The sequence below is a fragment of the Eucalyptus grandis genome, chromosome 5, assembly GCF_016545825.1.
Source record: "Eucalyptus grandis isolate ANBG69807.140 chromosome 5, ASM1654582v1, whole genome shotgun sequence".
Taxonomy (NCBI): Eukaryota; Viridiplantae; Streptophyta; class Magnoliopsida; order Myrtales; family Myrtaceae; genus Eucalyptus; species Eucalyptus grandis.
In genome coordinates this window covers 5133557-5205645 of record NC_052616.1, presented here as the reverse complement: position 1 = coordinate 5205645, position 72089 = coordinate 5133557, and the positions used below count along the sequence as shown (strand labels likewise).

The window sequence follows — 72089 nt, the reverse complement described above, 5'->3', positions numbered from 1 at the left end:
AGAAGCTCCGATTTCTAGGACACAATTTAGCTGATTTCATAATTTTTCTCCAAGCTAGGAAGTTGCGAGAAATAATTGGGGATAAAATGTGGGAAAGTAACTGATCTAACTATAACTAATTGCCGCGAGGCACGAGTTGGCCTGAGCGAGAGAAAGTAGAGACAAGGTAGAGACGCTTTGACATTATCCACCCTTTAAATGAGCATTGCGAGAGAATCACTAGTAGTTGCATCGGATAGCTTTAGTCAACCCATGGCATCAGAAACTCTACTTTCTCTCGCAATGCTCAGGCCAATTTCAAAACACTCGAGCAACTCGTGCCTCACGACAATTAGATAGAGTGCATCAGTTACTTTCCCACACTTATCCCCAATTATTTCTCGTAACTTCCTAGTTTAGAGAAAATTTATGAAATTAGCTAAATCGTGTCCTAGAAATCGGAGCTTCTACATATAACTACATCTAAAAGCAAGTGAACTCGCCATTGCTGAATTGCAGTTACGAGCTCTAAGATCCAATGATTTCCAGACAATAGGAGAATTATTTATGGCTCTCTACCCATTACAAGTAAAGGCCAAGTTGGCCCTATCATGGTAATTGAGATGCGAAAACAGCTCAGTCAATATGTTGTCAGGCAGTTTCGTCCAATCCACATACTCATTTTGCTCTGAAGACAAAACTTCCTCCTTAAGTTCAATATTACTATGTGCACCCACCTTTCTTCTTCACCTTTACAACTCATATTTTCTTTAATTCCCATTTGTCGAGTTTCCGATAGGAGAAAGGCTTCTCTGCAATATGGAACCACCATGAAAATCTGATTAACACACAAATCTCTGACCACGCAATGAAAAAGATAACAAAACAAACCAGCCCAAAACCCACCTAAACCTACGCTGCCAAGCTCTTAGTCTCTGACCTCTCAAACGTCGTCGGCCTCCTTCAGCCAGTGGAGTTGTCGGCCTCCTTCAGCCAGTGGCGAGAACCCTCCTTCAGGCAGTGGCAAGTGGTGTTCTCGCCTTTGGTCCGACCAGACTCTAACTCCGGTGGCCTTGGTCTTTCACCAGCAGCCAATTTCGCTTATCCATAAAAGCAAGCCGTTCCACTTTAGTGACCAAATAATCATGTGAAATACCAAACTCAGCCACCATTACAGCACGCACATTGGCGACCGAGAATGAAATAAGGAACAGAACTCAAACCCGAATTTCTTAACCAAAAATCATTAGTCAATGGGAGTGATCCTTCATGAAAACAAACGTACTCATAAGTGCTCAAAGTAATCTAACATTAAATGTACCACGCTGACTCGACTTAAACATTTTAAGAAACAAAGAATGGGCATGGCCTGAGGGGGAGAAAATAGATTCGGGGCACGAACTTAGACTAAGACCCACAAAGAACGAACAAATCAGCACATGACAACTAGTTTGCACTCAGCACAAGTATGAGTGAATGAAAGTCAGCAACTCTCGGCCTCGGTCGAGCCGAGACAGGGCAAAACAGAGCATGGTGAGTGCTCGAAAGTCCGAAGAAGAGAATCCGAGCTCTGGCCACCGCCTTCATGTCTCCGAGCCAATCCGCGGGGCGAGCTCGAAACAGGGAAAAAAAGAAGAAAAACTCACCGGCTATATGGACGCCGGGAAGCGAGGACGCCGGCCGGGCTTTGTCGGACAGCGATGATGGAGTCCGGGCGTGGCCAGCCGAGAGAGTGAGGCTCGGGCGACCGACAGACTGCCGTTTTGCTTCTTCCCCTCGCGCTCTCTCCCTCTCCCTCTCCCTCTCCCTCTCTCTCTCTCGCACCAGCTTTTCTGCAAAAGTACGCCCGGTCGGACTTCATCAAATGCTGTGCTCCCCGCGGTTGCTTTCATGGGACCATGCATCTGCATCGTCCATTTCCAACATCCGGGCCGGTGAAGGGAAAACTAATCGTGGAGGTTTTATGGGCTCGTGAGCCCATTTAATTTACAGAAAATAAATAATTTTGAATATATATATATATATATATATATATATATCTCTTTTAAAATAATCGTTTGTGTCACTTATAGAATACATAAGCAAAAAAAAATTTCATTGTTCATCAAAATATTTAGAATTAAATTATTGTCAATATTAAAATTATTATTCATTGACTATAGTAATTTCAAGCAATATAAGTGATTATTTTTAAGAAAATATTTTTTAAATCCTTCATTTTATACGAAAACAAATGGAGCCCTAGGATTAAGATGCTCTCCTTTTATACGGTACAGTGACATTATCCACCTTTCAATGAACGGCGCTTCACTAAATAAAATAATTGAGAGTCTCGATTTACATATATCATGAGGATATTTTTTTTTCTTTGAAGAACCTTCAAATTTGAAAAATTGTTCATCTATCAATATTAAAACTTTGAGAAGTATCAACTCGGGCAATGATTGTTTTGGGAATGAGGTTTTTTCTTTTTACGTGGTTTGCCCAATTCAATTCAATTTGTCCATTCTAGATCTCAAAAGAGATTGATGTATCGTTTTATTTAAAGAGTGTGTATAATTGATGCTAATGTGTACCTAAATGATAAACAAGATGTCAATCCATTTTGGATCTCAAAATACGAGTCTTATTAACGATTGTTCAGATGCATTAGTTAAGACCACTAAAAAAAGAAATAACATATATCGACCAACTTTCAAAATCAAGCCCTAACACATTTATAAAAGTTACGTACTTCAAATACAAAAGTCGATGGTTCTCATTCACAATAAATGGGAATCAGGAAAAACTTGTAACATAGAACTTCAAGTAGCAAGTCTTTGTAACTATGTCCCTAAAATTGTCAAAAAGATAAGCGCAATTTCCATATGTGAACATGCCAAAGTTAGGTTCTTGATTGATCGCACATGCAACTTGTTGCCATGAAGCCTACAATTATTATTTAATGGAAATTTGACAAATGATCACTTGATTGGGTTTGCCGTCCTCTTCAAAATCGTATCGTTGCAAACTTTCCACTTTTTTTTTCGGAGGGAAAAAGAAATAAGTTTAGGAATATTGCTTAAAAAGTGAGCCTATGACCCTCGATTAAGTGTGAGCTTTCCTAAATCCATACCCCATGCGACGCTGGGTATACAATTTTTGCTTTAATTGACAATATATGGATTCTAATTGAGGAGTCACCATTAACCTATTGAGGTTGGCTAGAAATCAAGTGAGGCGCGCAATTAGATAATCTAGTTTTAGAAACTTGATTACACTAATCGATCAACAAGTGTCGGTACCTAATCTTGTTTATTACAAAAAGATGTTTGTCAAGTAGTTTAGATTGATTTTAAATCTATCCACTAATGCATGAAGTGAGGGTGCGCAATCATTAAAGTAATAATCATCAACAAGAGAAGCATAAAATGAATTGCAAGGAAAAGTAAGAATTTAACGTCAAGAAATGAGAAAAGTACCATTCCTAACTAGGCTAAGGGCAAACCACAGTGAACATATTGAAAGTGTAGAATCAATTAATAATTGAAATAGAAACACGTGAACGACAACTTAGTACTCATCTTTAAGAACATTCAAATCCTGCTGTCAAGCCCTAAACGCTTGTTCAATTTTGAGTTTAATATTTTTATGAAGGATTTTCACATATTTTAAGAGAAATCTACCTAAAAAAATAATTTTAAAGCTTTTTATGATTTTAGAAAAAAATCGGAATTTTTTATTTTTTAAAAGATAAATTTTAAAATATTAAAATATAATATAAACGGACCGACCGGGACCACGACTGGACTGGGCTCATCAACTGAACCCAGTCCCGGGACTCCCCAAAAACAAAACGATAAAAAAAAAAGAAAAAGAAGAAGCCCAGCTCAAAGCCCATTATTAAGCCTAAGTAATATGCTAAGCTTAAACCCAGATTTCGGCCAGCCCATCTTAACAAGAAACCCAAAAGGGCACCAACGCATGTCCACATTTGCCTTAGCCAGATCGGCCTAAAACCCAAATTTCGGCCGCCCAGAGATCCGACCACCGATCTCCATCAGACTGATCGCTGGAGGTGGCGCAGCACCTGGGGGAGAACATGGTCAGGACTATCGCTATGGATGGGACTGAGGGTCTCTTGGGGGGTCAATGTCTGCTCAACACCAGGTCCCCCATCACTGAGATATCATTGTTTTTGGATGCATTTCTGATTGTCGACGGATGTTTGTGTGGCTCCTTAGTGATTCGGTTGCAGTAATGGAAATGTGTGATTTTTGACGGTGTTGACGCGAGTCAGAGTGTGACCCTAGAGCGTGTAATGCTGAAGCACTATTTTAGATCTGATGCCAGAAGCTAAAATCTTTTGTTACAATTGCCTTTTGAAGATTTTAGGGGAAGAGACTATTTCCTTCTCTTGGATTTCGAATGACTTTTTCACTCTCTTCCTCCTCTCCAAACCGAGCCCCCGAGAAAGCCGAAGAACACCAAGACCGACATGAGCAATGGCTGCCGATACTCACGAGCAGAGCAACAATGTCAACTGATGAGTAAAAAATGCCACGAAAAGAAAAATGGCTTTAATGGCCAAGAAACTTTCATTGATAACCAAACTACACTGGTGTCTTCAGGTCTGGCTAAATCAGACGACCGTTGTCTTAGAGTCATTTTATCAAACACGTGATAGGCATAACTCGTATTTTAGTTAAGAGAAAAATATGAATCTGTTCGATACCGGGTTTGAACCCTAACTCGAATGCAAACAATAAAACCACTTACGACCAGCCACTGACCATTCATTCACAATCAGCAAAAGCGTAGATGAAAAATATCAAGTCTTGGTTCCGGTTGGGCCGAGACAGGACATAACTGAACATAGCGAACGCTTGGACATGGGTCCCTACCAGGCTCGGAGACGGCTCTCATAGGGCGAGCTCGAGACGAGTCGAGCTATGGCCGACTGTTCCTCGATGTCTCCGAGCCAAGATCCTCGGGAAATTGATGCCAAACTAGAGAAATCGAGGGGAAAAAGAAAAAAGACGAGTTAGGACCTACTGGGGCTTCGGCGTGGACAGGGCACGGCGGCGAGTTGTTGGCCGCGATTAGGGCACGGTGGATGGCGGTCTCTCGCTCTCACTCTCACTCCTTGCTCTCGCTTGAACTTTCGACTCACAGCTCCATCTCTCCCGATTTCTCTCCTCTCACTCCTTGCTCTCGAGCTCCCTCCCTCGCTTTTAAGGGCAACCGGCAAGCGCTCATGGCTTCTGCCATTGCCAGCTCGGCGGCCGGCATGACCCCGACACGCGGATCACGCCGCAACCTCTGCTCCCTCGCGATGCTCTGCCGTGCGATCCTCTGTTCTCTGGCATGTACCCTCCTTCTGGCAGAAGCGTGAACGGCGTGAGGGCGATGGAGACCAGCACGAGGGCTGGGCTAGGGAGAATGGATGATGGGCTGGCCCGCGTGGATGAAAAGTTGGGCTAGGCCCAGCCTGAAAAGAGATAAGGGTCCGGGTTGACCTGGCCCGGTCTGGCTCAACTTTTTTTTTTTTTTTTTTTTATACCTGGAACCTCCGTACATGCCCGGTGGCCGTGAAGAAGCCTAGAAATACGCTGGGGGGACCCACCACCCCGACGTCGCAAACTCAACTTCTTTTTTGCTTTTCTTTTTGTTTTAAAAAAAATAATGATGATTTTTTTTTTAATTTAACAAATTTGAATAAATTCTATCACTACTCAATGCAGATACTCCTAAAGTTAATATGCTATGCAACTTAAATGATTTTCTTAGGGGCTAAAAATTTGATCACAAATCTTCTATGCAATTAAACCCTAAATAGATAGCTAAAATTTAGGTGTCAACATGGTACCGACATTATGTATTTGCTACTAATTTCTTGTTGGACATAGTAATGGAGGAAAGATCATGAATTGTAGGCCTATGGAAGCTTATGTGGTCTTTGGTTCTACTAGGCGACATATTGTAACCTAATGCGATCGTTTTTTAAGATTCATTGTCAACATCTATATTGCACCTTCACCAGATTACTGGAACGCCAAGAAAATCTTGGTACTCAGGATTAAGGTTTTCAGCCATGGACGAAAGATGAAGCTTGAAGCATGTTCTGCGTATCCTGTGCTAAGTGGTACTTGTTTTTATCGACTTGTCTGAAAGTTTCCTTGACGATTTGCCATGCAAAAAGAAAGGAATGAATAACTATTTACTTGAGGTAAACGACAAAATATCTCATTTCATGCCTTGAGATATTATTTTTACAAGTAGTAATTGATCTGTTTTCTGTGATTTTAAAAGGGTTTGAAATAGTACCTGCTGAGTAATTTATGCTCATTGAAATGTGGCCATTGCAGAAATAGCAGGATCCAGATAAAATGTCTGCAATTTGATAAATAGAGAATTAGTATTATTGCATATATCTAGAGTTTATTGACCAGAGATTATGGTATTGTTGCTAGGAGGCACGTTTTGATGGAAAAGATGGTAAGCACCTTAGTGTGGGCCTTAATATTGCATATTCTCAGACAAGCACATTCATTAAGATTAGATGCTGGTTTTTGCCTATAATACATGTTTTTATATATACCCACACACATATCTTTATCTTCTTTTATCGAGATGTTGGATCTCGATTGATGCCATGAAGAATAATGATATTTCTTCAGCCCTCGCATGCAATTTAGGCAGCGCATGATAACGTTTTTATTTCTCTAAATTTCTGTTCTTTTGTTCCTCGAAACAAAAAAAGAACATAAATTCATTTGGTAATGCTACGTTGTTTTTATTCCTTGGAATAGAAAGTTAGCCCGAGAATAAATTTGGAGCAGAAATGAGAAGTAAAAAAAATTGCTTATTGTTTTTAGGAATAACTTCTAAAAATAAGCCATTTTTTTCTTTTTTCCTCTCTCTTGCTGTAGCCACCTCCAATAGCTGCCCCGTTGCCGCCGCCGCCGCCGCCGGCGTCGCTGGTCGCCGGTTGCCGGTTGTCGCCGCCGGTCGGCAACCAATGGTCGGCCGCTGCTAACCGTTGCATTTGCCGTTCACCGGCCACCGCCGGTCACTAGTCACAGTCGCTGCTGCCAATCGACGGTCGTTGGCCACCGCCGCGCCGGTTGCCGGTCGCCGCCGGTCGATGATCCATGAGCAAAAATAAAAAACGAATAAATACAAAAAAGAATCGTTGCGTTACCAAACACATTTTTATTCTTTTTCTATTCCAAGAGTAGAAATTTCGTGTAATTACCAAACGGGTTCTTTTACTCAGAAATTGTTCCCTAATAGAAATAGAAAAGAATTATTTCTGAAAAAAAAAAAAAAAAAAAAACTCATCTCTAGCCAAAAAGCATTGTCATGCGTAGCCTTAACGTGAACGGAAGTGATAAATTGTCACTGTTACCATTGTAGTCAGAGTCTTGTTCATAATAACTTTTCTTTTCATGTAAGATTTCACGTGTTGAGGACATCATGTCCTTCTTTCAATAATGGATAATTTAAACATAGGAAAAGAAAATCAATTTGCGCATCCTTCAAAAAAATCATTTACAATGTCAAGTTTGCTGATCCCACCTAGTGGGTAAAAGCTTTATTGTTGCCTTGTTGGTTATGGGCTGTCTATCGAATATCTGTTTAGTCAACATATAACGGCTACCTACTAATATGATATGATATATTATGCTAAAAGTGACTTACGTACATTTAACTTTAATAAAATAAGTCTTTTCTTTTCCAAATGAAAGCTGTACGAGTCCAGCAGCTCTGTAAGTTTTTTTCATATGTTAAAAAGTCCAGTCTTGCCTCTGTTAGGGGTGACCGTTGCGTTCTTCTTTTCGCGAGAGGAAATGTCTGCCTTTTGGTTTGTCATATATGCGTAGTTTTTACCATTTTTAGCTAGCTGGATATGATGTAAGAGCTTGTACAAGCCGGTTTAAGGCTTTCAAACGATGAAATTTGGTTGGTTGCGGAATACCGACACAGAAACATTTGATTTGTTGCGAAAGGCGTTACTTGATCCTTTTACCAACATGGCCCAGTACGCAAACAAGATAAATAAGGGCCGGCTCATGGCACCGACGTAAAACGAAAACTCCACGGTCCACACGGCATTCTAAACCAGAAGGAAAAGGGCATATCTTGCGGAGTCTACATTTCCTCGTATTCCTCTTGGAAGTAACAAACAATCTTATCCCACGCCTGAATTTTCTGCTTCCGAAACATGACTTTCGCTTGAAAAATTCCAACCCAAATATCATTTATCAAAGCCAAAAACTAATTGAGAACCCCCCCCAGTTGAACACCCACGTTTTATTTAGGATCCTAAATTATCAATGAAATAAAAAATAATCAATAAAGCATGAAACATGGGATTGTAACTTGTCATAAATATAGTTCTTTAATTTTTTTTACAGAAGCCATGCTAAAAGATATATACAAAGTTTTTACCAAAAAAAGAAAGATATATACATAGTTATAGCTTCCGAAGGCTACGGCAACCCAAAAAATAAATAAAAAAATAAAAGAATATATGGTCACTTCTGAGTTACCACAAAAATTATAGATCGCTGGACTCACTCTTGATATAAGTATGCGTACAGATCAAACCCCCCTAGCCGAACCCCAAAAAGGGAAGCAAAACACAACCGAACAATAATCCTCATGCAACCTCGTCCAAAATATGCAAACACAAGGAAACAAAGATTAACATCAAACCCCTACAGCAAAAGGGAAAAAGGGAAATGGCAAAGCAAAACAAAATCGAACACTAATCCCAAGCAACCCCATCCGAAATTGATCTCGGAAAATTTAAAGAGAACCTACTATCGTCTTCATAAAAAAGTTGTTTGGAAGTTATTTTGAAATCGACTTATGTGTTCTGTGTCATCCAATATCAATTCACAACTTTCTTGGCCCGGCACACATCAAGAGCTTTTTGGTGTCTATGTACCATATCTCTGGAACGAAGGTATTCTCTATTTGGGTCAAGAAGCTTAGGCATTTCTTGGGCGGCACAGTCAATCACCCATTTTGTGAACATCTTAAACATTTCTCACTAGAAGAAGGTCCTCACAAAGGGTCTTAACTTTTGGTTATTCATTAACACCTAAATTTTGGCAACTCAGTTATCTATTTTTGCATAAAAATTAGGGATCGACTCGATCCCTAAACAAAAATACATGGCCACCATTGGGAGATGGCATGTTCTAGAGATTATGTGGGGGAGGCCACACAACTAATACACACGGCCATATTGAGAAAACTCGGTCACATAAAAAGAGAGAAAAGTGTGAGATGACAACAAAGGACTAAGACGACGGTGAGGTGGTGATGGTGGAAGGTGAATTGCGGGATTAAGTAGACAGTGAGTCTAAGTTGAGGTGTTGTCATCGTCGGTGGAGTGAAAGGAGAGGGTCCCGAGGAAAAGGAGGAAGAAGAAGAAGAAGAAAAAAATGAAAAAAAGAGAAAAAAAAAGAAAGAAAAGTACAAACATTAAATGAAGAGAGAGAGGATGAGGGGTTTCTAATGGGTGTGTCAAAGTGACATGTGTCAGACTCTGAATGGACTAGTGTAATGCTAAGGTGTCTATCACTTGGGTACCACCTAACCACTTTGCTATGTTTTGGGCTTTTATTTATTTTTATTTTTTGCGCTATGTTTTTTCCAGCAGGTTTTCTGGTAAAATTCTAGCGTCTCACGGCCGTACCTTCGTCGTCGCATTAGACCAATCGTTCTCTCATCCAGCGACCTCACCGCCACCAGCAATCTCCTATACGACGCCAACAACCACCGCTCCTCCTTCCTCACAACATAGCCATGGACCCACGCCTCACCAGTTCAGTAATTTTACGGCCACCAAAGATCCTACAATCTTGGTGTTCCAGCGAGTTCCATCCTCATCCTCGGTAGACCCGGCAGTCCAGCACTCACCGCGTTGGCAATCTTCCCGGAAAACCCCCCACAGAAACTTCAGGCTAAGTGCAGCAAACCAGCTAGCTTCCTTTGTAAGAGTTTTCCTGATGTGGACTAAATTAATTGATATTGTAATTTTACTATTTTTACAATTAACGCGTTTTAAGACCGTGGCTGGGATGGTGGTTCGTCCGCGCCAGGGTGGGTGACCCAAAGTGGACAATATTACACAGTAGGGCCCGTGATGTTACAAGTGGTATCAGAGCAACCATAACCCTAGAACTTGAACGCATAAATTTTTTGCCCTAATTTGTACGGATTAGCCCTAATTAGTACAGATCTTGCCCTAATTTGTGATTTTCGAGACTTTTTGTTCAATAAAAATTAAATTAAATCACAAATTTGGATTGGGGAGACGAGATGAGCAAGAGGGTCGGCGGTGCGTCGCCGGGGGATGCCGCACGCGCCCCCACGCGCGGCCACGCGCCGCCTGGGCGTCAAACGCGCGCCGCGCACTCAGGCGGCGCGTGTAGGCGCATGGAGCCTCCATTCGGCGCGTGGTTGGCGGCGTTGGACTCGTATGGTGATTTCCTATCTTGTGGTATATTTATTTTATATGTTTGATGGTTTTATTGATGTGAAATTGCATATGAAACCCTAAATACGTGTATTTTAAATGAATTTTTGCGTATTTTTCCTTGTATTTTTCTGTGATTTTAGAAATACAAGTGTTGGGTTATAGGTATATCATCAATAAAAATCAAACTTTATTGTGAATTGAAGCTGGCTTAATGAGATACAACTATTATGGAATAGTAATTGAGCTATGTATTGAGCTGATGAGAAACAGTAAAGGTTATGAAACTTTTGTTGCTCAAGCATACTCCTTGACACGCTGGTAATCTTTGAATAATTGACGTCTTAAGAACTTGTGACCAAACTGATTGTACTGATTAATATATCTGTTGTATGTGGGTAATGCATGTCGATTAAATTACTGCATATTGTACATGAACTCATCTGGTCACTTGTTAATGTCTATCAAGTTGAATAAATTTATGGTTAAGGAGTATGACAATATTTATGCAGAGCAATAGTATCTACTGTTATAGTTTAGATATTTAGTTATGTGGTTTGACTCAATTTATAGGCCACTGGTTGAAGTAATGATATTTGTTACCTAAAATTGATTAATAAATCAATTGTTGGCCTTGGAGTCATTTTTGCCTTATGAACTCATGAGTGATAATGGATCAACTGTTAAACTTGTCGATTTGGTGTACCCTATATTACTATTTATGTTAATTTGTGAGAGATATTTTAGATCAGCATTCTTTTTATATTGTTCTAGTAATATGTAATTAGAGTGTATAAGAGATATTTTATTCTCTGTTATGAGAAGTTTCTTATGTTACTGTGATCAATGATCTCAATGGAATCTGTCTTTCAGGTTCGTTGTATATATATATGATTAATTTTTATTAATGAATAAAGCAATGTAATTAGCATGATATGTGATTTTGGTGATATGCTGCCCCGTTAAAATCACATGTATATAGTGTATGTGAGGAGTAAAATTTATATCCATGTTATGAGATAATTTCAATGATTCAATTGAGTAGTGACCGTCAAAGTGGCACGCTTGATTGGGTTTGAGAAATTTCGGTCTCGTATGATAATTGGGATGTCTCCTGGTCTAATGCGTAGTCATACTCCCAAATGAGGTGATTGTGTATTAGTTCATGGAGGGATACATGATAGTGTGGTGTAGGAGTGACTGATATTAGTGATTCATATGCCCAAACATGTGGGGAGTGTACAACTGCATATCATGTATTATGTCCAAAGGTGATTATATGATTATGCATGTAACTCTCTAGATATGTACTTGTACGTCAAGTTATGCAGTACTCACATGATGCTAATTATATATATTACTTGGTTTTCAGTCACATTTTCTGTAATTAATAATTTCATTATTATTGAGGTTTTTACTGCTTCAAATTTTAAGTTGTGGACATATGATTTGTTGCTAAAAAAAAAAGCAATTGAATTTGCTTACTGTCCATGAAGCGTTCCATTCTAGAACACTTGAAAAGAGGTTTGCCTGCGGACTGCACTGTTATAAGATGATGAAAGCCTTAGTTGCTTGAAATTATGTCTTGTCTAATATTGAAATTAGGACACATCTGCAAAAATTGTGTTTAAGTCCTAATGACATATAATCTCGTATATGATTAAAAGGTTGTTTCCGAGAGTTTTCTATTTAAGGAAAATGACCGAGATAAAGAATAAAACAATTAAAATTAATCTTAAAATGTTGTCAAGTTTAACAGTGGCCATGAGTATTTTGGCAAGTATGACAATGCGAAATAGCTTAAAGGGTCATTTGTCGAATACTTGGTAGATTCTGGGGTGGTAATTTAATTACTATACCTGAAAATTCTGACAAAAAGATTTGGTCGAAATGCATAAATGCACCATATTAAACATGGTAATGAGTATGATTAGTAAGACTAATTTATCTGGTCTTTTATGGGTTGATATTATGAAAGCAACCTTTTCATATACAAAATGTGTCTCTTATCAAAGTTATTTCATAAACTTCTTTTGAGTTATAGACTGGACATAAATTACTTGAATCATATGAAATTTAAAGGTGTTATGCAAAAGTGAGGTTATCTAATCCAATATTAAGTGCGTTGGAATTCAGATCCACTCGGAATTATTTTGTATCTTATCTAGGTTGTTAAAGGGGTATTGATTACAAATATTATGGAATCACATACTCTAAAGTTTCTAAAGATTGACGTAATTGTAGAGGATAACTGCTCTCAGACTATTAAAGATAATAGTATGGTAGAGATTACTATATTTTTGTCTTTACCTATACAGATAATTATGGAATCTCTTGTATCATAGACTAAACTTGTTGAGGTTTAAGGTACTATTCTTGATATAGTTTATAATAAAATTTCTTAAACCTCTCAAGTGCAGAATGAGGTGGTCATAGTTTTATTAAGGAGATTTGTTAGGGAAAGACGATCAGTTATATCATCATACTATATAGTCTATTTGTGAGAGCACGATTACTATATCTACTACATGGTTGTTTTAGCAACTTATATAAATGTCGTTTCTTGTTCTCAATTAAGTATGTGATTAAATGCCATAAAAAAAAAAGATAATAATGTTTTCACTCTGAAAGAGGGGTGGATTGTTTATAGTGAAGAAATAATTATTTCTTTAAATATTCTTTCAGAGTGAACATTGCATTAATAATTTATTTTGATATAAAGTTACGTCAAATAGATACAAAATCTATATTGTACAACTGGATGATTTTGCAGCAGATTCAAGTAAACTTGTGTATAGACTGAAAAGTTCTAATTCATGGCATTAAGCAAGTTTCCAGACAATATTATTAAAGTTTCATAGTATTGTTATTTTGTTCAATTTGGGAACAAAGTAATTCAATATACTGCAAGGTCAGTGGGAGGAAATTTATTTTTTCTCATACTTTATGTACATAATATTTTGCTTACAAGTTGTGACATTGAGACATCTTATATCCTTTGTACTGAGGTCTGTAATGATTGTTTTTGCGATATTATATTAGATTTTCTCATATGACATTTGCTGATTGTATATTGGAAATATTCAATATACATTATTGCAAGCCAGGAATTGCTCCTGTTGTTAAAGGTGATGGACTAAATCTATCACATTGTCCTTACTTAGATATTGAGAAAATATAATTAAATGGAGTACATTGTGTTAGTGCACTTAAAAGTATAATATATGCTTGAATTTGCACTAGACTAAATATTGTCTTTGTGACGAGACTTTTAGGCAGATATCAATCAAATTTAGGACGTAATCACTGGGTTGCTGCTAAGAAGGTTTTGAGGTACTTAAAAGGACAAGAAATTATATGTTAATTTATAGATATGTTTAATTCTTGCAGTTAGTAGGGTATTTAGATGTAAATTTTGTTGTCTGTTATAATGATAAGAGATCAATAACATAATACATATTTATGTTCGCAGGAAATGCAGTAAATAAAAGAAAATGCTCTCACAGTATTATCTAGGAATTGTAAATGTTGCTCGTTAAAATCCCCATTTCCGCTTCGGAATGTATAATTCCGGTGCACATGTTGCGTTAATTGACGTATTTGAAAAACTCTTATGTGGGGAGTTTGCACTTTTTGTAGTATCTCATCGCAGCTCTTCCCTAATTTACGGCATTGACTTCCCTATGCTGCTTGTCCTGTGTACTTGATTGTGGGACTGTCTTCATAATATAGGCGTTCTTGACTTGCCAAGTAGATGTTAGCATCTTCTCATCGTCTTTTAGCAAATAAATATGGTATGACATGGTATTGTTATGTTTAATTCATGTAGAAGCTAACACAGGAAGCTGATATATTGTTGGTGCATTTCTGGTTTTATGCTTAAGGAATAGGATACCGTGTTGAATGATTTTTAAGAACCTCCGTTTCTGGTGTCCCTGCTGCAACTTCTGCAGCAACGACAGCTTCTAGTGCCTGTACAACTGCAGCTCCGACATCATCTCTTATTGTCGCTTCTAGTAGGGGTTCTGCATTTGCTGTCTCGATAGCTAACTAATATACTTTTTACTTCAAAACATGGCACCACACTTTCTTGTTCTATGTCTATGGATATCCTGAAATTGTTTCTCATATTAATGCCAAATTAGTGCTCTGTTTTTGCACTATTTGTTCAAGGATTAACTCTTTTCTTTGTTTCTAAAATTTTTTTGGTCATGCAAGTTTGCTTTATCTATCTATCTGTTTCAACTGAGTATTTTTTAACCTCTTTTTTTTTCTTCTTTCCTAATGCGGGAAGGATTTCAAAGATACTTTCCTTATCTGCTATCCATCATTCAATATTTTTATATAGGTACAAGAAAAACTACCAATAGGGATTTCAGAAACACTTCTCTCTTATCTTCTCTCTCTCTAATACGAGATTAACATATTCCGTTTGAGATCAGCAGCATCATCTTGATGTTACTAGATTTCGTTTCCTTTTGAGATCAGCAGCATCATTAATATATTCCGTTACCTCGACGAAATCACACACCAGAACAATAACGGCAAAGTCACAACACAAAACTGTCGCCGGCGGGTGACGGGCACAACCGAGACGCCACCACAGAAAGACAAAAAAGAAGATCCACATTGCAGATGGAGGGTTTGACCCTAACAAGTCCACGATGTCTTGGAAGTGGTCGTCTACATTCCGACCGGAGGGACCCATACCCGAACCCGAAATTCGAACCCAGGTTCATGAACACATCCCGGAAGTCATTCTTGAAGATCGTCTCTCCGAAGCTCTTACTCGTTGAACAAACTCGGAGCCGAGCTCCAAAAGTCAAAGAAATCGTCCGGGAACAAGCTCTCGAAGCTTGCTGAGTGGTCCGACTTGTCACCGCGCGCCCCTCTTTCGCCTTGTTGCCGGTGCGCCCCTGCGAAAGGCACTGGAGGACCGACGTCGGAGAGCGGCCCTCGCCAGGGCCCCTTCCTGGCGCCATTGGGGGCAACTTCGCGGCCATCAGCGAGGGCGGAAAACGGGGAGGAGAAAGAAGAGTGGCTTTTGCCGGAAAAAGGGAGGCGGGAATAAGTATCCAGCGAATTGAGCCACACCCAATGAAGCCCGGCAAAGGCTCGTCTCAATCTGCTAATTCAACGAAGGCTTTGCCACTTCGGATGATTCCTATCTCGCCGTAGAAACGGGGGTTCTTTTCCGGGATTTTTGTTGATCATCGACTGAAGATTTTCTCAGAAGTGGAAGAAGCAAAAATGAAACCGTGGGGGGAGAGAGAGAGAGATTGTTCGATGAGGTGATGTGCGGAGGGAGGCTCCGCCTCTTTTGTAGGTTCTTAAAAGGCTAAACCCCGAATTTAAGAGGCATTTCCTAATTCGGTTTTTTAAAATTTTAATTTTCTTCTTTGACCCTTGCCCTTTGACACACCCAAAATTTATGGAGTGAGTAAAGTGAGTTGAGATTTTTCATTGTGAAAAGAATTACAGCTGTATTAAAACGACAAAGCTTGAAAATTACATGTTCCTCTCTTAAGTGTAACATAATCCAATTCGATCCCCTGAAAAAAAAAAAAAAAAAACGGATTAAATCTCTTGGTGGCTGGTCTATCATCTCATACAAGATTATCACAGCATTATTAGACTTGATGAACCAATTAGCTAGCCAATCTGTACATGCATTTTCCTTTCTATAATTATGGAGAATACTAACCCGTTGAAAATATACGGTCATATTTTTCAATTTGAGAAATGAGTGTGTCGCCAAAATGAAGAGATTGAGTTGAATATTGAAGTCACTTGCTATTCAACCTCCACAACAAATTTTGGTATCACACACTGCCACCGTCTGCACGAATGGAGCAATCCAATTGCCTTAATCATCACAAATGAGTCCACTTATGGAAGCTCAACTCGAGTTGCCTTTAAAAGTCCCATTGGAATTGAATTTGAACCAACCAGAATGAAGGGGTCCAACCCACAAACTTACTTAAATTTCTTTTCGAGGCACATTATCTTGTTTCTACCATCCTAATGGCAAGAATATCCTTAACATATCCTAAGATCAAATTCACAGGCACACTGGAAGAAGAGAAATCCTTCGGGGATAGCCTTTGGTTCCTCTAGGTTCACAAATGCTAGCGAGTTACACCAAATACTAGCGAGTATATATGGTGAATTATATATATATATATAACTAATCAAATCATAAGAATATGGGAAAATTTTAAAGAAAGACCCGAAGTGCTCTTAATTTCTCAAATAGGGGCTTGAAATGAATCTTGTCTCAAATAAAGGTCTCAAGTGCCATTATTTTCTCAAATAAGTATTTAAAGTGAACCTTATTTCAAATAAAAATATGAAGTAGGCATGCCAGTCTAAAAAAGAACCTATCCTCTCAAGCTAGTCAATGGCATTTCCTTCATTTACATTTTCTTATTTCCTTCCTTTTGGTTTTTATTTTTATTTTTTTTGGTAACTCAAGGAATCCCGTAAGCCGATAGCCGGCGAGTAAACTCTGGGAGAGCGATTGCAAGACCCACCACCACAGTATTCCAGGTAAGAATTCCTAATAATGCCTTTGGGATTCAAACTCATTTCCTTCATGAAGGGAAGAGAGCCCAAGCCAGTTGCGCCGTTGCGGGCGGTGGTTATTAAGTTATAATAAACTTCCTTTTTCTTTTTTCTTTTTGTATTTTAAATTTTTTTCTTTAAAATCATGAGTTCAAACGAAAAGGCTAAAACTTAAAAAAAAAAAAAAAAAAAAAATTCCAAGCATCAGGTGATGGCTACAAGCGATAGAGGCTTGCCGGCCTCCCACTTTTTCTTTCTTTTTAAGATTTTTAAAGAGAAAAACAGATAAAGGAAAAATGACAGAAAATAAGAAAATGTAAATATGAAAATACCCATGATAAGCCAGTGAGGTCAAGTCATTTTTTGAAATTAATATGGTCACTTCAGATCTTTATTTAAGAAAATGAGAATATTTCAGGTCCTAATTTGAGACAAGATTCACTTTGGGTCATTTTTAAAGAAATTAAGGGTACTTCGAGTCTTTATTTGTAATTTTTTTCTAAGAATATTTGTTTCTTGGGTTGAGAAGATGAATTTGAATTGCCATGTATTATGCGTTCATTGGACCATGTATAAGAGTGTGCAACACCTTATTCAAATCAATCGAGTATTAAGAGATTTTCACCCATTTCACTTGAGAGAAAAGCTTAATGATATCTAGGATATATCTTCCCGATATACAAATTTTAAAATCTTCAATCCCAATGTGACTCTCCACCTTAGAGTGGAAGATGAACTTAGTTCAGTACATGCCTAAATGAAAATAAAAAGGACAACAAGAGGAGCTTGTTTAAGGGTATAACTGGAGACATAATTGAAAAATACACCAAAATATCCTATTTTTAAATGGGCAACACAACATAAAACAACATAGGAAAAGCCTGTTTTTCCCAAGTTTTTAGTATCACCAATCTGAAAATAATATTACTTCAATTTCCTTAGACATTTTTGGGAAAAGTACCAAAAAAGTCATAAACCTTTTGTATTAGTATCAATTCAGTCATAAACTTTTTAATTTGATCAATTTAGTCCTAAACATTTTCACATTGAAACTAATTCAGTCTATCTAGTTAATTTAAGCCAAAAATTGCTGACATGGCTGTTGGCAGTTTATGTGGCGCCACGTGGATAAATTTTAAATTATTTTTTCTTTTTTTCCTTTTCTTCTCTTTTTTCCTTTTTCCTCTCTCTCTCTCTCTCTCTCTCCCCCCTCCTTCTCCTTTTTCCTATCTCCTTACCCCTAATTGGCTGTTGGCAGTCTATGTGGCGCCACGTGGATAAATTTTAAATTATTTTTTCTTTTTTTCCTTTTCTTCTCTCTCCCCCTCCTTCTCCTTTTTCCTATCTCCTTACCCCCTAATTGGCCATTGGGGAGGGCCGCCGTGCCCTCGCCAACCAACGAGCGAGGGTTGGCGAGGGCCAAACCCCGCTCGTTGGTTGGCGAGGACCTCTGCGCCCTCGTCGATCACAGGTGAGGGCCACGGTGGCCTCCCTTGTGGCATTGCAGCTCTCGCCCACCACAAACGTAAGCGTGGGCCTTCGCACCCTCGCCTGTGGCTGATGAGGACGCGATGGCCCTCTTCGAGGACGCGGAGGCCCTTGCCCTTGGCTGGCGAGGGTCGCTGCACCCTCTCTTGCGGTCGACAAGGGTGTAGAGGCCCTCACCAACCAACGGGCGAGGATTTCCGCCCTCACCTAGATCTGGGCGAGGGCCGACGCCTTGTGGCTGACGAGGGCGCAGCGTCCCTCGCCTCAACTAGCCTATGGCCAACGATGGTTAGTCAACAACCTTGCCAGTGAAGGGGTGAGGAGAAAGGAAAAAGAAAAAGAAAATTTAAAAAATCTAAAAATCTAAAAATCTAAAAAAATATTTAAAAATTATAAAATTTGTCCACGTGGCACCACATAAGACCGCTGGTTGCTATATCAGCAATTTCCGGTTTAAATTAGTCGGATGGATTGAATTGGTCCTAACGTGAAAATGTTTACGATTAAATTGGTCCAATAAAAAAATTCAGGACCGAATTGATACTAATGCAAAAGGTTTATGACTATTTTGGTACTTTTCCCGATATTTTTCTTAAAAATGTAATCTGTGGAAATACATATAGGATGGAGCGTAAGGTCTGTTGTGTCGAGGATAGCCTTCGATTGTGAGAAAAGAGAACCACTGGCTCGTTCAAGGGGTTGTAGCTCGAGAGCGACGATGCAATCGAAGCCTAGGGCGACTAAGATCTAGCCGAGAAAGTCGGGGATGTGACCATTGCTCCGCAAGCCTCCCGAAGCCGAGTTTGTCATTCTTGTGGCTTATTTTCTTGTTTATGTAAGAAGTCCATTTCTAAGTCTTGTTTGCTGCATCTATCAGACTTAATCATCATGGAACGAGCGGACGTCTTTAAAGATAGCCTCTTTATGTTGGAGCATATGCAGACAGTGACCAAAAGTTGAGACCCTTTGTGAGGTCCTTCTTCTAGTGAGATGTTTGGGATGTATATCGCACAATGGGTGATCGATCATGCGCCCAGGAAATGGCTAAGCTTCTTGACCCGAGAATAACTCGGTTCCAGAGATATGGAACACAAAGACACCAAAAACCTCTTGATGTGGTGCCAGGCCAAGAAAGTTGTGTGCTGATATTGGATGACACAGAACAGGTAAGTTGATTTCAAAATAACTTCCAAACAAATTACTGTATGGTTTACGTTTCCAAATAATTTTTTACAAAGACGATAGTAGGTCCTCTTTAAATTTTCCGAGATCAATTTTGGATGGGGTTGATCGGGATTAGTGTTCGATTGCTTTGCTATTTCCTTTTCCCTTTTGCTGGGGGGTTCGACGTCAATCTTTGTTTCCTCGTGTTTGCACATTTTAAATGTGGTTGCATGAGGACTGTTATTCTGTTTTGTCTTGTTGCCCTTTTTTGGGGTTTGGCTAGGAGGGTTTGAATCTGTATACATACTAATATAAAGAGTGAGTCCACCGATCTATGATATTTGTGTTAACTGAGAAGTGACCATGCATTCTCTTCCTTTGGTCGCCGTAGCCTTTTGAAGCTATAACTTTGTATACATCTTATAGCATGGCAACTGTCAAGAAATTAAAGAACATATTTATGACAAGTCACAATCCAAGGTTTCATGCTTGATTGATTATTTTTCATTTCATTGATAATTTAGGATCCCAAATAAAACGTGGGCGTTTGACTTGGGGGGTTCTCAATTAGTTTTTGGCTTTGATAAATGATATTTGCGTCGGCATTCTTGAGGCCGAAGTCAATGTTTCGGAACCAAAAAATTCGGCCACGGCACAAGATGGTATGTTACTTCCAAGAGGAACACGAGGAAAAATGGACTCCGGTTTAGAATGCTGCGTGGAGCGGGGAGTTTTCGTTATACGTTGGTGCCATCAGCCGACGCTTACTTATCTTGTTAGCGTACTGGGCCCCTGTAGGTAAAAGGATCAAGTCAAGCCTTTTGTAACACAGCAATTTTTTTTTTTTGTCTGTATTCCGCCCGCGCAAATTTCATTGTTTGAAAGCCTTAAACCCGGTATGTTCAAGCTCTTAATACATTATATCCAGCTAGGTAAAAAAAGCTACTCATATATGACAAACCAAAAGGCAGGCATTTCCTCTTGCGAAATGAAGAAGGCAACGGTCACCCCGAGCTCTTTCAGAGAAAGCCTAGAACATCAGGATCCATACGGTTCAAGATCATTTCACAAGTTTTCATCGATTTTGACATAACTATTCCACGTTGGGCTATATTCTCTAACAAAGGCAAGACGGGACTTTTAAACATATGAAAAACTTCAGAGCTGCCGGTGGACTCAATACAGATTTCCCCGGTCCAGGCCAAAACCAAAAAACATCTTTGGTTGAAGCTCTTCCCTGAAAAGGAAACTTCAATCGGACAGAGGCGGGTCCAAGAACTTCGGCAAAGTCAATACTTTTTGTTAGACAAGCACTCCAGGAAAAGTAAAGTATAAGAATCGACAGATGAGGGCAGGACACAAAAATACAGGCGTTAAATGCCTAAAAGGGAGGCACAAGCTGTCAACGAAGTTAATGCGCAGCAATATCAACGATCGATGTCATTTTAAAGCTACGCACGCATTTAACTTTGTACAAACAAAAAGTTGGGGGAAGGCCAGTATAAGGATGAGAAGTAAATCGAGGATATGACAAATACATAAGATGACAAGCACAAACATGAAATGTCCGGATCCGCTTCGAAGCCATCTTCTCAATATCGACCAACAGATAAACCCGAAGGCAAATCCCACAGATAGAGAGGGAGAGAGAACGCGAGAGACACAAAGGAAAGGAACGGAGCCGAACATAACTAATTTGGCTTTACTTATAACTTCCACTTATATGAAAATAGTTTCTTTTTCTTTTTTAGGGTTACAGTTGTAGTAGTGATGATGATGATGATGAAATTGAAAAAAAAAATATTTATCACTTAAAAGATAATAAAATATTATAATTCCATCTGCAATTAATGGCTTTACACTTACCGAACATAACCAATTTCATATTGTACAAATTAAATTTGTCGAAAACCGATTATTTAATTCGTCTCGATCGTCTGGTTATTTTTTGTCGGTAATTATTAATTCGACTCCATGGTAATTAACTTTTCTCCCCATATTATTCGATAGATTTTTTTTTTTTGTCTATGTTTGTAAATATATCACATTACCTACGATGCACAATGGGGTAGAGTCAACTTCATGTGAAATTTTAGCTAGAGTCACTTTCTTATTATCGTTGAAATAATTTTACTATTTATTACTTTCTCATTCTCATTGAGTTAATATTTTAGAAAAATATGTATATTTCTCTTAATATTTCCTTAAGATATATTTTCTAATTCTCATAGGTCAATTTAACTACAAATTGTCTAGAGATTTCCCTCCAAATTCTCTCTTTTTCTTGAACTAATGCCAAATTCTCATATGGAAAAGAAAAGACTCAGTTCTTTGGAGTTTAACGTGCAAAAATCACTTTTAGCATATCCGAGGCGACATGAAGTTACCTGAGCAGAAGATGGGTCTCGTGGCTGGGCGAACATGGGTCTCGGGGTACATTTATTTCACGCATGTGATAGAGGTACGCATTGTTTCTTATGCGCCGTTCATGCTCGTTCCATGTTGCAGAGGAATTGTTTCCATCAAGATCAGCATTTCCACTTCGTCCATCGAAACCCTCCCACCAAGAAATAACCACAGCAAGAAATCAAGAAAAAATGCACAACTCTTCCCCAACAAACGATGTTCCAGAATGTAGCAGCGCCGGATCATCCTCCCACCTGAATCATCTGGCCAAAATAGACCAAGCTCCGGCGACAAACACCTTTTGCTACTGTAACTTCCTCCCCAGCAAAGCCGTTGAAGACGCGGAGAGGGCCCAAAGCATTCCCCACAAGGTCAAACACAAGCCAGTCGAGATCCGGGATGAAGATCGGCTCCCCCGGTCTGATTCTCGCGACCGCCCGACCCCCTAAAAGGTCATCGATTAGCTCGATCTTAGGACGGAGAAGCTGGTGGTCAGGGACCACATAGCCTTGGATAGCACGTTCCATTGTGGCCTACGTCCGACGTGCAAAACGTACATTCAGGGCACATGCACTATGTGATGATACGTGATGACGCAGATTGCAACCATGGTGGCAGCGGCGGTGACGGCAATTGTGCGAATCGACCTCTATATTTCCGCGGCTTGAATGTACACTTGGCCAAGTGTCACGGGACCGCCTATTACTTTCTGGATTTGAGCGATGTGTCCATAACGAGACAACTCAAGGTGGGCCATATCATTCTATTAAGGGGGGACGCTCAGAATGGTTGCTTCATCATGGAGGGACCTGACCAAGCACATTGCATGCATGCACGTGTAAACCTTTTTGGTCGAAAAGAAACCAGAATGTTATGAATTTTTTCGAGATTTACAGATTCGGGGGAGGGGGAGGGGGAGATTAGTGGAGGCGATAGGATTTCTTTCCTTTTCTTTTCTCTTTTAAACATTTCTACTCTTGATGATGAGAGGCATCGTGCATGATGTAGGGCGAGTTAATGGGACATATGAATTTGGGACTACGCTTGTATTGAAGTTTTTTTATGTTGAAGTTGACTGGTTTGAGATAACTCTGCTTCGAATCATCACTAGGATAAAAAGCAGAGTGAGTACGAAGAAAATAGTTCAAAGAAAGAAAGGTTTCCATAAATGACTCATATTTGGTGGGGGATTAACATCCTTCATAATTAGAGGATGAATTGGATGGAGATGGTTTGCTTCCTTGAATAGGTGCACTTTATCATCCAGCAAATATCGGACGATTGAACTCTACGACTTCGAGTTGGGGACATGATTGCTTTGTTTTGGTTAGTTTTCTAGAAGTCCAAATTCATCTGATTTACTTGCTCGCCTGCTTTCTTCTTAATGAATGGGAGTCCTTATAAACACTGGGCATTTGCAGTAACAAACGTATATAAAGATCATATATTTATTAGGATTCACATTTTCTTCTCATCATTGCTTGTTGCAACAAAGGGGATCAAAGATTTGCGTTACTCCATTCAGGTTGTTCCTTAACAGTGGGGAAACTGTTTGCGTCAAGATAACCATTTTCAATTCCTCCATCAAGAACACCGACAATTACGAGGAGAAAATAAAAAAAAATGCACAACTTTTTCCCATCAAACAATTTTCTCGAGTCCAGCAGTGCCCGGTCATCGCCACCACCAAAATCATCAAACCAGTTAACTAGGCTCCAGTGAAGAAGACGCTTTTCTATGACTTCCTCCCAAGTAAAGCCCTCGAAGACACTGAGAGGGCCCAGGACATTCCGCACCGGGTCACTTCATCTACTAAGTCCCATTTATTGTGCATGGGAACCATCGCCTTTTGTATTTGAAGTACGTAGCGTTTCTAAGGGCGCGTTTGGCAACGATTCTGTTCCCGGGAACTGATTCTGACAAGAAATTATTATTTTTGATTCTGTTCCCTGAACCGATTCCCGAGTAAAAAACGTGTTTGGTAACGTATAAAATTTTTGATTCTCGAATAGAATTGCGTTTGATAACGTGTCCATTGATTCTGTTCCAAATTATTTTTTTATTTTTAAATAATTTTTTCTACTTTTTTTCTTTTTTTTTTGACCTTTTTTCCTTTTTTCCTTTTCTTTTTTCATTTTTTTCTTTTCATTTTTTCCTTTTTCTCCTATTTTTCTTTTCTTCTTGTGGCCGGTCGCCGGACCGGCGACCGGCCGGATGAGGGCCGGCGACCTCACCGGCGCGCCGCCGCCCTCGGCGAGGCCGGCCCTCGTCGGCCAAGCGTCCGCCGGGCAGCTCGCCCCGCCCGGCGACGCCGCCCAGCCTCGCCGAGGCTCGGCCTCGCCAGATCCGGCGAGGCCGAGCGCCGCGGTGGACAGCGGGCCTCGCCGGGCCGGGCGAGGCTCGCGGGCTGGGCGAGGCCCGCCCGGCCACCGGTCGTGCTAGGCGAGCCCGGCCGTGGCTAGGCGGCCTCGCCTAGCCCCGCGAGCCTCGGCCTCGCCAGATCTGGCGAGGCCTCGCCTCGCCGGGTGGACGCGGGCCTCGCCGGGGGTGGGCGAGGCCCGCTTGGCCACCGGTCGCCTAGGCGAGCTCGGCCGTGGCCAGCGGGCCTCGCCCGCCCGGCGAGGCTCGCCAATGGCTGGGCGAGCCTCGGCGAGCTCGCGACCTCGCCAGCTGCCGGGCGAGCCTCCGCGAGCTCGCCGGTCCGGCGGCCGGTGAGCCTCCGCGAGATCGCGGACCTCGCCCGGCTGTGCGAGCCTCCGGCGAGCTCCGCCGGACCGGCGGCCGGCGACGGCGGGCGGTGGCGAGCGGCGGCGGACGGCAGCAGGCGGCGGTGGGCGACGGTCGCGTGATGGCGGAAGGAAAGAAGAAGAGTTTTATCGTGTTGATTCTTTTTTTGATTCTCGGACGTAGAATCAAATTTTTTTTTATTCTCAAATCTACTCCAAAACTTATTCTGTAACAAATTTGTTCCCTGAACAAAATTTTTACCAAACGCGATTCTCGTCCCAAACCGATTCGGGAACAAAAATCAAAAATAATCACTGTTTGGAGTGTTGCCAAACAGGGCCTAAATGTGTTAGCGCTTGATTTGGAAACTTGGTCGATACATGTTATTTCTGTTTTTAGTGATCTTAACTAATGCACCTGAACAGTCGCTAATAAGACTTGTATTTTAAGATCCAAAATGGATTGACATCTTTTTTGTCATTTAGGTACACATTAGCATCAATTATACACGCTCTTTAAAATAAAATGATAAATCAATCTCTTTGGAGATCCAGAATGGAAAAGATTAATTGAATTGCACAAACCACGTAAAAAAAAATAAAACCTCATTCCCAAAACAAACAAAATCTTAAACCATCATTCCCAAAACAACCATTGCGTGGGTCGATACTTCTCAAAGTTCTGATATTGATAGATAAACAATTCTTCAAATTTGAGCCTCACTCTCTCTCGGCTGGCCACGCCCGAACTCCATCACCGCTATCTAACAAAACTCTGGCTAGCGTCCTCACTTCCTCGGCGTCCATATCGTCGGTGAGTTCTTTTTTTTATTTCCAGTTTCGAGCTCGCCCTGAGGATCGGCCAGGAGACATGAAGGCAATCCAGAGCTCGGATTCTCTTCTTCGGGCTCACCTCCTAGCCGTTGTGCCCTAGCCGACGAATGATTTCCACTTTCAAGCGCTTGCTATGCTCTGTTTTGCCCTGTCTCAGCTCAACTGGGGCCAAGAGTTGTTGTCTTTTACTCATACTTGTGCTGAGTGCAAACTAGTTGTCCTGTGCTGATTTTGAGTCTTGATTTGTTCATTCTTTGCGGGTCTCAGTCTAAGTTCATGCCCCGAATAATTTTTTTTTCTCCCCTTGGCCCATGCCTATCCTTTGTTTCTTGAAATGCCTAAGCCCAATCAGCGTATGGTACATTCAATCTTAGACTACTTTGAGCGCTTATGAGTACATTTGTTTTCATGAAAGATCACTCACATTGACTAATGAACATGTTTACTATTAAATATTTTGGTTAAAGAAATCGAGTTTGAATTCGTTTCCTTATTTTGTTCTTGATTATTGTTGACACTTAAATTTTATGATTTTATTTATAATTTAATCGTGTACAAAACTAGGAATTAGTTGCCAAAAAGAGAAAAAAATAAAATCAAAAAAATAAAAATAAAAAAATTAATTATTTAATTATTTAAAACAAGAAGAAGAAAAATAAGGAAAACGCTCATGGCTCGGGTCGGGCCGGATCTGGCCTTGGCCCGACCCGCTTCTTTTTCTCCTTCCCGTGGCCCAGCCCTCTTTCTTTCCTTTCCACGCGCGGCCCAGCCCAGTTTTCTTTTTCCTTTTTCTCCTTCGCGCAGCCCACGCCTGGCTGTCTTCCTCCTTCGCACGCAGACCTGCAAAAGAGGACAGAAACAGGGGCAGCGACAGAGGAGCAGGCGGATCGGGGTGGCAAGCGAGCGGCGCGATCCGCGGGTCGGGGCAGTTCGGCCGGCAAGCTGGCAGCTGCAGAAGCGCACCGGCCGATTGCTCAAAAAGGAGAGGAGAGAAAGAGGACAAGGGGGCGATTTTTGAAACCAGAAAGCGAGAGAAGGAGAGGGGAGAGAAGAAGCACGAGGTGGAGAACAGAGAGAGAGAGAGAGAAATCGAGAGTGGAAAGCAGGAGAGAAGCTTGGCCGCGCTCGAGACTCGGCTTCCTGACGTCCATATTTCCGGTAAGTTTTTTTTTTTTTTTTTTGAGTTCAGCACCCCTTTGACCCGAGGATCTCGTCTCGACGACGCCAGGGCGGCCGGCCACGGCTCGATCCGTCTCGGGTCCGCCCTGCTGGCCGCCGCCGTCGTCGAGCCGAGTAGGGCCCGTCGCTGGATCGGGGGCTCGCAGTTCTTTCGTCCGCTCGAGTCCCGACCTCGGCGGTTCTGCACGTCGCTGCCTCTGGACCTTGCTTGTTTGTCTACGTTTATCTCAGTCGCGTTTTGAGGTCCCGTCGAGTTATCGTTTGCCTCCGGCCCGGTCGGTGTTGTTCGATAAAATGTCTATGTGATACCCATGCAAGTCACGTTCGTCTCCCTGAAATCGTAGATCCCTTCGTTCATATTTTGTTGGTTTTTATACGTTACTGTCGCTGTTCCTCGCTTCTTTCCTTCGTCACGGTCGCTTGCGCGTGCGTGGTGTGTTTTGTGTCCTTCGTTCCGGCGATAGACGGTGGTGGATCGCGACTCTCGCGGGGAGTGAGGGCGGACGGCGGTGTGAAGGAGGCGCTCGGGAGAGACGGAGAGGCCGGCGGCGGCAAATCCCGGTCGAAGGTGCTGGTGCGGTGAAGGGGTCTTCGGGAAGGAGTGTCGGGTGTGCAGAGAACGCACGAAGAAGAAGGCCAAAAGGCAAAAGAAAAATAAAAATAAAAATAAAAGAAAAGAAAAGAAATAATAAAAAAGAGAGAAAGCGGCTTCAGAGGAAGAAGAGTCGCTGAACAGGGCGGGGCGAAGTGCAGTGAATAGGACAAAACAAAAAAAATGATTTTTTAAATTAAAAATAAAAAAATTCTAAAAAAATCCAAAATTTCGAAAAATAATAAAAATTCAAAAAAATTTCCGAAAATTTAAAAACTCATAAAACATAAAAATTCTCCTTTTTAAAAAATTAATTAAAATTTCAAAAATTTCAAAATTTTCAAAAACTTAAAAAGTTAAAAATTAAAAAATTGCAAAATCTAGTTTTTTTTTTTTGAAAAATTCGAAAATTCCTTTTAAAAAATAGAAAAATCTAAAAAAAAATCTATAATAAAAATTAAATTTCCTAAAAAAATGTTGAAATTAATCTTTGGAGTAATTTTCTCCTAAATATAGGAAACTTTTCGATTTGGAATTATGTTTAAGTTTGATTAAGCCTTTAGGGCTTTACCTTAAGGTTTCAATTGTCTTTAGGGGCAAATGCCTTTGAATGCACAATATTGATATGTTGATTTTGGTTTCTCTTTAATTTAGTTAGGATTAGTATTTATCTTTTCTTTGATGTTAAATTTTTGCTCTTTCATGCAAATTATTTAATCGCTTTCCTTGGTTGTTAATTGTTATTTTAATGATTGTGCACAAGTATGATCACCTCACATATTAGTGGATAGGTATAAAATCAATCCAAACTGCTTGACAAGAATCTTTTCTTTTAACATGAACAAGATTAGGTATTGAAAGGGTAATAAATAATTAATTAGTGTAATTAAGTCATTGACCCTAGATTTTCTGGTTGCGTAGGAAGTGTGGCATACTCTCGTGCCTCACTTGGTTTCTACTGACCCCAATAGGCTAGTGACAATTCCTTTTGTGTAAAATTTCTAAAATAGCCCAATATCACGTGGGATATAGGCTTGGGAGAGCATGTGTTTAATCATAGGCCTTAGGTCTGTCATTTAGGCAATATCCTTAAACTTGTTCCCTCTTCTCGAGGATAGGTCGCGACAGTCGCCAGTGCGCCTGGTGGCTGATTTTGGTGTGAAATAACTATTGTCAATGAATAATGATTTCAATATCGACAACAATTTAATTCTAAATATTTTGATGAACAATGAAAAATTATTCCGCTCATGTATTCTATAAGTGACACGAACGATTATTCAAGATTATTTATTTTTTGTAAATTAAACGGGCTCACGAGCCCATGAAACCTCCACGATTCGTTTTCCTTTCAGCGATGCGGATGGTGGAAATGGACGGTGCAGATGCATGGTTCCACGGAAGCAACCATGGGGAGCATAACATTTGATGAAATCTGACGCTACGCGGGCGTACTTTTGTAGGAAAGGGGCACAATAGAAAAAAGCTAGGTCGCAATAGAAAAAAGCTGGTGCGAGAGAGAGAGAGAATGCGCGCAAGGGGAAGAAGCAAAACGGCAGTCTGTCGCTCTAAGCCTCACTCTCTCTCGACTGGCCACGCCCAGACTCCATCATCGCTATCTAACAAAACTCTAGCCGATGTCCTCGCTTCCTTGGCGTTCATATCGTCGGCTTGGAGACTTGAAGGTTTTGGCCAGAGCTCGGATTCTCTTCTTCGGCCTCACCTCCTAGCCGCTGTGCCCTAGTCGGCTAGTGACTTCCACTTTCGAGCGCTTGCCATGCTCTGTTTTGCCATTTCTCGGCTCGATCGGGGCCGAGAGTTGTTGCCTTTCACTTGTACCTATGCTGAGTGCAAACTAGTCGTCCTGTGCTGATTTCGAGTCTTGATTTGTTCGTTCTTTGTGGGTCTCAGTCTAAGTTCGTGCCACGAATGAATCTATTTTCTCCTCTCGGTCCATGCCCACCTTTTGTTTCTTAAAATGCCTAAGCTGAGTCAGCGTATGGTACATTCAATCTTAGACCACTTTGAGCACTTATGAGTACGTTTGTTTTCATGAAGGGTCACTCCCATTGACTAATGAGCATGTTTACTGTTAAAATTTTTTGTTAAGGAAATCGGGTTTGAGTTCTGTTTCCTTATTCCATTCTCGGTTGCCAGTGTGTGTGCTGTAATGGTGGCTAAGTTTGGTGTTTCACATGATGATTTGGTCACTGGAGAGCAACGGCTTGGTTTTATGGATAAGCGAAGTTGGTTGTTGGTGAAAGACCAAGGCCGGCGGAGTTAGAGTATGGTAAGACCGAAGGCGAGAACTCCACCCTCCACCGGCTGACGAAGGCTGACGACGTTTGAGAGGTAAGAGCTTGGCGGGTTGGGAGCAACGTACGTTTAGGCGGGTTTTGGGCTGGTTTGTTTTGTTATCTTTTTCACTCAGCAAAAGATTTGTATTTTAGTTAGATTTTCATGGTGGTTCCATATTGCAAAGAAGCCTTTCCCTATCGAAAGCTCAATAGATGAGAATTAAAGAAAATATGAATTGTAGGCTGCCGCTGAGGAAGTCCATAAAGGTGAAGGAGAAGATGGGTGCGCATGGCAATATTGAACTTAAGGAGGAAGTTTTGTCTTAAGAGCAAAATAGAGTACGTGGATTGGACGAAATTACCTAACAACATGCTGACTAAGCTGTTTTTGCATCTCGATTACCATGATAAGGCCAACTTTGCCTTTACTTGTAAGGGGTGGAGAGCCATAAGTAATTCTCATATTATTTGGAAATCATTGGATCTTAGAGCTCGTAACTATGATTTAGCAATAGCAAGTTCACTTGCTTTTAGATGTAGTGATCTACAGAAGCTCCGATTTTTATGACACAATTTAGCTTATTCCACAATTTTTAAATTGGCCCTGAGCGTTGCGAGAGAATCACTAGTAGTTGTATAAGATAGTTTTTTGCTGCCATATGTTGACTAAGTTTCAGCTTTCAGGAATTAGGAATGTTGGAAATGATGCTATTAATGCTCTAGGGAAGTATTGTCTGCATCTCACTTACCTAGGTTGTTCGATTGCTTGAGAGTTGATGAATTGGCTTTGGGAAATGTGTCATTTTTTAAGTTCCTCTCAGTTGTCGGCACACATGTGGAGTTTTTGGGTGTGGTATTAGATGTTTGGCATAAGCTTCCCAAGTTAGTCGAGTTAGATGTTTCCCGAATAGATCAGATGTTGGTTCGCCGGTTGTTTCAACATTACTATTAACACGCCAAAACATTTAAAATCATACCTCAAAACTCCACATGTGTGTCGGCAACTAAGAGGAACTTAAGAGATGGCACATTTCCCAAAGTCAATTCATCAACTCTTAAGCAATCGAACAACCTTAGGTCAGTGAGATGCGGACAATGCTTCCCTAGAGCATTAATAACATCACTTCCAACATCCTTAATTCTCGAAAGTCGAAGCTTAGTCAACCCATGGCAGTAGAAAGCTATTTGATACAACTACTAGTGATTTTCTCGCAACGCTCAAGGCCAATTTAAAAAATTATGGAATAAGCTACATTGTGTCCTAGAAATCGGAGCTTCTGTAGATCACTACATCTAGAAATCGGAGCAATGGCAAGCGAACTCGCCATTGCTGAATCGCAGTTACGAACTCTAAGATCCAATGATTTCGAGACAATATGAGAATTACTTATTGCTCTCCATCCCTTATAAGTAGAGGCCAAGTTGGTCCTATCATGGTAATTGAGACACAAAAACAGCTTAGTCAGCACGTTGTCGAGTAGTTTCATACAATCCATATACTCATTTCGCTCTGAAGATAAAAACTTGCTCCTTAAGTTGCTATGCGCATCCACCTTCTCCTTCACCTTTCTGGACTTCCTCGACAGTAGTCTATAACTCATATTTTCTTTAATTCCCGTTTGTCAAGCTTCCGATAAAGGAAAGACTTTTTTGCAATATGGAATCACCATGAAAATCTGACTAACACACAAATCTTTGACCACGCATTTTGATTTGCTGAGTGAAAAAGATAACAAAACAAACCAGCCCAAAATCCACCTAAACCTATGATGTGCCTGACCCACCAAGTTCTTACTCTCTGACCTCTCAAACGTCATCGGCCTCCTTCAACCAGTGGTGAGTGGAGTTCTCACCTTTGGTCCGACTAGACTCTGACTCCGGCGGCTTAGGTTTTTCACCAACAACCAACTTCGCTTGTCCATAAAACCAAGCTGTTCCTCTCCAGTGACCAAATCATCATGTTAAACACCAAACTTGGCCACCATTACAACGCGCATACTGGTGACTGAGAACGAAATAAGGAAATAGAATTCAAACTCGATTTCCTTAACCAAAAATTTTAACATTAAATATACTCATTAATCAATGGGAGTGACCCTTCATGAAAACAAACATACTCATAAGTGCTCAAAGTAGTCTAAGATTGAATGTACCATATGCTGACTTGGCTTAGGCATTTGAAGAAACAAAGATGGGTATGGACCGAGGGGAGAAAATAGATTCATTCGGGGCACGAATTTAGATTGAGACCCGCAAAGAACCAACAAATCAAGACTCGAAATTAGCATAGGACGACTAGTTTGCACTCAGCATAGGTATGAGTGAAAGACAGCAACTCTCGATCAAGTCGAGACAGGGCAAAACAGAGCATGGCGAGCACTCGAAAGTGGAAGTCACTAGCCGGCTAGGGCATGGCGGCTAAGAGGCGAGCCTGGAGAAGAGAATCCGAGCTCTGGCCACTGCCTTCATGTCTCTGAGCTGATCCTTGAGGCGAGCTCAAAACCAAAAAAAAAGAAGAACTCATCGGCGATATGGACACCGGGGAAGCAAGAATGCTAGTTGAAGTTTTATCAGATAGGGATGATGGAGTCTAGGTGTGGCCAGTGAGAAAGAGTGAGGCTCGTGAGCGACTTATTGCTTTTTTTTGCTTCCGCCCTCCCTTTCTCTCCCCTCTCTTGCACCGGCTTTTTCTCGTTACGCCCCGCAAAAGTACACCCGTGTAGCGTCGGCTTCATTAAATGCCGTGCTCCCCAATGATTGTTTTCATGGAACCATGCATTTGCACCGTCCATTTCCACCATCCGCGCCGGTGAAGGAAAACAAATCGTGGAGGTTTTATGGGCTCGTGAGCCCGTTTAATTTACGAAAAATAAATAATCTTGAATATATATATATATATATATATATATATATATATATCTTTTAAAATAATCGTTTGTCATTTATAGAATGCATGAGTGGAAAAAGTTTTCCTTATTCATCAAATATTTAGAATTAAATTGTTGTCGATACTAAAATCATCATTTATTGACTATAGTTATTTTAAATGATATAAGTGACAATTTTTCAGAAATGTTTTCCAAATCCTTCATTTTATACGAAAACAAATGTAGCCCTAGGATTAAGATGCTCTCCCTTTATACAGTACAATGACATTATCCACCTTTCAATGAACGGTGTTTTACTAGATAAAATAATTGAGAGTCCCGACTTACATATATCATGAGAATAATTTTTTTTTTTTTGAAGAACCCTCAAATTTGTAAAATTGTTTATCTATCAATATCAAAACTTTGAGAAGTATCGACCCCAGCCAAGGGTTGTTTTGGGAATGATGGTTTAAGATTTTCTTTATTTTGGGAATGAGGTTTTTTTTTTTTTTTTTAATAATTAATGTGGTTTGCGCAATTCGATTAATCTTGTCCATTCTGGATCTCAAAAGAGATTGATGTATCGTTTTATTTAAAGAGTGTGTATAATTGATGCTAATGTGTTCCGAAATGATAAAAAAATGTCAATCTATTTTAGATCTCAAAATATGAGTCTTATTAACGACTATTCAGGTGCATAAGTTAAGACCACTAAAAACAGAAATGACATATATCGATCATCTTTCAAAATCAAGCGCTAACACATTTAGAAAAGTTACGTACTTCAAATACAAAAGTCGATGGTTCCCATGCACAATAAATGGGACTTAATAGATGAAGTGACCCGGTGGGGAATGTCCTGGGCCCTCTCAACGTCTTCGACGGCTTTACTTGGGAGGAAGTCATAGAAAAGCGTCTTCTTCACTGGAGCCTAGTTAACTTGGTTTGATGATTTTGGTGGTGGCGATGACCGGGCACTGCTCGACTCGAGAAAATTGTTTGATGGGAAAAAGTTGTGCATTTTCTTGATTTTCTCGTCGTAATTGTTGGTGGGTCTTGATGGAGGAATTGGAAATGATCTTGATGCAAACAATTTCCCCGCTGTTAAGGAACAACCCTGAATGGAGTAACGCAAATCTTTGATCCCCTTTGTTGCAACAAGCAATGACAATGATGAGAAAAAAATGTGAATCCTAATAAATATGATCTTCATATACGTTTGTTACTGCAAATGCCCAGTGTTTATGAGGACTCCCATTCATTAAGAAGAAAGAGGCGAGCAAGTAAATCAGATGAATTTGGACTTCTAGAAAACTAACCAAAACAAAGCAATTGTGTCCCCAACTTGAATTCGTAGGGTTCAATTGTCCGATATTTGCTGGATCCTATTCAAGGAGGGTAAACCATCTCCATCCAATTCATTCCCTAATTATGAAGGATGTTAATTCCCCACACAAATATGAGTCTTTCTTGGAAATCTTTCTTTCTTTGAACTATTTTCTTGCTAATTACTACTTTTTTATCCTAGTGATGATTCGAAGCAGAGTTATCTCAAACCAGTCAACTTCAACACAAAAGAACTTAAATATAGGCCTAGTCCCAAACTCATATGTCCCATTAACTCGCCCTACATCATCCATGATGCCTCTTATCATGAAGAGTAGAAATGTTTAAAAGAGAAAAGGAAAGGAAATAAATCCAATCGCCTCCACAAATCTTTCCCTCCTCCCCCGAATCTGTAAATCTCGAAAAGTTCATAACATTCCGGTTTCTTTTCAGCCAAAAAGATTTGCACGTGCATGCATGCATGCAATGTGCTTGGTCAGGTCCCTCCATGATGAAGCAACCATTCTGAGCTCCCCCACTAAATAGAATGATATGGCCCACCTCGAGTTGTCTCGTTATGGACACATCGCTCAAATCCATAAAGTAATGGGCGGTCCCGTGACACTTGGCCAAGTGTACATTCAAGCCGCGGAAATATAGAGGTTGGTTGGCACAATTGTCGTCGCCGCCGCTGCCAACATGGTTGCAATCTGCGTCATCGCGTATCGTCAGATTGTGCATGTGCCTGCATGTACATTTTGCACGTCGGACATAGGCCACAACGGAACGTGCTATCCAAGGCTATGTGGTCCCTGACCACCAGCTTCTCCGTCCTAAGATTGAGCTAATCGATGATCTTTTTGGGGGTCGGGTGGTCGCGAGAATCAGACCGAGGGAGCCGATCTTCATCCCGGATCTCGACCAGCTTGTGTTTGACCTTGTGGGGGAATGCTTTGGGCCCTCTTCGCGTCTTCAACGGCTTTGCTGGGGTAGAAGTTACAGTAGCAAAAGGTGTTTGTCGCCGGAGCTTGGTCTATTTTGGCCAGATGATTCTGGTGTGAGGATGATCCGGCGCTGCTAGATTCTGGAACATCGTTTGTTGGGGAAGAGTTGTGCATTTTTTCTTGATTTCTTGCTGTGGTTATTTCTTGGTGGGAGGGCTTCGATGGACGAAGTGGAAATGCTGATCTTGATGGAAACAATTCCTCTGTAACATGGAACTAGCATGAACGGCGCATAAGAAAGAATGCGAACCTCTATCACATGTGTGAAATAAATGTCCCTCGAGACCCATCTTTTGCTCAGGTAACTTCATGTCGCCTCGGCTATGCTAAAAGTGATTTTTGCTCAGGTATCTTTTGCTCTGCAAACGCATGCATCACTTCTTCCCCCACGAAACCTACTTCCAGTGGTTATGATGTAACTGGTTCTCATTTATCCACTTTGTCCTTTTTACTGTCACTACAATCCCCGCAAGCTCCTGTTGTAAAATGACAGGCCCGATCTTAACCGTCAGTCACCGATGCTCTTTCACTGCTGTAGTTTCATCCACTGCTGTAGTGTCATTCTCCTCTAGGATTACAAGATATAATATCCGGCATTTGCTATTGTGCAGAAACTACCATAAACCCGGATTCCTGTTCACATCGTAGTTCTTCTCTCGGAATCTGCGATTGTTGTGAGGAACTCCTTCCAACATATTGTGGTGTGCCGGATGAACTTATGCGGCTGCAGCTGGTATGACATCTTTTGAAGCATATTCTAGTTAGAGATTTTTCTAACGATGTTTTGCTCGTGGTAGTTCTTTCTTCCTTTTAGAGAAATGAATGGTCGTTCTAAAACGGAATGTGCCCTTTAAGCTCGTTAATCTCTTACACGCGTCACCCTTTGCTTTGTAAGTTTAGCTAAAAACACAGCGAAAAAAGTAAAGAAAAGAAGGTTACTCGAAATAGAATGGCATCATCCTCCTGAAACGGCCTCCTAATTGATAAGTGTGAAAATACAGCTGTGTAATATTTTTCTTCGTGATTATTCTTTATTCCAGAACTCTCTGGAGGGTTATCCCCATCAGAGGCCTGCAGAAGAAGAGTTCACATTGCACTGACGAGAGCATTCGATTAGCAAACTTATAAATTCTCCATTCCGTGCAAGGAGTTTTATGCCCGTCATCACTTGTTCTGTTGCCCTAGCACTTCATTATCGACATTTCGTGTTTGTGTTTGTCATCTTGTTGATTTCTCATATCCTGGACTGCTTCTCAAACAAGAAGTATGACTTTGCGGAAGCTCCGCTATTCGTCTCTGTCTGGGCGAAGTTTTCTTTTCAGGGATTAACTCCAATCGAAGATGCTCTTTGGTTTTGGTCTCGACCAAGGAAATCTGTGTCCCACCTCATCTCTGATTAAAGTTAGCATTTATTGTTTTGAGGATTTTAGGATAGGAAAAATAGAAACTTGTATTTGGACTTCCCTCTAAATGGATTTTGCTCATTTACACTTTGTTTGGCAAGCAAGATTCAGTTTGGGATGAATTTTAGTGGAAAGAGTGCAATTTTATCGTCTGGGAGCGTAACGAATTGTACTGGGCCGACTGATTTCTTTCCTCAAGACGGTGTGAAGAAAGCATGAAAGGAGATAGGACGCCGTTTATTCGTTTCCAGATAATCATTCTCTTTGTCAGATTCCTAGAATTTACTCCTCTGCCAGCCGCAGACTTTTCCATTGGCATGGACAGGAGATAAATAAATAGCGCGAATTAGTTGTATCTGTTTCCTCATTTTTTGTCTGTTTTAGGAATATAGTTCTTAGAATAAGAAAAATATTTTAAGTAAATGATTAGCTAAGAATGCATATTGGCAAAGACCTGATCTGGGTTACTGCATGTTTTGATGAGTTCACGCCATGTAAATATAGTCCCACAATAAATTAAGTTTCGCGAATTGTATGGAATCTTACATAATAACCATTTTGTAATAAGAATATGGGTTTTTTCAATTAGTTGATTCTCGTGATTCTGAGTATCCATTACTCTCAAGAAATCATAAAAGATGAGTTTTTTTGTATCGGCATAATTCGATCGTTGTTTGATATTATGATGGCCTAAGAATTAGTTGGATTTTAAAAAAAAAATTATCAAATAATTTTATTGATAAATGTCTTGAAAACACTCGTTGAATGCCCGAATAAAGAAAATCTTTATTTATTTCTGAGCATTGTTTTTCTTGTGTTGTGTATAAATAGGTGGAACGTTAACTAGGCCGTTAATTTATAGGGGACGAAACTGGCTGAAAAAATTAATCTGGAAACGATAGGCAATCTTGGTGGGGATTGTGCAGCAAGCTAAGAGAGAACGAAAAATCTCATCCTAGACCGCGAATGCGTGTCAACGTGTAGGATACCCTTTTATGTTGCCCTTTCTGTCGGAAAAGAGATATGGTAATGTTGCAAAATTTTCTTCTTTTCTGTCCTGGAAATTGGAATTAAGTCTCCTTCTCCAATGACTTGCGCGTTTATAGTTAGTCTTGCCAAAACCATCCTTTTTAGACTCCTCGGCACAGACAATCCAATTGGACTAGAATAGTCTTCATCGCTTGAGACCCAACCGGCTCCTTGTTTGTACGGAATTTATGGTTTCTTAAAGAAATATTGCTCAAATATTAAAAAGCCACTTCTGTTTTGATCCAATAGCCACGTAGGTCCCGGTATTTTTGGAAGGACCTTAATCATATCCTTAAGCAAAACCCCACATCGAAACAATCAAATTGCCGATCTTGGTAAACTCGTTCGAGTGGGTTGTTCATGGTTTAGGTTGTTCGGCTTTTAATTGATTTTAAGTATTTTGGGTGGTAAGGGGTGGGTATTTTTAAAAAGAAAAATTGGCACATTTGACAAATTCTTTAACGTGACTAGGTTGGTCAAACGAGAGGATTAGATCAAGTCATAAATGATTGAACCGTTCAAACATTTTTGACTCATTTATTTGTAATGTAAAATTCTGAACCAAGATCTAACCTAACCCATACTAGACCGGTCTCATGATTAATTTTCAGCATTTTATGAAATTATTTCATGTAATAAAAATATTAAATATTATCTATACTAATTAAATATAAAGAAATTGGGTTAAAAAAGGAAAACAAAAATCCCATTCCCTTCAATTCCCCTGCCTCTCTGTGGACTCTGCTCGATCGTTTCTGTGGCGATTCGTTGTGATGGTGAAGTTCGCTTTTTGACGCCTGAACAATCCAACGCTTCCTTCGCCGGTCGCCTCTATCCATCAAATCAAAACCCGGTCGATTCTTTCTTTTGCCCGAAGGAATTCCATGGGCATGGCACCCGCGCCAACGGCCACCAGAGGCACGGGAGTCGACGCAGCCACCCTCCGCTCGGGGGCCGCCACAGTAGGAGGTCACCTCCAACTGGTGCGTCGTCATGGCCACGACGGCGCACCCGCCTCAGTACCCGAAGGCTATTACCCTCTGGGCTCGTCGGTGTCGCCTGTGCCTGGATTAGGGCCATCACATCAACCTCCGCCGCATACTCCTTCGCCTCACCCTCGAGGCGGCAGCGTCGAGAATGGGGGCGTCGGAGGAGGAGGAGGCAGGGCTTTAGAGAGATGAGGAGGTTCACTTGTCCACTCGCGAGCCCTCATCAACGATGATGCCACCACCAGATCTGAAACGAATGTCTACACAGAGAGAGAGAGAGAGAGGGAGATTTCGTACATAAAGGCGGTTTTGACTCGCACACAAATTTTATTTTAGGAAACGTACATAAAGGTTACACACGCAAGCATGGACAAATATACTAATAATCTTTCCGGACTTCACTCCAACATGACTGAAATCAAAAAGTCAAGGCAGATAGGGAAACGCCAACCGGGAGGAAACCCTGGCCGACCGATCGGATCGGAGGGCTATTTATTTAAGCCACACCACTCCTAATCAGTCACCCTCGTTCTCTCTCTTCTCTCTCTCTCTCTCTCGCGCGACGCAAGCCGACCGGATAACCTCTCTCGCTCTCTCTCTCTCTCTGCGGTGAGAAGATGGCTTCGAAGAAGATGATCCACATGGTTAAGGATGGCAACGATAACAGGATCTCGAAGAAGATGATCCTCCTAGGGCTTCGAAGCAGAACATCGAAGCAGAACAGGATCTCGAAGGAGGAGAGTCTTAGGGCTTCGAAGCGGATCTCGAAGGAGAGTCTTGGGGCGGCTTCGGCTTCGGCTTCGAAGAAGATCTCGAAGCAGCGGCTGAGGGCGGCTTTGAAGCGGAAGAGGATCTCGGAGGAGGAGAGTCTTAGGGCTTCGAAGCGGATCTCGAAGGAGAGTCTTGGGGCGGCTTCGGCTTCGGAGGCGAGCAAGCATGTCCCGAAGCAACGCTTTTTCTATTGGGTCCCTGGTAAGCCCTCCCTCATCTATTTTCGGTCGGATTTCTCGGTTAATGATTTGCGGTTGTTGCGATTCGTTTCCTTCGCTTGTTGTGGGTAGACCTGAGGGAGATTTAAGCTCGTTTTAGATCTTGGATTTGCTTTGGCTCTCTCGCGTGTTACGGGTGTTGATCGCCGCGTTTTGTGATCCCCGCAAGCTCCTGTTGTAATCTGCTGTAGTTTCCTTTTCCTCCTGAGTTGCTAGATAATATCCGTCATTTGCTATCGTGCAGGATCAACCGTAAGCCCCGCTACCTGCCCCCATCCTTTGACTACCCGCGGAATCTGCGAATGTTGTTGGAAACTCCTTCCGAGCGTTTGTCCTTTGCCACCCGACCTCATGCTAGAGGTATGACATCTTCTGAACCGTATGCTAGTTAGTGATTTTTAGCCGTGTCAGTGTTTTGCTTGCAGTGGTTCTCCCTTCCCTTCAAGGAAATGAATTATGATCGATCGGCCCGTGGCTTCATTTTACACCCGCTCCCCGTTCTAAAACGGAATTGGCCCTTTAAGTTCGTTTTGTAAGTTTAGCCAAAATCACGGAGAAGAGAAAAAGAAAAGAAAAAAGGGGAGGGGAGGGGAGAGGGGGGGTGTCATTTATTTCAGAAAGGATGGCATCATTCTCATGAAAGAGCCTCCTAATTGATAGATGTGCTGTGCAAATACAGCCCTTCTTGATAAATTTTCATTCCATAACTCTCTCGAAAGTTATCCCTATTAGAATTATCCTGGTTAGAAGCCTGTGTCAACGGCGACGATTAAGAAAGAGTTCGCATTACACTGATGAAAGCATTCGATCAGCCAACTTATAAATTCTCCGTTTAGTGCGAAGAGTCCTATGCCGGTCATTGTTCGTTCTGTCGCCCTAGCCCGTCGTTATCGACACTTCATGTTTGTGCTTGTCATCTTTTATGTATTTGTCATATCCTCGATTTACTTCTCATCCTTATACTGGCCTTCCTCCGACTTTTTGTTTGTACAAAGGTAAATGCGTGCGTAGCTTTAAAATGACATCGATCGTTGATATAGCTGTGCATTAGCTTCGTTGGCATCTTGCGCCTCCCTTTTAGGCATTTAACGCCTGTATGTTTGTGTCATCCCCTCATCTGTCAATTCTTTTGCTTCTTTACTTTTCCTGGAGTGCTTGTCTAACGAAAAGTATTGACTTTGCCGAAGCTCTTGGACCCGCCTCTGTTCGACTGAAGTTTCCTTTTCAGGGAAGAGCTTCAACCGAAGATGTTTTTTGGTTTTGGCCTGGACCGGGGAAATCTTTATCGAGTCCAGGGGCACCTCTGAAGTTTTTTCATATGTTTAAAAGTCCCGTATTGTGAAATAGCTCTGTCAATATCGATCAAAACTTGTGAAATTTGAACCGTATGGATCCTGATGTTCTAGGCTTTCTCTGAAATAACTTGGGGTGACCGTTGCGTTCTTCATTTCGCAATAGGAAATGCCTGCCTTTTGGTTTGTCATATATGAGTAGCTTTTTTTACCTAGCTGGATATAACGTAGTAAGAGCTTTGTACATGCCGGGTTTAAGGCTTTCGAACGATGAAATTTGCGCGGGCGGAATACAGACGCAGAAAAAATTGCTGTGTTACAAAAGGCTTGACTTGATCTTTTTACCTACATGGGCCCAGTACGCTAACAAGATAAGTAAGTGTCGGCTGATGGCACCAACATATAACGAAAACTCCCCGGTCCACGCAGCATTCTAAACCTGAGTCCATTATTTTCCTCGTGTTCCTCTTGGAAGTAACAAACCATCTTCTGCCGTGCCCAAAATTTTTGGTTCCGAAACATTGACTTAGGCTTCGAGAATGCCGACGCAAATATCATTTATCAAAGCCAAAAACTAATTGAGAACCCCCCAAGTCAAACGCCCGCGTTTTATTTGGGATCCTAAGTTATCGATGAAATGAAAAATAATCAATAAAGCATGAAACATTGGATTGTAACTTGTCATAGATATGTTTTTTAATTTCTTGACAGTTGCCATGCTAAAAGATGTATGCAAAGTTATAGCTTCCAAAGGCTACGGCGACCAAAGGAAGAGAATGCATGGTCACTTCTCAGTTAACGCCAAAATTATAGATCGGTGGACTCACTCTTTATATTAGTATGTATACAGACTCAAACCCTCCTAGCCAAACCCCAAAAAAGGGCAGCAAAACAAACCCGAACAGCAGTCCTCATGCAACGACGTCCAAAATGTGCAAACACAAGGAAACAAAGATTGACATCGAAACCCCGCAGCAAAAGGGAAAAGGAAATAGCAAATCAATCGAACACTAATCCCGAGCAACCCCATCCAAAATTGATCTCGGAAAATTTAAAGAGGACCTACCATCGTCTTCATAAAAAATTATTTGGACACTTAAACCATACAGTAATGTGTTTGGAAGTTATTTTGAAATCAACTTACCTGTTATGTGTTATCCAATATCATCAATACACAACTTTCTTGGCCCGACACCACATCAAGAGGTTTTTGGTGTCTTTGTGTTCCATATCTCCGGAACCGAGTTATCCTTTGATCGGGTCAAGAAGCTTAGCCATTTACTGGGTGTACGATCAATCACCCATTGTGCGATGTACATCCCAAACATCTCACTAGAAGAAGGACCTCACAAAGAGTCTCAACTTTTGGTCATTGTCTGCATATGCTCCAGCACAAAGAGGCTGTCTTTAAAGACTTCCGCTCGTTCCATGATGATTAATCCGCTAGATGCAGCAAACAAGACTCAGAAATGGGCTTCTTACGTAAACAATAAAATAAGCCACAAGAATGACAATCTCGGCTTCGGGAGGCTCGCGGAGCAAAGGTCACATTCCCGACTTTCTCGGCGAGGTCTTAGTTGACCTAGGCTTCGATTGCATCGTCGCTCTCGAGCTACAACCCCTTGAACGAGCCAGTGGTTTTCTCACAATCAAAGGCTATCCTCGACGCGACAGACCTCAAGCTCCATCCTATATGTATTTCCACATATTACGTTTTCAAGGAAAATGTCTGAGGAAATTGAGATAATATTATTTTCAGATTGGTGATACTAAAAAATTGGGAAAACGGGCTTTTCCTATGTTGTTTTATGTTGTGTTGCCCATTTAAAAATAGGATATTTTTGTGTATTTTTTCAATTATGTCTCCAGTTATACCCTTAAACAAGCTCCTCTTGCTGTCCTTTTTATTTTCATTTAGGCATGTAATGAACTAAGTTCATCTTCCACTCCAAGGTGGAGAGTCACATTGGGATTGAAGATTTTAAAAATTGTATATCGGGAAGATATATCCTAGAGATCATTAACGGCTCAAATTCTTAAATTTAGCCACATTAAGCTTCTCTCTCAAGTGATATGGATGAAAATGTCTGAATACTCGATTGATTTGAATAAGGTGTTGCACACTCTTTTACATGGTCCAACGAACGCATAATATGTGGTAATTCAAACTCATCTTCTCAACCCAAGAAAATAATATTCCTAGAAAAAATTACAAATAAAGACTCGAAGTGCCCTTAATTTCTTTAATAAGGACCCAAAGTGAATCTTGTCTCACATTAGGACCTGAAATATTCTCATTTTCTCAGATAAAGAGTTGAAGTGACCATATTAATTTCAAAGAAAGACTTGACCTCACTGGCTGATCAAGAGCATTTTTGTGTTTACATTTTCTTATTTTCTGTCATTTTCCTTTATCTATTTTTCTCTTTAAAAAAATTAAAAAAAGACTAAATCTTAAAAGAAAAAAATAAAAATAAAAAAAAGGTGGGAGGGCCAGCAAGCCTCCATTGCTTGTAGCCATTGCCTGACGCTTGGATTTTTTTTTTTTTTTTTTGTAGAAGTTTTGTTTTGTTTTTCTTAAGTTTTAGCTTCTTTTTTTTTTTTTTTTTTTGAATTTGTGATTTTAAAGGAAAAAATTGAAAATAAAATTAAAAAAAAAAAAAAAAAAGGGAAGAAAATAAGGAAACGTAAATGAAAGAAATGCCATTGACTAGCCTGTGAGGATGGATTTTTTTTTTTAGATTGGCATGGTTACTTCAGATCTTTATTTGAAATAAGATTCACTTTAAATACTTATTTGAGAAAACGAAGGCTCTTGAGACCTCTATTTGAGACAAGCTTCATTTTAGGCCCCTATTTGAGAAATTAAGAGCATTTCGGGTCCTTCTTTGGAATTTTCCCATATTCTTATGATTTGATCAGTTTTTTTTTTTTTTAAGAAAAAATAATTCGCCATATATACTCAAACTTGAGAGCCAAAAAAGGCAGCTGGGTGCTAGTATTTGGTGTAACTCGCTAGCATTTGTGAACCTAGAGGAACTGAAGGCTATCCCCAAAGGATTTCTCTTTTTCCGGTGCGCCTGCGAATCTGATCTTAGGATATTTTAGGGATATTATTGGCATTAGGATGGTAGAAACGAGGTAACGGAATAAAAATAAAGATGCTGCTGATCTGAAAAGGAAAAGAAATTTAGTAACATCAAGATGATACTGCTGATCTCAAACGGAATATGTTAATCTCGTATTAGAGAGAGAGAGAGAAGATAAGAGAGAAGTGTTTCTGAAATCCCTTATGGTAGTTTTTCTTGTACCTATAGAAAAATATTGAATGATGGATAGCAGATAAGGAAAGCATCTTTGAAATCCTTCCCGTATTAGGAAAGAAGAAAAAAAGGAGGTTAAAAAATATTCTCAGTTGAAACAGATAGATAGATAAAGCAAACTTGCATGACCAAATTTTTTTTAGAAACAAAGAAAAGAGTTAATCCTTGAACAAATAGTGCAAAAACAGAGCACTAATTTGCCATTAAACAATTTCAGGATATCCATAGACATAGAACAAGAAAGTGTCGTGCCGTGTTTTGAAGTAAAAATATATTAGTTAGCTATCGAGACAGCAAATGCAGAACCCCTACTAGAAGCGACGATAAGATGATGTCGGAGCTGCAGTGGTACTGGCACTAGAAGCTGTCGTTGCTGCAGAAGTTGCAGCAGGGACACCTGTAACGGAGGTTCTTAAAAATCATTCAACATGGTATCCTATTCCTTAAGCATAAAACCAGAAATGCACCAACAATATATCAGCTTCCTGTGTTAGCTTCTACATGAATTAAACATAACAAGACCTTGTCATACCACATTTATTTGCTAAAAGACGATGAGAAGATGCTAACATCTACTTGGCAAGTCAAGAACGCCTATATTATGAAGACAATCCCACAATCAAGTACACAGGACAAGCAGCATAGGGAAGCCAATGCCGTAAATTAGGGAAGAGCTGCGATGAGATACTGCAAAAGGTGCAAACTCCCCACATAAGAATTTTTCAAGTACGTCAATTAATGCAACATGTGCACCGGAATTATACATTCCAAAGTGGAAATGGGGATTTTAATGAGCACAATTTACAATTCCTAGATAATACCGTGAGGGCATTTCTTTTATTTATCAAACTTATGTAGAAAAGTTAAAAAGGATTTGACAATTAATTTGTGTATGATCTTTTGTTCAAAGAAATGAGATGGTCGGACTCTATTCGTGATTGCAGCAGCAAATCGTGTTCTGGCACGGACATTTCTTCTTATAATAATATTTATGAAGACATAATTGTACAGTCAAGACTCCTGTATTAAGAACTAGAGAATGACCAAATAAATGTATGTGCGGGCAAAAGATTGCATGTTTATACAAAGCAGAGGGGAAAAAAATCTGCTCCCTATCGTCCACCTTTGGACCCGCCTCTGTACAACTGAAGTTTCCTTTTCAGGGAAGAGCTTGAACCGAAGATTTTTTTTGGTTTTGGCCTGGACCGGGGAAATCTGTATTGAGTCCAGCGGCAGCTCTGAAGTTTTTTCATATGTTTAAAAGTCTCGTCTTGCCTTTGTTAGAGAGTATAGCCCAACGTGGAATAGTTTTGTCAATATCAATCAATTGTGAAATGATCTTGAACCGTATGGATCATGATGTTCTAGGCTTTCTCTGAAATAGCTCGGGGTGACCGTTGCGTTCCTCGTTTTGCAAGAGGATATGTCTGCCTTTTTGGTTTGTCGTACATGAGTAGCTTTTTTTACCTAGCTCGATATAATGGAGTAAGAGCTTGTACATGCCGGGTTTAAGGCTTTCAAACAATGAAATTTGCGCGAAAGAACCCTTCTCTCGAAATGCAGAGCTGCCTTCCTACCACCATGGTAGTTCGCGTCTTCAACCCTAATGGAGCAAATTTCCTTCTTCGTTGACCCTATCTCTGTTGATTTTCTTCGTTGTCATTCCTAATCGCATAACCCTCTCTCGGCAAGCTCTCTTTTTTTCACCCTCTCCTCTTCCGTTTACTCTTTTTGAACAGTCTTCGCTTTGGTCGGGCTCCGATTTGCTCGGATAAACCCTCTTCCTCCTCCACCTTCTATCCCTTTACCCATCACAATACCAAGGTATTCTCCGCTTACCCAGCAAACCAAACCCTATCTTTCTTCTATAAAAACTTTATCTTGACATGCATCGGCTCTAAATGTCCAAACCCTAACCACAGACATTGATGACATTTCAATCCCTTTAAGTGTTACATGGCCATATAGTCTCTGATCAGCTTTTCTCGCTTGAGTCGATTACTTTGAATGTGCTGTTAATGGATACCCAAGAAGATGTTGACAATTTCCGACTTGTTGCTCTCTGCCAGAGGATGGGGCGTCTTTGGACGGATCAGGAAATTGAAGATTGGCAAGACGAACCGCCCTTGGAAAGAGTGGAAGAATGTAAACTCATGTTAGTAGGTAAAATATTATCCAATCCTTCCATAAATTTTCAGGCTCTTCAGAATATGTTAAAGATGGCGTGGAGAACAGAACAAGTAGAGTTTACTCAATGGGAAGCGGGTACATATGTTGTAAAGTTCCAGTCGGAAAGTGAGAAGAATAGAATTTTAGAGGGCGGACCTTGGCGGTTTTCTAGTCATTTAATCATATTTCAGCCCTGGAAACCAAATACACCACTGCACTGCTATGAGTTTAATACTTGCCCTTTGTGGGTACAAGTATATGGCTTGCCTCTGGAATGGTGTACTAAAGATATGCTCAGGAAAGCTGTTAAGAATGTGGGAAAGGTGAGGGATGTAAAACTTGATCTTAAAGACAAATCAACAATCAGAGCAGGCAGGGTACGTGTAGAATTCAACTTAAAAGAACCACTGAAAGTGGGTCAACTCATACGTATAGCAGGCAAAGTTATATGGCTGGATTTTCGATATGAAAGATTGCCCCATTTTTGCTATTCATGTGGCAAAATCGGTCATTATGCATCGTATTGCAAGGATATACCATTCACAGAAGCAAAGATGGAAGGCAAGGAGAAAATGGCATATGGGCAGTGGTTGCGAGCAGAGGTGAAAGAGTATAGTCCATATTGGATTACCTTTTATGAGACCCATGATAAACAGAAAGATGAGGTTGTACCCGAGACACCAAGTTCTACTCCTTTGATCCCTGCTCTTCCCCCTTGTACGGACACACATATAGCAGAACAACACCTTATTCTAGCAAAAACACAAGGAGCAGCTACATCAGGTACTGCAGTCATTATAGAGAATATGTCATCATCAAAAATGCAGGATGTTCAATATAATGTAGACATTAACAGTAAGTTGGAGGGAGGCATGGAGCAACACATGGCAACTCACGGAACCTGCTCTGCTGTTCAACCCATCAAACATCAATTTTCGGAAGGTACTCTCCCATTACCTTTGATGAAGGGACATTTTACTGGTGTTTCCGAGCAGCTTAGGCAACTACAAGAAAAAACAGAAGTTGATATTAATCCCAAGAAGCTGAAGAATAACAGATTATTAACCAAGGCAACCACTTCGAAGAAACAAAAAAGATATACTCCTTATGAAATGCCCTCTACTATAATCCAGAATCTGGATGAAAGGCAGTTAATGGAGACACCTGTTATGCTGGATGAAGAGATACGGAAGCGGGCCGTGGTGGCTGGCCCTCAACAGCCACCCAATGACAAATGAAACTAATCAGTTGGAACTGTCAGGGCTTGGGTTCGGCCCTGACAGTTCAAGCTCTAAAGGTCCTTGTGGCCAAAGAAGAACCTGATCTTATCTTTTTGATGGAGACTAAAAACCAGGAGGCAGTTCTACAAAGGTTGAAGTTTCGCCTCAAGTTTCAGAACTCTTTTGTGCTTAATCCTCTTGGCCGAGCAGGAGGTTTGGCTTTATTTTGGCTTGATCATATTAGTATTTCTATGACCCGTTCCGACCAAAATTTGTTGGATTTCATTTGTTTAGATACTAGAATTGGGAGATCTATGCATCTAACCTGTCTCCATGCTCCTTCTATCTATCAAGCACGTCAACCGTTTTGGGATGAACTGCGACATATTGCAATCTCTAACACAATGCCCTGGAGTTGTGTTGGTGATTTTAATGAGGTTCTCTATCATTGGGAAAAGGAAGGAAAAAGACATGCCGACCCGAACAGAATGCAAGCTTTTAGGGAGGTTTTATATGACTGCGCACTGGTGGATTTAGCTAGTAAGGGTTGCGCTTTTACTTGGATGAATAATCGAGAGGGAGAAGAATTGGTGAAGGAAAGGTTAGATCGGGTTCTTTGTAATTTGGAATGGCAGGTGACTTATCCAGAAACTGAGGTGATAGCCTTACCTGCAGTGGGCTCAGATCACAGCCCGTTAGTATTATCTACGGAAGCCCTTCCAAAGCGTCGACGGAAGCTCTTTACTTTCGAGGCGTTTTGGCTGCAAGATAAGGAATGCAAGGAGATTATTTTTGATGCATGGAATTCAGCCCAATCATCTATGAACAATCTACCTCAAAGACTATCAAGAGTTTATGCAGCTCTTAACAAGTGGAGTAAATCGAAATTTTCAGCACCTAGACAACAAATTTCCTATCTGCAGAACCAACTTCAAACTGTGGTGAATCAACCAACAAGTAGCATTGCTAAACAGCAAATCCATCACCTAAAGGCAGAGATTCAAAGATTATGGCAGCAAGAGGAACGGTTTTGGGCGATGAGATCTAGAATCAATTGGCTCAAGTGGGGAGACAAAAATACAAAATTCTTCCATGCGACTACATTACAACGAAGGCGGCGAAATAGAATTAGTGTGCTACAAGATGATGATAATAGTTGGGTTCGCGATGAAAAGGAAGTAAAGGCAATGCTAGTCAGATTCTATTCTACTCTTTATCAATCAACAGGTAGTAGAAACTATACTCCCATCCTTAACCAGTGCCCGCGGATAGTCACAATAGAGATGAATGAAGGTCTAACGGCGGCACTAACCCAAGAAGAAGTTCAACAAGCAGTCTTTGAAATGGGATCTACTAAAGCTCCCGGACCAGATGGTTTAAATGGCCTCTTTTATCAAAAACACTGGGATATTCTAAAGGAAGGAATTTTTCAAGCAGTCCAGGAGTTCTTTGAAAAGGGAGTTATGCCAGCAGAGCTTAATAAGACAATCATCACTCTAATTCCTAAGGTACCGCATCCAGAACGGTTAGAACACTATCGCCCTATAAGCTTGTGCAATTATGCCTACAAGATTATTTCTAAGATACTTGCTAATAGACTCAAACCTTGGCTAAAGGACCTAGTTTCCATTGAACAAAGTGCCTTCGTGAGCGGTCGTCAAATTCAGGATAATATTCTTATAGTCCAGGAGGTACTTCATCGAGATCCGAACCAGGGAAAAGAAAAGGGATTTTAAGGCAGTTCTGAAAATAGATATGAAAAAAAAAGCATACGACCGAGTGGAATGGGACTTTCTTGAAGATTATCTCCTAAAAATAGGATTTCATACCACTTGGGTCGATGGGTCATGCAATGCGTCACAACAGTCTCATTCAAGGTATCAAAGTCAATGGTGAACTTTTAAACTACTTCCATCCAACACGCGGTCCGAGACGGGAGATCCTCTTTCTCCTTATTTGTTTATTTTGATGGAAAATGTCCTGTCCAATCTAATTCATCGTGGCCATTGATATGGGCAATATCAAAGGTATCAAGCTCAATAGGTTACGCCCTACCCTATCTCATTTATTTTTCGCAGATGATGCCATATTTTTCTTAGATGGCAAGTTGCTGGAATGTCAAAATCTTTCAAATATTATCAATCAATATTGTTGGGCAACTGGACAGGAGGTAAATAGGAATAAATCTGGTATATTTGTTAGTAAAGATTGCCCCGTGAGCTTACAAGAAAATTTGGCCAATGAATTGAGTACCTTTAATGGTTCGAACAGGCAAATATTTAGGAATTCCCTCGGACGGGTAGATCAAAAGAGAACTCATTTACTGGATATTGGCAAAAGTTGATTCTAAGTTAGATGGATGGAAAGAAAAGTTAATTTCGAAGGGCGGAAAGGAAATTCTGATTAAGTCTATTGTTCAAGCGATCCCTCGCATGCTATGGCTATCTTTAAAATCCCCGCATCTATCTGTAAATCAGTTGAAAAGAAGATTGCTCGTTTCTGGTGGCAAAACAATAGTAAAAAACCAGGTATCCACTGGAAGAAGTGGGAGGAGCTTAAACATAGGAAAAGCAAGGGCGGACTTGGTTTTCGAGACCTTATGGATTTTAACGGGGCCATGCTTGGAAAGCAAGCTCCGGCGTTTAATCGGGGACCTTCCTCTCTTTGGAGCAAGCTGTTTAAAGGTCTTTATTTTCATTCATGTGAATTCACACAAGCTGAGATAGGAAATAGACCGTCATGGGGTTGGCGGAGTCTGTTAGAAGGAAGAGATTGCATTTTACCGAAACTTCTATGGGTGGTGGGTGATGGGCGAACAATCAGAACTAGGGCAGATCGTTGGTTACCGAAAGGAATTTTGGGTGGTCCAGCTCAACAAGATGAACCTCTACTGGTTGCTGATTATATAGACCCCAGTAATAACTCATGGAACATTCCACTCTTAAAAAGATTTTTTGATGAATCCACTGTGGACGAAATTCTCACCATTCAGGTAAGGCCTCATTCCATTTCTGATCAACTGATATGGACTGATTCTATTGATGGTAACTACACTGTTAAAAGCGGATACCAATCAATCAGAACAGCGACCCACTGTGGTACTCCAAACAGAGCACCTAATTCGGTTCAAAGCCAGGATATCCTATGGAAGACAATATGGAAGCTCAAACTCTCCCCAAAAATACGATTATTTCTGTGGTCCCTTTGCCATGATGCTCTACCGACCAAAGCGAACCTCTTTCATCGCCATATAATCTCAAACCCTATATGCCCTCTATGTTCCACAAATTCACCAGAGACTACAATTCATACATTTCTTCTCTGCCCATGGACAGCACCTATTTGGGCTCATCCAAAGCTGAAAATTCAGACTCCAATACCAGATATATATCATATTAGAGATTGGCTGACTCATAGAATTATGCAACATCAGGGCTTACCTGAATTTGACGAAGTGGCTGCAGTCCTTTGGAATATTTGGAAATCTAGAAACAACTTTGTGTTTCGGCAACAGCATCCAAACCCACTTCTAGTTGTTGATCGGCTCTCGCTTCATTCGGACGGCGCGGCTATCCAACTGTGATGGATGCGGCATCAGCCCCAACCGGCTCAAGACCGATGACTTATGGAGACCTCCGGATCCTGGATTTCTGAAGGTGAATATCGATGGAGCTTTTCAACCAGGGAGTAATGAAGGGACTATGGCGTGCGTATGTCGCGATCACAACGGAAATTTGATAGATGGACATACCAGTAGCTTCAGGGCATCGTCAGCATTGCAAGCAGAGTTCCAAGCTTTAAGCATCACTTTGCAATACTTGTTAGAGAAACACAAGAAGAATGATCGAATTGTGCTCGAATCTGACTCAAAAATTCTGATAGAAACGATCCAAGGATTACGTTCTCCACCGTGGGAGGTCAGAACCATTTTTGCTGAAGCGGCGGCTCTACTTCACGAATTCTCTAACCTTCGCTTTAGGTTTTGTCGCGAGAGTGCAAATTATGTGGCTGATTGGGCTGCAAAGGCCCAAAAAATGGTACTCTTTCCCTTGGCTGGCCCACTTCACCTCCTCCTGCTTTATTAGATATTATGTATTCGGATGCAATGGCAGCTAGTTGTAATCCAAACTCTTATGAATGATATTTTTTTCAGACCAAAAAAAAAAAAAAAAAAAACAATGAAATTTGCGCAGGCGGAATACAGACACAGAAAAATTTGCTGTGTTACAAAAGGCTTGACTTGATCCTTTTACCGACATGGGCCCAGTACGCTAACAAGATAAATAAGTGTCGGCTCATGGCGCCAACGATAAAACGAAAACTCCGCGGTCCACGCAGCATTCTAAACCCGAAGGAAAAGGGCATACCTTGCCGAGTTACTTTTCCTTATGTTCTTCTAAAATGTTCTACCATGCCTGAATTTTCTGCTACTGAAACATGACTTTTGCTTGGTGAAAAAAAAAATTTGACTTTCGCATAAAAAATGCCAACGCAAATATCATTTATCAAAGCCAAAAACTAGTTGAGAACCCCCACGTTTTATTTCGGATGCTTAATTATCAATGAAATAAAAAATAAAAATAAAAACATGAAATTTGGGATAATGACTGGTCATAAATATGTTCTTTAATATATTGACAGAGCCACGCTTATATATATAGTTATAGCTTCCAAGGGTACGAGGACAAAAAAAGAGAAAAAGGAAATAGCAAAGCAAAACAAAATCAAACACTTATCCCGAGCACACCATCCGAAATTGATCTCGGAAAATGTGAATAGGAAGAAAATTATTTGGATAGGCAAACAATATAGTAATATGTTTGGAAGTTATTTTGAAATCTACCCATGTTGTGTCATTCAATGTCAATACACAACTTTCTTGGTCCCGCATCACATCAAGAGCTTTTTGGTGTATTTATATACCATATCTCCTGAACCAAGTTTATTTGGACCAAGAAGCTTAGCCATTTCCTGATCGTACGATCGATCACCCATTGTGTGATATATATCTCAAACATTTCATCAGAAGAAGGTCCTCACGAGGGGTCTCGACTTTTGGTCAATGTATGCATATGCTCCAATTAAAGAGGCTGTCTTTAGAGAGTTACTACGGTGGTTAAGCAATCCAATTAAGAATATTCTCATCATACCTTTCCCAGCTAGTCACAAGTAAGGGCAATAAAAATAAAAATAAAAGATTAATGGCGGCCACCCTTGCCAAATCTTGGTAGGGCGTCACGGCCCTGGTCTCGCATGTGGTCAGCTGACCATAGGGAAAAAGATAGAAAAAGGAAAAAAAAATAAAGAAAATAAAGATAAAACATAAAAAGTAAGACAAATTGTTTACATTAGCAAAATTAGAAATATTAAGACTGAACATATGGGTTCGAGTAAGTGAAAATGTATACCATCCTAAGCGGGTAGCCAATCGTATATTTTGAATATTCATTTTAATTGATAGCCTCAACGGAAAAATGACTAAAGAGCTTTCAAATTCTAGTTGTCATCAACAACAACAAAAAATCTTAGAATTTGATATATGTCACGATAAAAGAGAGAGATATATATTGTTGAATCCGGAGTACAAAAGCTACGTTTAAATTAAATCTATGTAAAATACGAAGTACAAAAGACTAGTAAATCTTTCGATGAGTGTGTATATTTTTATTTGGATGACGGGTAATGCACGTATCTTTAAAAATTCATCAATTTGTATATGTAACTCTTTCATTTTTCCCTAGAAAGTCTATCGTATAGATAAATTTCCAAAAATAATTACCAAAAAAATTATAAATTTATTGCACTTTTTTCACTTCAGTTTCAAAATTTAGTTGTACCAATTAAATCTTAAATTTTTTAACAATTTATCCATTTTGGCCAATTTTGGTTGAAAATTGGTAATGTGGAAGCCGACCGTTCTACATGACACTGTGAGCACTAACATGAACAATTTTTATAACTTTCGTTATTTTTTAGTTTCATTTTATTTTCTTTATTTGTATTTTTATTTTCATAATTGAAAAGTTCATAACTAAATCGGCACAGATATAATAGATTTATAACTTGTTAAATAATTTTTCCAATAAATTTCGGAGTCATAAGTATTCTACTGGCTTGGTCGAGAGGGGCCGACATATGTATACTTATATCCTAAGTCTAACTCACGCAAGGGAGAGATATAACAAAGTAGCGCTCCGATTTGGCATCATCGGATGTGTAGATGCAAAGATTGTCCTCTAATAAATCATGGCTCCTCCTTGAGACGTGATCCAAACGCATGCATCAAGAAAACCAAAAATGAGTCCTCGTCCTTTCGTCTCTCTTCTCCTCATCTTCTTCCTCACCTTCCTCCGCGCTGCATCTGCAGATGGCCGCAGCACCGACATAATCCACGAAACGTGCAAGAAATGCGCGCGAGAAGACCCCAACGTCAGCTACGAGTTCTGTGTCGCGTCGCTCGAGTCGAACCCGTACAGCCACTGCGCCGACCTCCGGGGTCTCGGCCTCATCTCCATCAAGCTGTTGCGGCACAACGTGACCCGCACGAGGTCTTACACCGAGAGGCTTCTGAAGAGCGAGGAGATGGATCCATCCGTCAGAGCATGCTTGGAGGATTGCTTGGAGCTGTACTCTGACGCGGTCCCGACGCTTGCGGAGGCGATCAGAGCCTACAAGGACGAGAGGTACGAGGACACGAACATCAACCTGAGCTCGGTCATGGACGCGCCGACCACGTGCGAGGATGGGTTCTCGGAGAAAGGTGCAGGGTCGCCGTTGGCCAAGAGGGACAAAGACTCGTTCCAGTTGTCGGCTGTGGCTCTCTCGATCGTTACGATGCTCTCGCGTTCGTCGCATTAGTTAGGGTTGAACGTTTGCGGCCTTCATTGCTGTCGACTCCTGTATCGTCGTGTTTGGCACACCGATCCCGGCAATTGAATTGTTTATTCCTTTAGTTATGAACTGGAATGATAACGCTGTGGTTTTCTTGTATGATTTCTTGAATATATCGGAGTTCTTGGCGTTTGTGATTAATTGAATGATTTTTGGAAGATGAAGTAGAGATCCGATGGGCGCCTGCGGGTCATCGTCTTCTCGCTGCTTTAAGGCTAAAGTTTCGTAATCGATGCGTTTTCCATACTTCAGGTATATGTTCTCAATGAATTCGCCTTGCATGTGCCGCGAGCATTCGATGGGTTGCTTTGGATAGTTTATAAGTCTTTTCTTACGTGTAGCATCATGTACTAAATAGGATTCAGTACGCTTTGTTGGTATACTCGTGGGCTTGCTAATATTTCGAATGTTCTTGACCAAAAAAAAAGAGAAAAATATTTCGAATGGTCCTCATTTCAAATTTGCTCCAAAGAAAATACGCTAGACTTTTTCATTAAAAAATTTCTTGTTATGGACTTTTCGTTCATTTTATTTTAGTGACGAACAAAACCCGTCACTGAACGCCCCAAAAAATGTCGATATAGGGCCCGACAGGTCTAGGTTGAATGCTGAAACAAGCCGTACATAGAATTATCATGATAGAATTATGTCTTGTTTATAAAAGATACACTTTTTTATGAGAAAAGTTCGTGATAAAAAAATAATTTTTGGTAAATCATTTTCAGAAAAGTGAATAATTTTCTTTTTTATTTGGTGATATATGAACAAGAACATTCTCTAATATTTATATCTCATTTGGAAAATGATTTCAATTTTATTACTTTATCTCAAGCAAAAAAAAAAAAATTTTGAATAACATTTTTTTTCTTTTTTCTTCTTCCTTCATCATCGATTGCCAAGCCCCAATGACGGCCAACGATAGGCCACAAGCAAGGCTCAACCTTGCCAACCTTGGGCAAAGCTTGGCCGGCAGTCAATAGAGGGAGAAGGAAACAGAAAAAGAAAGAAAAGAAAAACATGGAAAATAAAAAATAAAAAGAAAAATCAAATAACATGAAATAAAAACTATTAAAAAATTCGAGATGAGCAATTTTGAAAAGTGTTTTCACCTTTTTAGGTTTGTGAATCTACTTTCCTAATTTTAATCATGAATATGTTCGTTTACTAGAAAGTAGTTTTGGTTAATTAGTCATTTTCGGCGAATCGAAGAGGTGAAAGTTTGGAAAACTAGTTTCCGGAAAACACTTTCACTCAAATAAACACGCCCAAAAACTTACAAGAATAAATGACAATTTTTCTCATCGTGAAAGGCCTTTTGAAGGAAATTAAAATGGCATATACCAACTGAGTAATTCATTGCATAGATCTTTAATGCCAAATCATGAAAGCTACCTGGAAATCAAATTGCTCACGAGTTTTCTTTCTCGATATATTGACTAAACATCAATATATAATGGCAATGGACCACCAACCAACCACCAACTTTGATACCAATTTTTTGGAGATGCATAATAGAAGCCCAATGTCAATTGGATTCACCTTAACTCAAATAATGAGAGCCAATAGAGCTTAAACCAATGAGAACCAACAATGATACTTTAACTACTCAAATTATACCCATTCTTTGATGTGGAATTTTTCTAACACAACTCATACATACACGTCAATAGTTTTTGTCCATGCTTCTCATGGGTTTTACGTGTTAAAAATTTGTTTGAAAATTATGTTTACTAAAACTCCTTTTCTACCACTTCACCTTCTACTTAACATGAAAATTTAATATTTAGAGAGCAACATAAGTGAAAATAAAATGGAAATTAAATAATTGAAGAAAAAATCATGTAAAAATTGTATGCACTGTCTATTAGATGATGATGTAAAACCATTTGTCTTATAACTAAATTCTGTTTACACTCATCAAACATCAGGCAAAATTTCCAAAATGTACACTTAAGTGTCCTTTAAAAAAAATTGAAAAATTAAGTGCAAACTCCAGCGATGTTTGCTAAAAATCAGACATGACGTTATTTTATTAATAAAAATGGTCCATGTGACTTGCCGGAATCTTTACTCAACAATTCTTGTCCCAAAACAACGTTGGTTTGCCTCAAATTTGATTTTTAGTATAAATATTAATTAATTTTTTTTTAAAAAGAACCAAATAAGCGAGGGCCTCCACGGCCTTTGTTGCTTCTGCCCCACCATCGATAGAAAAGGGCTAGCTATAGTGGGGTGAGGGTCGGCAAGGCTTGTCGTGTCTAAATGAAATAAAAGATAGTGAGAGGAGCTTGTTTAAGGGTATAACAAGAGACAAAATTGAAAAAAAAAAAAATACACCAAAATATCCTATTTTTGAATGGGCAACGCAACAGAAAACAACACATAGAATCAATTTTCCCCAAATCTTAAAACCACCGATCTAATATTACATCAATTTCATCGGACATTTTCCTTGTAAACGTAATATGCGAAAATACATATAGGATGTAGCTTGAGCTCCGTCGCGTCGAGGACGGCCTTCTCTTGTGAGAAAACCAATGGCTCGTTCAAGGGGCTGCAGCTTGAGAGCGACGGTGCAATCTAAGCTTCGGTCGACTAAGACCGGGCTAAGAAAGTTAGGTTTGTGACCATTGCTCCAACGAGCCTCCGGAAGCCGAGATTGTCATTCTTGTGGCTTATTTTCTTGTTTAGGTAAGAACCCAAATTTTAAGTCTTGGTTCCTGTATCTATTGGATTTAATCATCCCGGAACAAGCAGATATCTCTAAAGACAGCCATTTTGTGTTGGAGCATATGGATACAATCATGTTGCGACCTCCCCGGCAAAACCACCTAAAGGTTTGGCTAATAATTAGTAAACCTAAATTTAACTCAGACTTTTCAAATTTATACCAATTTACAACTTAGGTTCAAGTTATTTAACATGCAAATGATTTTTATCTAAAAGCTACCATTAATCGATTTATGGTGGGTCGATTGTAAAGCATTAAGAGAAATATCTTATTTCTACAAATTAGAGATTAAATGAGTTTGGGATTTGATTACACTAGATTTCTCTAATGCTCTTTCAATACCCTTTCCCTTTTATTTCAAAAAATGTTTTGCAAGCAATTTGTATTGATTTTAATTTATTCCCTAACATATGAGGTAATCAAGCAAGTGCGCAATCATTATTTAAACTCGATAATCAAAGCGTTAAATAATTTTTCAAGATAGGAAGGAAATATTACCTCATAGAAACTATAGCACCTGCAATGTTTGCTAAAAAATGACATCATCATGCTCAAAATGATTTCTAACTAACAAGAACTGTCACTCAAATTTTTCTTTTTAGATTTTCTCTTGTTTGATGAAAACTAAGTTATATGCAATCCACGTATTAATCTAACATTACATGCGACATATGAATGTCTTAATTCTCACGACAATTTATATCATTCTAGCATAGCACGCAATTTTTAAAGTTCATGAACCTAGACATACAATTTCTAATGACGGGAAAATTCATATGCAACTACTCTAATAATGCATGTGATTTAATTATATTAACCTAACATGCAAACTCTATGACATAAGATTTTAATTAAAATAATCTAACTCTAATAATGGGCAAAATTAATACGCATTTAATTCTAACATGACATACATTCTAATTTAATAACCCTAAAGTACAATTGATAAATGACATGGTAACAGTGACAAAACATATATAATGATATGGACGATGACGAGACACATGGCATGCATGATGACATGGTATTAATGATGCAGTCTAAACTATATGACATGCGTACTATTGATTTTTTATTAAATTGAAAACTGCCCTAAATGAACTATCTAAATTAGGATAAAAATCTAACTCAAACTAGGAAATAATCTACATTAAATCCTAATTTAAATTGGAATATAACTCTAATATTTAAAAAAGAATCTACCTAAACATGCAAGATTATCTATGAAATAACCACTCAAATTTTATCTAATCTTTTTGAAATTTCCCTTTTTCAGAAAAAAAAAATCGATCCAAATCAAATATGGCTAGAAACAACAATCAAGCTAAAATGAAATATGACATCAAGTCATCAAGATATTATCCATATATATTTAAATTTGGAAATCAATAAGATTGACGAACCGTATCTTATGTATTGACTAATTTTCTGTACGATCATGAGTCGTATTCAGGTACGAAATTAGATGGTTGATCATATGTACGTTATAAAATTAGAAAAATATTATTATTAATGAATATTCAAAAGGCTTATGGATATGACAATATCGACACAACATCTGATTACAATTGAGAGAAATGCTTGTGTGACTGTCCACTGCAGAATGACAGCGGAAAGGTCAAAGGCCAGCCACATATCCTTTTGGAGAAACCTGCAGGCTTCCTCAACCGGTTTAATCATTGATTTCATGTTTCTTTCTTTTTCATTTTCTTGACCTCTATGTTCCTTATTGCAACCTCAAATTTTAGAGACAAAATTAAAAGGCCACACTGAATCATTTTTCTTGAAGATTATCACTTTAATATGTTTCTTTAAATAAGACAAGAAAATTGTTTTCTTCTTATGACTTTTTTAAGGGCAAGAACAGTATAAATACAAAAATTTCATACGACGCTTATTTGAGTACCAAAACTTTTTTTTCTCACTTGAGTGTTGCATCGAGGTAAAATTGATTACTTTAGTGCCAATTCTGACAAATCATCATACATGAAATTTTTTATTTTTTATTTATGATTTTTTAATTTTTCTTTAATTTTTCTTTTATTCTTTAGGGCCTATGAGGGTTACCCTCGCGGGCCACGAAACCCTTGCCCTTGACTGCGAAGGCCCTTGCTGCCTCGCCTATATCATGTGAGGTCCCAATGCCCTTGCCAGCTTTGGGTGGCATCGCTAGCTATCAGCGAGGCTATGATGCCCTTGACCAAGGCCTTCGTGGCGAGGGCAAGGCAACCCTCATCTATATGGCTATGAAGGCCCTTGCCGCCTTGCCAACGGCTAGCGATGCCTCAAAGGCCTTGCCTAGGTCCTTCATGACCAATGAGGGTCATCGATGACCCTCATCGGCCCTAAAAATAAAAAGCATAAAAATAAAAAAATTCAAAAAAAAATAAATTAAAAATTGTCCATATTAGCATCAACAAACTCATGTTGAACAAATGGCGTCCACGTTAGATTTTCTAGCTAGAAAAATTGGAATTTGTATTGAAATGATCAATTTTTCAAAGTTGTGACACTCAAATGAACAATTTTTTTTTTTGGCACTCCTAATACTCTTGTCCCAGCTTTTTCATATGGTAAATGCATATTTTACTCCACTAATTTTATTTTTTGGAATTCTCTACTGACTCATTATTCTTATTTTGATCTTTCCTTCGCTTAATTTGTTTTACACATAATCGATATCAATTGTCTAAATTTTAGGTTATGGGAGAGTCTTTTAAGAGAAATTTGGCTTGAGCGAAAGGAATGATGAGCTATTTCATTGTACAATGATTTTGTTATTAGTTGTGAAGCTAATGTTCCACGCGCTTTTTCATCTTTTAAATTTAATAGATTTTTGTAATGACATTAATGATTATTTTAGTAAGCTATAATATTTTTTTTACTTGTGATTATTTATATTTTGATATTTTTTTTCTTTCTTCATATTTAAGAAAATTGATTTCGTGGGCCTTCTTCTGATGTTATCTCTAAATTTGAGCTTGTTGCCAGTATTTATTTATACTCTGGTAATTAAGGAAGCATGGCAGTGAAAAAAAGAAAAAAGAAAAAAGAAAGGAAACATGGGATCACAAATTAAAACTGGTTATCGGCTTCCCCCAAAAGGATTAGTGGCTAGCTTTTGACAGTTCCACTGTTATTCTGCAGTGGACGATCATGCTGGCCACCCCTTTACAATAAATTCAAATTAGGCAATAAACGCCATAAAATCAAATTGGATGAGATCTTTTACCTAATTCAAAATATTATGGATGTAGTTTCCAAATTTGAACTGACGATGCATCACAAGAATCACGGTGGGGGATCATGGTGACCGGCGATGGCCCGGGACCAGCGGTCTTGTGGCTACAGGTACCCGACCATGTTGGCTCTTGACGGGTCCTCAGTGACGGGTGGTTCACGGCCGAGGTGCACCTCTTTCGTACGGCCGTGAACTCGCTAGTGAACCTGCAAAATCAGAGAAAGACCGAGCCAAACGGGGAGGCTTGGTGTCGGCTAGACTCGCGGCAAGGACAGCGGCGGCGTGAAAGAGAAGCTCGCACGCTGGCCGCGAGGAGAAGTTTCAATCTTGCGTGTCTTTTTACCGATCGTGGGTTTTCTTCCCTTTTGGCTTTTTGTGCACGTGGAGCCCGTCTCAGAGGGCGTACTGTAAAAAGAGAGGGAAGAATTATATTGGGATGCGTATATTTGATATCGATGAAGAATGATCCTTCATGAGCCTCCCCTTTCTCGTCCTTTTCTCCTCAAGATAGTGCATTGCCCCCGTGAAGAAGCTTGGACTCAGGCATGAATTATTGAAGTGTAAAGTGGATGACCCGTGTGCTCCTTCGCAAGCGTCCTCTTTTTCGTGTATTTTAGTGGGTGTCGAGCTGGAACTCTCGGTACAGGCTACAGCAAACGACGCTCAGCAGCTTCGTCGTCAGAGGGCCGGTTCAGCGTCGTTGTGCAGGGACTTCCCCGTGTTGCAGGCTGGACAGCGACCGGAACATCAGGTTGAAGCAAGGAACCTCGCTGGTTTGCTGCACTTAGCCTGAAGTTTCTGTGGGGGGTTTTCCGGGAAGATTGCCAACACGGTGAGTGCTGGACTGCAGGGGCTACCGAGACCGAGGATCGATTGAACTCGCTGGAACACCAAGATTGCAGGATCTTCGGTGGCCGTGAAATTGTTGAACTGGTTAGGCGTGGGTTCGCGGCTATGTTGCGAGGAAGGAGGAGCGGTGGTTGTTGGCCTCGTATAGGAGATTGCTGGTTGCGGTGAGTGAGGTCGCTGGATGAGATCACGACAGGTCTAATGCGACGATGAAGGCTCCGGGATAGCTTTGCTCGCTGGGATTTTACCAGAAAACCTGCAGGAAAAACTAAAACATAGCAAAGTGGTCTGGCGGTACTCAAGTGATAGTCCTAAAAAAAAAATCATTTAAATTGCATAGCACATTAACCTTAGGAGTATTTACATTGAGTAGTGACAGAATTTTTCAAAATTTTTAAATTATAAGAATTATTATTTTTATTTATTTCTTTTTATTTAAAAACAAAAAGAAAAGAAAAAAAAGTTGAGCAGACCGGGCCGGGTCAACCCGGACCCTTATATCTTTTCTGGCTGGGCCTAGCCCAAGTGCTTTCTCTCTTTTCTTTTCCTCCCCGCCGGCCAGCCCATCATCCTTTTTCCCAAGCCCAGCCCTCATGCTGGTAGTGGTCTCCATCTCCCTCACGCCGTTCGCGCTTCTGCAAAACAAAGGGTACAAGCCAGAGAACAGAGGATCACGACGGAGCAGAGGTTGCGGCGTGATCCGCGTGTCGGGGTCAGGCCAGCCGCCAAGCTGGCAATGGCAGAAGCCATGAGCGCTTGCCGGTTGCCCTTAAAAGCGAGGGAGCTCGCTCGAGAGCAAGGAGTGAGAGGAGAGAAATCGGCAACGAAATTCATGTACCACCGATCAAAAAGCTAACTTTGGCAGGTATGTCAATTTTTAACAATTCAAGAGAACGCATACGAAAACTCGACTATATGAAGATCTACAAAAAAATCCTTAAAATACCATGCATTGGTTTAATCCAAATCTTTGTCTAGTGTGCAAAATGGCTGTAGTTTAGAGTAGTTTACACGCAATTTGAGGGATTTAATATTCTTCCGAGTTAAATCTGATGCTAGATCATATGAATTAAAAAAATTGTTGCTAAAACTAAAGAGGTTTTATATCATTTCTATTCAAAGGGAAATGTCTAATTGTTGAATATTCAAATTGTAATTTTCCCTCCCTTTTTGCCACTTTGGCAATATAGGACGCAAATGATAACAATTTTGACTAGAAATTGATTTCTGTAACAGAAATATAATTGTCAATTTATATTCCTCAATAAGTTTCTAAATAAAAATACACGTTTGGTAACAAAATAAAATTTATATGCCTAGAATAGAAATTCGTTTGATAATGATATGAAATTTCTTCCTCTTGGGTAGCGGTGGACAGTGGGGTAGATCATTGGGCAAGAGAGAGATAAAGACAGGCATTTTGGGCTTGCTTGACTTAGTGTCGTAGCGCATCTGAGCTGATTCTAGGTTCATCTAGTAGTGAGTGGGCGCTCATGTTGATTTTTATAATTTTTGTGCGGTGTGCATCATTTTAGGAGAAGGTGGTTGCGCATAACTATACTGAATTTGAGGAGGAAGTTTCGATTTCAGATCGAAATGCGGTTGTTCATTGGACTTGCTTGCCCAATGACATAATGATTCAGTTGTTTTCCTATCTGAATTGCCATAATTGGGCAAGTCACTCGCTTCTAGATGTAGGAATCTATCAAAGCTCCAGCTTTGAGGAGCCAAGTCTGCAAATGTGAAAAAATTTCTCAAAGTCAAGAACTTGCAAGAAATAAATGATAGTTATTGTAAGGAAAATAATTAATCCAACTCTTTGTAATTGCTACGAGGCATGAGTTGCTCGAGTGCCTTCAACTTGGCCTTGAGCCTTCAACTTGACCTGACTTCTTTGAGAGGATTACTGGTGATGTTGTCAAACAAATAGTTTTTTACTGCTCGGATTTGACTAAACTTTGAATTTTGGGAATTACAGATGTTCAAGGTGATTTCATTAATATTCTAGGCAAGCGTTGTCCACATGTGACTGATGTTGGATTCAAATGTGGTATCTTTAAAGTCTTAAAGTTCCTCTTAGTTGTTGTGACATGTGGGGGTTTATATGTTTGGCATAAGCTACCTAACTTAGTTGAGTTGGATGTTTCTTGAATTGACCTTGGTCCGGCGACTATTTCAAGGTTGTTTTTTTTTGGGGGTAAAAGGTGAGAATTATATTAACTTTAAACCAAAAAGCTGTAAGAAACTATACAGCAAGAACTCGGCACCAAAAACTTGCACTCACGAAAACAACAGTCAGAGTGAGTGGAAGGGTGCCTAGGTGAAAAAGAGAGCAACCTGCACAGGAGCAAAGGAAAGCCAAAATAGCAGCAAAAGCAAACAAAAATAAAAAAACAGGGAGCACAAACAGTACGCAAGCAGCCCCACCAACAACACAAAGTAAGGTTGGTAGGTAGGGACGACACCAGCACTGGAGTGGCTTCCTAAAAACTCAAAGCAGCCTCGTCAAGGGCTCCCGTCTTCAAATGCGAGGAAACCAGGAGGACCTCCGAACAGGAGAGGGTTGGAAGACACCCCCTACTTCAAGGTTGTTGATCTCCCCAAGCTTGAAAGTTCTACAAGCCTTGAATTGTCCCATTCTAAAGGGAGATGCCAATTTTGCAATGTTCAATATTAAAGAAAAATCGTTACTCGCTCATTTTATCAATTTATTTAAGGAATGGCTTGTTTATTTGCTAATATCACAAGCAAAGGGAAGAAGGTATCTTTGAATTGGAGAAACTCCAAAAAAACTCATAAGAGCATGGATGAGATGATGACTTGATTTGAATAGATTCCATCACATTCGCTTCTATCAAGTGTGAAGAAATCTACAGGGTTTAGATGATTTCTAGTTGAAGCAAGGTACTCCATTATTATTCATCTTGATGCAAAGCTTTTAAGGAAATTTGTCAATCTAAATCTTGTGGATTGTTCTTTGCACTTTGCAGAAGTGAATCTGATAGAATTCACTCAAACCAAGTCATCACCTCATCCATGCTCTCATTTCTTGGACTTTATCCAGTCCAAAAATACAGTTTTTGCTTGTGATATCAGCAAATAAAGAAGCTATTCTTTCAAAGATATCAGTAAAATGAGTGAGTAACAATTTCCTCTAATTTTGGGCATTATAAAATTGGCATCACCCTCCAAAACGGACAATTCAAGGCACACACAACTTTCAAGCTTGGGGATGAGATCAACAATTTTGAAACAGTCACCAGACCAACTACATCAGTTTGAGATCCAACCCAACTAAGTTAAAAAGCTTATGCCAAAACATATGAAACCACATCTCACTCCAAATTTGATGTCTCATCAGCTGGCACATTTTCCAGTGCCAATTCATCAACTTCCAGGCAATCTAAGAACCCAACATCAATCAAATGTGGACAATACTTGCCAAGAACATTAATGGCATCAGCTTGAACATTTGTAATTCCCAAAATCCGAAGTTTAGTCAAATTAGGGCAGCAGAAAACTATCTATTTGATAGCATCACTAGTGATCCTCTCAAAAAAGCCATGGCCAAGTTGACAGCACTCAAGCAACTCATGCCTTGTAGCAATCACAGAAAGTTGCATTAGTTATTTTCCCGCAGTAATCACTACTTATTTCTTGCAAGTTCTTGACTTTGAGAAAAATTTTCACATCAATCTACTTGGCTCCTCAAAACCGGAACTTCGGCAAATTCCCGCATCTAGAAGTGAGTGAACTCACCACCGTTGAATTGCGCTTATGCAATCCAACGAGTTCCATAGACAAGGAGAAGCACTAAGGCATCACCTTGTCTTACACGTTGATGCCAAGCTTGCCCTATTATGGCAATTCAAATAGGAAAATAGTTGAATCTGTAGAATGTGGACAATGATTGTTTATGAAACTCGTTGGATCTTTGAGTGCATAAGTGCGATAGGAATCTGTAGAAGCTCCTATTTTGAGGAGGCGATAAATTTTCTCCAAGCTAGGAACTTGCAAGAAATAAGTGATGATTACTACAGGAAAATTAATGATGCAACCCTATGTGTAATTGCCTTCAGCCTTGACTTCTGCGAGAGGATTATCATTGATGCCAAACAGGTAACTTTCTACTGCCCCAAGTTGACTAAGCTTCAGCTTTCAAGAATTGTGGATGTTCAAGGTGATGCCATAAATGCTCTAGGTAAGGGGAAGCACTTAGGCATCTGCAAGTGTTACACGTCGATCCAGAGCTTGCCCTATCACAGTAATTCAAACAGGAAAGTGGCTGAATTGCCGTGTCATTGGACAAGCAAGTCCAATCGACATCCCCATTTCATGCCTTAAGATATTAATTTTACAAGTAGCAATTGATCCATTTTCTGACATTTTAGAAGGGTTTGAAATATCGACAAAAAAAAAAATAAGGGTTTGAAATGGTAACTGCAGAGTAATTATGCTCATTGAATTGCAGCCGTTGCAGAAATGGCAGGATCCAGAATAAAATGCCTTCCATTTGATCAATAGAGAATTAGTAGTATTGCATACTCTTAGGGTTTATTGACCAGAAGGATGGTGAGCACCATAGTGAGGACCTTACTATTGCATATTCTCAGACAAGCACATTCGTTAGGATTAGATGCCCATTTTTGCACATAATACATGTTCTTATACACAGACACACATATGTGCGTATGTATGTATATATATCTTCTTTGATCTAGATGTTGGATCTTGATTGACACCATGAGGAATAATGATATTTCCTCAATTGCAGTTCAACGTGAACAAAGGTGATAAATTGTCAACGTTACCATTGTAGCCGTAGTCTTAATCATAATAACTTTCTTTTATTTTTTTCTGTAAGATTTGATCTTATTGAGAACATCATGTCCTTGTTTTCGTATTGACTTATCTAAACATAGGAAAAGAAAATCCATTTCCAAATGCTTAAAAAAAAATTTTAATCTGCATTTAGAATGTCAAGTTAGCTGACCCCACCTAGTGCGTAAAAGCTTTGTTATTTGTCGTGGCTCGTATATATAATATCTCTTTAGTTCTCCAGTATATAAAGGTTACCTACTTTGGGTGTGTTTGGTTTAGCCTTCTCGAGAGGTTTTGAGCCTTGGAGAAATATGGGGCATTGGGCAAACTTATTTTAGAGTATACAAAATGTTGCCTTGCTTAGACCTCACCTTTGTAATATCTAACACTTCTTCTTCGACATTTTTCTGCACCTTTGGCAATTGAATACCCCGATCTTTAACTCCAGCAATCTCTCTGTCAAGCCCCTCAAAAGCTTTTGAGTCAGATAACATTAAAAATGATGCAGGCGCGTAATTGAACTTTTGGTATTTTACGTTATTAAGTCTTTCGTTATATTATTATGTTAATTTATAGTCATGTCTCAATCTTTTGATTTTTTATGAGCTCTACTTAGGAATCATATGTTAGATTAATTGTTGAGATTGTCGTACGTCCGTAACCCTAGTTTAAATAGATCTTTAAATCTCTTGTCATTGGTTTTTCCTCATTTAAATAATTTAAACTAATGTTACAGATTTAGGACAATCTCTCTAGCACAACTTTTAATCTCAACCATTGGAGCTTACCAAAAGTCACGACTGGCACATGACCATTTGTTAACCTAATAGTATGATGCTGAAAGGAAGACACTTGAAAATACTAAAACTAGATCTATGCTGCTTCACAAGTTTTTTCATCATCCCATGAACAAACGTCGGTTTTATAAACCCTTCCAGCTTCAATTCTTCTCAAATCTAACCTTGTTTTTGTCTCTTTTTTCTGTCTTTCACATGACCGACCATGTCACAAATTGTTGGTGGAACTTATTGAGCTGAAATCATCAAGTCATCGCATGAGTTTTGATTCGAGCTTACTTGTAGGCACGGCCGGACTCAAAAAAGCAATAAACATCTGCAAGGGCAATTTGACATGATGACCAAAACAAAATGGCATTGAGAACCTTACTTTATGCATCGCTTGCTGGCATATTTAGATTTCTGTAAACTTGGAGAGTAAGCAGAAGTGGATATGAAAGAGGACTTGTTGATTATTGTCAAAGTCAGACTTTTATATGGAACCTCAGGAGATCTTCCTTGATACATCTTCAAAATCTATTCATGGCAAGGGCCAAGGCTTCCCTCGGGATAGACTTCAGCAGGTTATTTTTCAAAGTGTGATAGCACTATTATCCCATGAGTGAAGTAAAAGAAGGCAGCCTGGTTTGATTTAAGCTTTTCAGTCGCAAAATTTAACAGATTTCATTTGGCAATGAAATAGCAATACAAAATATGCATACACTGAAAGGTGATGACAACACTAAGGCCACTCGATATTATTGTAAGGATGCCCTTTAGAGGAAGATGTGGTTTAATGTTTAAATATTTTATCACAAGATATTAATTAAAAAAAGTGCAATTAAAGATATCTTCATTGTGACCACGCTTTGTGTTTTTTTTTGACCGAATTTGAAGCAAGACGCACATAAGAAACAGGGTCCTAAAAAATGAAAGAAGGTTGTCATCTCCAGATTTGGCCAATGCCAGGTGAGGCTTGTGACCTTCGCCAGTAGCCGGGGAAGGTTGCAGCCCTTGCCTAGTGGCTGATGAGCTCTAACAATCCTTATCGATCACAATGAAAAGAAAAAAATGAAAGAAGGAAGGAGAAAAGAAAAAAAAAAATCCATGTTAGCACCATCCGTGCCATATAAGACAATCGATATTTACATCCACGTAGAGGTGTCAATATGGGTCTTAGACCCATATTTGACCCATTTAGATCATAAATTGGGTCATATATGGGTTACTTACATTTTGAAATGAGTCATATATGGGTCATTTACATTTTAAAGACATTAGTTAAATGGGTCTTAAATAAGTTGGACTCAAAAACCCATTTCCAACCCAACTTCTCCCTTTAACTTTATGAAAATGTTTTTTTAAAATAAAAATCGAAATTATAATTATTTTTTATATTTCTTTTTTTTTCTTTCTTCTTCCTCCTTCCTTAGCCAGTGGCTGGCACAGCAACGGCCAACGACTAGCTAGGCGAGGTTCGAGCTCGCCCACCTCAGGTGAGCTTGAGGTCACGGACGACTAGCGAGGCCAAAGCTTGCCTGGATCTGGCGAGCAACGAGCTCATCGGCCTCGATAGAGCTGGAGCTCGCCGGCTACAATGGAGGTTGAGTTCACCCAGATTTGGCGAGGCGCGAGCTCGCTACCTTGGCTAAGCTTAGACTTGCTTGGATATGGCAAGCCGCAAGCTTGTCGGTCGCGATGAAGCCACAAGCTAGCTAGCCTCAACTGAGCCGGAGCTCATCTGGATCTAGTGAGCCACAAGCTCGCCGACCATGATGGACCTCGGGTTCACCCCAATCTAGCGAGCTGCAAGCTTGTCGGCCTTGGCGGAGTCGGAGCTCACCGGCCTTAGTTAAGCTCAAGCTCGCTAGATTTGGCGAGCCACGAGCTCACCGACCTTGGCTGAGCTCAAGCTTGCTTGGATCTAGCGAACCGTGAGCTTGCTAGTCGTGACAAAGCTCGGGCCGATCGCCGCTGGCAAAGGAATAAGGGGAAGAAGAGGGAGGAAGAAGAAGAAAGAAAAAGAAATAAACTAAACTAAAATAAAATAAAATAAAATAAATTCAAATTTTTAAAAATAATTTAAATTTCGATTTTTTTCAATATTTTTGATAGATAGATATCTATATACATACTAGAGAAGTACTTTTAGAGGAAGCTAGATATTGTCTAGATTGAAATAGAAATTTTAAACATTATAATATAATTTTTAATTTGGTAAGTCACAATTAAGAAGTTGTGCATTCTCGCATCCTAGAAGATTTATTGTTATAAACAAATATTATTTTCATGTCAATCATTAACTAATCAAACTTTTTCTTATCAAAAATTTTTCAAAAGTATTTCAATTTAAGGTTTTTCACTTTTTTATTTTATTTACTAATTTTTATTGTTTAATTTACTTTTTAATTTGATGTGAAGTTTATTCAAGTAACATGTGTGTGTGTGTGTGTGAAGAGCTTAAAGTGGATTAAATGGGTAGGAGTGGGTTTTCCTAAATTGAGTTAAATATTTATGTGTTCAATAATACGGGTCAGGTGGGGTCATTAAATTCACATTACATGAAAATTGGTCAAAATAGGTTAAATGGATCAATATGAGTCAGCACATTTTCAATCCAACCTAAACCTAACCCGACCACCCATTTGACGGCCCTATATTCACGTCAGCGATTTCCAATCAAAATTAATATGATAAACTACAATGATAAATTGTTAAATAATTTAAGACTAAATCGACACAAGTACAATATAAGTAAGTACAATAACTACCTCCACCAACAACATGTTCTGTGTCGATAGATTATTCTATGGGTATAGTCCACTTTTTGTTTCCTTCAAAAGGCCTTTCCCCGACGGAAAAGGCCGGTCGCCTACTTTCATATGCCTTTACAGACATTTCGACTTTTGTCCGTGGCTAAACGCTGTTTTCTTTGGTGTGAATTTGAAATGTAATATCCATTCGAAATATTATCAATTACTCAAACAATGTGTACTGAATCCTAACATTACATCATACTTCACGCAATTGAAGACCAACTCTCCAAAGCAACTCATCAAATGCTCACGGCACGAGTGAGGCGAATTCATTAAGAATATACATACCAGAAGTGCACGACAAGCATTAATCATGGAACTTAGCCTTAAAGCAGCAAGAAGACGATGGCACGCAGACACCCATCAGATATCAATCATCTTCCAAAATAATTCAATTAATCACAAGAAAACAGCAAATTGATAGGCCGCAGTGACAAACACAAAGAATTCCGATATAATCAATAAATCGTGCAAGAAAACCACAGCGTTATCATTCAAGTTCATATGTAAACGAATAAACAATTCAAATTGCAAGACCGGTATGCCGAACACGACGATGCAGGAGTCGACAGCAATGAAAGGCCACAACGTTCAATGCTAACTAATGCGAAGAACGTGAAAGCATGGTAACGATCGAGAGAGCCAAAGCCGACAACTGAGATGCGTCCTCGTTCCTCTCGGTCAATGGTGACACCACGCCTTTCTCCGAGAACCCATCCTCGCACGTCGTCGACGCCTCCATCGCCGAGCTCAGATTGATGTTTGCGTCCTCATACTTCTCGGCCTTGTAGGATCTGATCACCTCTTTTAGTGTCGGGACTGCATCGGAGTACAGCTCCAAGCAATCTTGCAAGCATGCTTTGATGAATGGATCCATCTTCTTGCTCTTCAAAAGCTTCTTGGTATAAGACCTCGTGTGGGTCATGTTGTGTCGCAGCAGCTTGATGGAGATGAGGCCGAGCCCATGGAGGTCAGCACTGAGGCTGTTTGGGTTCGACTCGAGCGACGCGACGCAGAACTTGTAGCTGACGTTGGGGTCTGCTTGCGCGCATTTCTTGCACGTTTCGTGGATGATGTTGGTGTTACCGCCATCTGCAGATGCAGCGTGGAGGGAGGTGAGAAAGAAGATGAGGAAGAGAGAGACGAAAGGACAAGGACTCATTTTTCGTTTTCTTGTTGAACGAATTTGGATGATGTCTCAAAGTAAGAGCAATTATTTATTAGACGCCAATCTTCGAGTTTTAGCGGGCAATATATATCCACACGCAGGATCTAATAATAGGGAGTAGGTGGGAGAATGACGTGGAGAATCTGCGTGTTCTAGAATTTGTTCAAGGTGGCCTTGTTGATAGAAAGGCCAGGAAATACTACATCTCTTATCAAGGCCTAAAGTATTAGCAGCTACGGGGTCGTTAGGCTGGTTGATAACTGTTTCTGGATTTGTAGTGCTATTTTCAAACTAGGTGGGAGGATGATAATAGGAGGAAGGTTTGGTTGCATATCGACTGATGTGCTTGATAAGGATGAGGAAACTGAGCTTAAATCAAATGACATTCTGGGAAATTGAATGCATACCTTGCCATTTGAATGTCGAAAAATTCGGAAATTATTTTTCTAAAATGAATCGTTTGCATCACTTACAAAATAAATAAATAAATAAATAATATTTTCATCATCTACAAAAATGATTAAACATAAATTGTTATTAATAATAAAAATATTTTTATTATTTAATTATTTCAAGTGAAATAAGAGATCGTTTTTAGATAAATATTTTCTAAATCATTCATTTTGGTTAACAAATGAAGCCTAAATGTCAAATATATAGTCTAATGTATTTAGTGAAAATATGGAATAGATTGAGACTAAAGAAAATATGTTGCGTCTTTAGTGTCTTAATTGTTAGTGTTTGGCAAGCTCCTGTAGCAAAATTCTTCAGTCCAAAGTGGAGGTTAGACAAGAAATAGCAAGTGTCAAATGTGTAATATTATATATATATATATGATTAGATATCTCTTTATCATGGAAAATCATCCTTGGATATTTGGTATTCAGTTAAGAGGTAACCCCATCAAAGAAAGGGAGCTTCACTCCTATAAGGGCCTCGGTGGCCCTCTATTTGATAAATAGGGATAGTGGTTTCATAGATGCATTTTTTATTTTAACGTCCCAATATCAGTATGTCTTTCACCTCCTAATTCTCCCTATATCTTTTTCTTCCCTAGAAAGAGAGAATACCCCATAGGTGTTTTACATCTCGATGATCCCGATATCTAGACAAGGATCGAGATGAAGTCTTTTTAAGGACTTATTTAGGTTCACAGAATGACTTCATAGTGGTAAATTTGAAAACGAGGACATTCTTCCTTCTTCATGTGGCAATCATATATGGTTTACATGTCAGCATTGAATATGACTAATATAATACAACTGGCATGTCATCATATGATTTCAGATCCTCCTTGGAGAATTTTGTTATAGTATACTTCACAAAAATATAGATGCGGCAATCACTCAAAACTTAGAAAGAGGTCAAATCGGATAAAGAATATAGATTACTGTACTTTTTTCCACAATTTAAATGTTACACTTATTTGAACTTGATAAAATTAAGAAAAATTATGTGCTTGAATCTACATATAACAAT

At 39.8% G+C, this 72089-nt stretch overlaps 3 protein-coding genes across 3 annotated transcripts; 2 read left to right on the top strand and 1 right to left on the bottom strand.

Moving 5' to 3' along the window:
• The first annotated feature begins 38782 nt into the window (after positions 1-38782).
• Positions 38783-40798, top strand: LOC104441331. Its single transcript, XM_010054449.3, has 3 exons — positions 38783-39296; positions 39558-39673; positions 40501-40798. Exons 1-3 carry the CDS (start codon positions 38942-38944, stop codon positions 40525-40527), a joined length of 498 nt encoding a protein of 165 aa, XP_010052751.3. The 5' UTR covers positions 38783-38941; the 3' UTR covers positions 40528-40798.
• A 12746-nt stretch (positions 40799-53544) lies between these two features.
• Positions 53545-54349, top strand: LOC104441332 (putative invertase inhibitor). Its single transcript, XM_010054450.3, has one exon. The coding sequence runs from the start codon at positions 53615-53617 to the stop codon at positions 54173-54175; it is 561 nt and encodes a 186-aa protein (XP_010052752.2). The 5' UTR covers positions 53545-53614; the 3' UTR covers positions 54176-54349.
• Positions 54350-69810: 15461 nt separating this feature from the next.
• Positions 69811-70657, bottom strand: LOC104441333 (putative invertase inhibitor). Its single transcript, XM_010054451.3, has one exon. It carries the CDS (start codon positions 70602-70604, stop codon positions 70044-70046), a length of 561 nt encoding a protein of 186 aa, XP_010052753.2. The 5' UTR covers positions 70605-70657; the 3' UTR covers positions 69811-70043.
• Between the last annotated feature and the right edge of the window lie 1432 nt (positions 70658-72089).

Bases quoted from the DNA above. Each gene is read 5' to 3' on its own strand.
- LOC104441331 (XM_010054449.3), top strand. From the start codon at position 38,942: ATGGCTTCGAAGAAGATGATCCACATGGTTAAGGATGGCAACGATAAC. The intron at 39,297-39,557 runs GTAAGCCCTCCC...GCTATCGTGCAG, and splicing joins CTTTTTCTATTGGGTCCCTG to GATCAACCGTAAGCCCCGCT. The intron at 39,674-40,500 runs GTATGACATCTT...ACTTTGCCGAAG, and splicing joins CACCCGACCTCATGCTAGAG to CTCTTGGACCCGCCTCTGTT.
- LOC104441332 (XM_010054450.3), top strand. From the start codon at position 53,615: ATGAGTCCTCGTCCTTTCGTCTCTCTTCTCCTCATCTTCTTCCTCACC.
- LOC104441333 (XM_010054451.3), bottom strand. From the start codon at position 70,604: ATGAGTCCTTGTCCTTTCGTCTCTCTCTTCCTCATCTTCTTTCTCACC.